The following is a 72,089-nucleotide window of genomic DNA, read 5'->3' as shown; positions in this document are numbered from 1 at the left end:
TGCCGCTCTACCCAGTACTCTCCGTATGTATCTTGATTTTCCATCCAGTACTTGCTTTTGGTGTCTTTGTTTCAGTGCCATCGGTTGCTGCTACTGTTCCGATGCATTGAACTTCCTTTTTGATCCCTTTTCCTTACGAGGCTCTTTCTGGACTGCTGTTCTTAGTCTCCGATCCGACAGAGCGATGTTCTTAGGCAGCCATTTGCTCTGCAGTGCAGTTCCATGGGAGAAGTGCACTGCACCGTTGTCTGCCATCATCTTGAGGAAATCATCAGCCCGGCTAGGAAGCCAGGCAACCTATGTTGGGACGGGGGCGGGGCCTCAAGAAGGCAGGAAGCAGTGTGTGTGTGTGTGTGTGTGTGCGCGTCTGTGTGTGTGTGCGTGTGTGTGTGCGTGTGTAAGCGCGTGTGGGTGTGTAAGCGCGCATGTGTGTGTGAGCGCGTGTGTGAGCGCGAGCGTCCAGGAGAGTCAGCCCGCCAGTAGAAGCGCGACCTCGCGGTCAAATCGCTGAGGTAATGCGCATAACCACCTCCTGTCCGCCATTCCCGGCAAACCCACAACAACAGGTCTTTCGCTGGAGCAGCGCTATCCGCTGCTAACACCAGCGAGACCTAAAAAAAGGTGGCTGCTAAAGCAGGCCGCCCAACAGCAAAAAATTCGAGAAAAAACTTACCCCAACAGCTCCTGGTTGGAAATGAGTAGACTGCAAAGGCAGAAAAAAAGAACAGGATGTTCTATGAACCATTTTCCCCTTTATCGTCACCTGATGGTGGCGCCATGTTGGGGGAATTGTGAAAAGCTCTGCTAGGTAGAAGGTTTCTGTGGAGCAGACTAGCTGCTCACTGTTAAGGACTGGGACGGGGAGACAGGATGAGGAGGTAATGGTTTTCATTTCAAATTCATTCTCATCATCCCCTATCACAGGGGCAGATTGAACTGGCAACTGCATCTCCACTACCACAGGCTTCAGTAAGGACACATGACAAGACCGGATGTACCTTTAAGGTAGAAGGGAACTCTAACTACTCTGCCAGAAGTTTGACAATCTTGATAACCTTGCAGGGGCCAATGAAGCGTGGTAGGAATTTAAGCTTCCCCTTCATAGCGATGTTATGAGTGGACAACCAAACCATGTCCCTAATTACATATTCAAGACAAGAGAAATGATAGAGATCCCCATTTCCCTTTTACACTGCCTTGGGTTTCTCTAGATTAATATAAGCTGTCTTCTGTATATCATGTATGTGGTTAACAAATTCCATGACCAGCAGGAGTAGGGGTAGAAACAGAAGGAGGTGAAAGCAAGACGTGAGTATGGAATTCATAATTGCAATAGAAAGGTGAGCAATCAATAGAGGAATGTATGCCATTGTTAAAGGCGAATAAGCAGCCCCAAAAGTGTCCCAAGCTAATGAGGAATGAAGTAACTGACACCTTAAATATTGCTCAAGTCATTGGTTAACTCTCTCAGTCTGACCGTCAGTTTGCAGATGATGGCCAAATGAAAAACGTGTGTCTATTTGCAATAGAGTGCCCAGCCCCTTCCAAAATGTAGAAATAAACTTGGGTCCCCGATCTGACACCTTTGCCGAAAGGAGCCCATGTACCTTTAGTATGTGTTATACAAATACCAAGGCCTGCTCTTTAGGTGTAGGGAGTGTTTCAATTTGGAATAAGTGGCATATTTTAGTCAGCATGTTCACTACCATTAGTGTGACTGTAAACCCTTGTGTGGTTTTTGGCAGTTCCACTATGAAATCCATGGAAATGGAATGTCATGGACCGGGGGAGTGGGCATGGGAGTTAATAAGCCAGCAGGAGCCTGTTGGGAACTTTTGCTTTGTACACATACATGGCACTTCTGAATGTATTGATTAGTGTCTGTTGCCATATTGGGCCACCAAAACGGTTGCTTGAGTAACTCTAGTGTATTTTTGTATCCTGGATGTCCTTGCTTGTCTGTTTGTATTGCTCTATTTTTTTGTAAGTGTTTTTGTATTATTCCTGGACATGCGATGTACTTTTAACACAGGTATGCAGCCTAATTATTTTGCTTTCACCCAGTCTGCTCTCTCTATGGACGCGTTAGTTACTTACTCCCCTAACTGAACTGCACTACACCACTCTACTATACGCTAATTCACTCTATGCCACTCTACTCTATGTGACTCCCCTCTATGCCACTCTACTCTATGACATTCCACTCCGTGCCACTCCACTCTACGCCACTCCATTCTACGCCACGTCACTCTAACGTGTACCACTCCACTCCACTTTACGCTACTGTATGCCACTCCACTCCACACAACTCTATGCCACTCCAGTCTTCTCTTTGCCTCTCTACTCTATGCCATGTTTCTAACTGTTAGCCATGCTGAAGAGTAGCCACGCTGCAGTACAGCATGGTTAAAAGACATTGGCAAAGCCAATAACTCTCACATAGGCGAGAACTGTTGGCTTTGCCAATGCTGGTTTCTATTTCTTTGCATTTGTTCAGTCAGTGACCTTTAATTGCCTCTCTTTGATTGCATTGTGTCTTAAACTGGGTTGCACCACCTTTTTGTGCAGGTCTCCCATAGATAGCATACGCTACCTATTCGAGACATTGAGTTTACAATCCACCCATTGCTTACCATTGGTTGGCTCCATTGTCACTCTCATTTGGCTGCTTCTGTTTGGTCAGGACGTGTCGGTTTGGCTTCTTTTTTACTGGGTTAACCCTCCCATGGAGCATGGTCCAAGTACTTGTGTCCTACTGCTTCTTTTGTAGGAGCTACTTTTTTCATCGTCTTCATACAGTCCTTGTGAGTGCACATTTTCTTTTGCACCCGGTTGCGTACTTAGTTTTATCTTTCTTTGCGACATTGCCCCGATATTTACACTTCCAATTTTCTTTCTTTCTTTTTTAATCTATGTTTTATTGAATTATGTGTGTGTGTGTACTGTTCTTTTTTTACAGTTAATTATATTTATGCTTTTCATTGTGTTTTTCGCTTCCATGTTACATTTCCAACATGTCTTCTAAATCAGGGTTGCCAATAACAGGCCTTCAAACTTTTGGATTTCGCTTTTTTAAAGGCTAAGGGCCTCATGTATGATAACTGTTGCATCGCTGCGACAATACAGCAATACAACAGCTTTCACTGCCCCCTCCTTGCGGCATGATGGATGCTCCTTATACAATGTACTGCGCTCCATGTCGCAAGGAATGACAGGTACGTCAGGAATCCTGATGTATCTATTGGCGCAAAAGTTATGCATTGCTAGAGTTGTGTCACAAGCATGACGCAACTCCAGCAATGCATGAGACAGGCCTATACATATAGCACTGCGTCACCCTTACGCCTGCTATGACACAGTGGCGTCCTAGAAGTGGTGCAGTAAAATCTGATAGATCTCACTGTGCCACTCCTACGAGGCTTTGTTACATGGAAACGCCCACCCTGCATACAGTATACCTGAAGCAGGTATAATGTGGTGCAGGGCTTTAGAAGGTGACGTATCTGCTGTCGCAAGGGGCACATGAATAAACCCCTAAGTATTTATTGTCTCAATCACACATCCGCCTAAATTTGTACACGCAGTGACAACAATTGCCCTGATATTTTTGTTCATTAGCGTTAATTTTACTATTAGTCCCCTATATATACACATTGTAGATCCTAACATTTAAATGTTATGCGAGAGGTCAAATTGATGTTTTAATCACAGTCAGATTAAGTGATTTGACAGAATCACAGGATCTTAAAGTGGCGCCAGGACTCGAACATAGTTCACCAGCTCCAAAGTCAGCAGATCTGTTTGTAACGATACACATAAAAAAAGCTTTTCTTCTCCAAAACCATATACTGCGAGGACCTACTTTGCCTGCAGCTGCGCTCGTACTTGTGTGTCTACGAACGTTTGGTGTCGCTTGGGAAAAGCTAAGCATTTATTGTCTCAGTCCCACCTGCACTTAAATTTAGGCACGCAATGACAACAATTCCCTTCATGTTCGTGTTCTTTATGTTTCATTTTTTTATCATTAGTCCACTTTGTGAATGATGAATCACTTAGCTATAATATACCCTTTCATTCATTCAGGGCTATCTCCCTCAAGCTTTTATTCTTTGCATTAGCCTGCGTTTCCAATAGTCAGAGGTTTCACTGCATCAACATCGAAGTAGGTTCTCCTCATTTGTCTGTAGAACCATATCGTCCAATGACCCTCTTTGGTAAATTCTGGTTGCATTTTGAAGTTGGTATAATTGGGATAACATTCTTTCACATTTGTTCCTTTTTAAGCACGGTGTTTTTTCTTCAAATTCTTATTTGTTACCATTTCATTTCTGTTCACAGCCTTCCATATATTTTTTTTTTCCTGTTCTATTCTATTTTAGTTTTCATTTCTAGAGAGCTAATTGTATCACTTATGTTGTAGATCCAGTTTCTCAGATAGCCTACAATCATGTATAGCCTCAGTGTACGTTTATTATTAGTATGTGTGTATATATATATATTTTATTGTCTTTTTCTTTGTTGTACAGGAATTTATGTGGCATTTCCTGAAGAAGGCGTCCAGTACGCTGAAACACGCGTAGACAATTAACATCTGTCTACCAAAAACAACTATTTTTGAGCTACTCTTTGTGTTGTTTTATACAATGTTATTTAGTTCATTTGATCCTTATATATTGGTTTGTTTACTGTTTCAATATTAATGTTCTTGTGAAATTTTCATGTGGTGTCATTTATGTTTAAGTATGGATATTTATATGCAAATTTTTAACCAATATGAACAAAATGACCAATAATTTTAACTTCTTGTCAGTCCACTGAGTCTATTTGATCAATAATGTATTATGTTTAGGACTTGATATTCACTAAGTCCATTGTTGCCTAGGAATGTTATTTTTTCATGGATACAACCTTACATTTAAATGGTATGCGAGAGGTCAAATTGATGTTTTAGGCAGATTAAATCACTTGCCCTGAATCATGGGGTGTTGAGCCAATGCCAGCACTCAAACCTGGTCGTTCCCTTACTCAAAGTCGGTAGCTCAGCCCATAACAATACACATACCAATGCTGAGGACAGCACTGAAATGTGCATGCTAAATTACTGATAAGAAATTATGTTGCATTTTTTCTTCCTACATTTCACTGTGAACCCTTGAAAGAAGACTCACATACACGTTTTTGATACTTAAACTGCTACGGTTCCATTCACACCTCAGTGTTTAAAACTTCTGCTTTATACCCTTAAAACAGAAAGCTATTTCAACAAGCATTTGCAGTGCAATAGGTCTCGCATTACTGCTAGTTTGAGGTATTGGTGTTGTAAATAATAATGCAACATCAATAGCTCATACTATTAGTAATGCGAGACCTCATGCATTGCAAATTGTATATCTCAGTGCGGTACCGCAAGCTGCTCCTAGAGGTCCGTAATGAGCAGGGCACCATCACTGCATGTCTTGGTGCAGTAAAGCAAGCTGCTACTAGAGGTCCCTCTTTGTAAAGGTGGAGTTATTGGCATTATAAATGGCAATGTTTTTACCTAGTCATGTTGCCAAAAGGAGACCTCTTTTGGTCACATATGGTACTGCACCCTGCAAAAGATATGGTAAATCCACCCTTCCCATAATGCATTGCATGTAAGACAGTACTACGATTACATTCAAATAGCTATGTCCATATATACAATTAGTAGCTTTGAAATGTGACAAAGGAATTATTACATTAATTTCGGATTAGGTTGTACTCTGTGAGGAGCTGATGAAGGGAAATGTATAGATGGCCTCATATAAATGTGAGATGAGTGAAGTAACCACTGCCAGCCTAGCTTAGGACCAAGTGTGCGTCCTGCCTAAAGTCTTTTAAGAAATAGTGCCTGGGGCTGAAATTAAAACCTAGGGAGTAACAAAACATGTAACAGGGGGTGTCCTCATGGGAGGTTACAAGAAGAGACAAGGTGGTTCTAAGGAGGGACTACTAAGCCTATTGACCAATGAAACGCCACCATTTACAAAGGACAGAGACAGGAGCCAATTAAAAAGATGGGCAAAAAGTGGGCGGAGCCTTATGCCCATATCCTGAATACAGCCTGTCTTGAAGAGATAGCACAAGCGCTGCCTAGGCGAGACCTGAAAACTACATTTAACTACAGCAATCCCTTTACTTTCTTTACCACCTGGGTGTCCAACATTGGGCCACAAGAGCGATCCTCAAAGGCATAATAATCACCTAAAACATGTGCCTACTGTGCTTATTCCACTTCAATTACAAACAAAAATATTTTGATTCTTTCAGTTGTTCTTTTGACTACTTTTTCTACTCTCAACCAGCAACTACTAGCCTTTGCAGCCAAAGGCAAACCATTAATTGCTCTTTTACACACACATACTTTTCAGTTCTTGCAATGACAGCAACTGGCTTCATGTTCCTGTCCTTTACATTGTATTTTTTTATTAGTAGCCTTTATGTACACAGCATTTCTCTTCATTTTCATACACCAAGCTTCATTTTTCAGAAAAAAATATGAATTTGCATAGTATATGTATTCAGTGTATTTTTTTTATTGTTTTGGGCCCTTTATTCTCCTTTTTATATATACTCTTGATATTTCCATTCTGGAATTGTCTTTTTTGACAAACCCATTAAGGCCATAACATCCCTGAGGGCCATACTTTCTTCCATGGGTAACTCTGAATAAACCACTGTTTTTCTGTTTCTGTATGTATTACCCTGGTTCCCAGGTTTTGTACTTGTGCCTCAGAAAGAACAATTATCTTTGAAACCCACTATTGCTATTGGTTTAACACAGTGGTTCTTAACCTTTTGACTTCTGAAGACCTCCATGCAGTCATTACTGGAAACCAGGGACCCACACTGAATCAATAGTGGACCACTTCTGAGTTATTATTGGAATCAGGAGACCGCAGAATAAGCAATTTAGATGATTTGAACCGCAAACAAATTACAGTAGCAAGCATTCCTCCAACAAATACACTCATGATTAAACATGTTATTTCATTCACAAACAAATGTAAAACATATTTTTTTATTGTAGTGGGAAGGTTTGATCTTTTCTGAATTTAATTGAGGTCACCCATCATCCACACTGTATTCAGTTTGATGCACTTGAACTGAGGATATCAACTGTGGGCCTCATTACGATGTCGGGCACTCCGTTGCGGTTTGGAACCGCCCGACCTTAGTTAGGCAGTTCTGAACGCAGGATTGGGATGCAACTGCTCATAGGGTAGTTGCAAACATCCATTTTTCAATGGCAGCTTGTGCGAAAGGCAGAAAAGGCCCGCAGCACAAGCTTCCATTGAAAAATGTATGTTTGTAAACATGCAGTGCCTGAACTGGGGTGGTGTGGAGTGCAAAAAAAGATGGATTTAGGCCCAGATCTCTGTACTGGGGTGAATGTATGACATTGTTCTGCATTCTGTCCATCAACTGTTGGTTTTTCATTTGTCACCCCGAGTGGAAAGGGTATGCTCAGACGTGAGTCCCGTGCTCTCCACACCACTGGAGTCAAGCTATCCTGGCTGAAGACGGCTGATAGTCAGAAACCGGTCCTAGGATGCTTGATTCCGGTCCAAGGAAGACATGGCTTGGCAGTTGGGGCTGGACTGTTCCCATGAGGCACAGGGTCAAGGCTGATTTGCATATGGCCATGTCTGAACTGGGGTGGTGTGGACTGCAAAAAAATGATGGATTTAGGCCCAGATCTCTGTACTGGGGTGAATGTATGACATTGTTCTGCATTCTGTCCATCAACTGTTGGTTTTGCATTTGCCAAACGGTGCAGGGATGTTTAGCAGGCACCAGAGGTGCCCCCCAGACCCTATAGCGAAGGGCCAGGGGACCTGGGGGCTCTGCTAGGGGCCCTCGTCTCTTTCCGACAGCCTTTCCATGTCAGAAAGGCCGACATGGAAAGGCTGTCAGAAATCGACATCGTAATCCCGACATGGGAGCTGAGGCTGGCTTCACGCTCATTCAGGGGATTACAATTCCGCTCCTCTTCTGATGGGCTCTGTTAGCCCATCAGAAGAGGGGTGGAATTCCCCACGTGTTTCCCTCCGACCCCGTCATCATAATATAGCTGCCAGATGGAAACCCTGGATTTTGTGCGGGAAGCCTCTGACAGACTGTCGGATGGCTCTCTGACCGACATCCAAATGGGACCCTTAATTGTTAACATCCAATTTCAAATTTCTTCATATTTACAGAATGTTTTCAAATTTACATTGTGCTTCTTAATTTATATGCCCTGTATTAATTTGTTGATATTTTATTTTCTAAGCAGTTGCTGACCCCCTGAGTAGGAGTTGTGGATCCCTACGGGTCCCAGACTACAGGTTAAGAATCACTGGGTTAACACATTCCCCATGCAGGGTTCACAGAAGTTAAGACATCCTACACTTTCAATGTTATCACCACGTTATGTTATGTTATGTTATGTTATTAGGGGATTTGTATAGCGCTCAGCTACTCAGACAGAGTGTCCCGCCGCTAGCAGACCCAAATAGCACAAAAGGAAGACACAGATGAGATTACTGTCTGAAAAGCCATGTCTTGAGCTCTTTTCTGAAAGATAATAGATTGTCGATTCTCCTTAAAGCCACTAGCAAGTCGTTACAGGCCTTGGGCGCTAGATATTTAAACGAACGACCGCCGGTACGGGCTTTTTTAATGGCCGGTGTTCTGGCCAAGGCCAGTGAAGCTGAGCGAAGTGCTCTGGCTGGATGGTGAAAGCCAAGCCTGTTCCTCAGGTATCGCGCGCCCTTGCCATGCAGCCTTGAATGCATATGTGAGGGTCTTAAAAACAATACGCTGTCGAATGGGCAGCCAGTGGAGTGATTGCAGGATCCCAGAGCATGGGATCTACGGCCAAGACCAAATATTGCAGAGAGTTCTGCACCACCTGCAAACGGGACGAAAGATAGTCAGGGAGGCCGAGATAAAGCACATTCGCGTAATCCAGTCTGAATCCTATCAGCGCCTGGACAATTATCCTTCTATGAGAAATAGATAAGAGTGGAAGGAATTTCTTCAGCATCTTGAGCAAGCCAAAACACTGTCCAAACAGGCTCATGATCTGAGGTTTGAAAGCGAGACCATTATCCATTTTCATTCCGAGATTTTTCGCCACCGAAGTGTCTGTGGCTGGAGGAAACATGTCGGCCGGCCACCACGATTTCCAGCCAGGGACAGGGGAACAACCAAAGAAAAGAACCTCCGATTTATCGGAGTTACACTTCAACTGATTACGCTGGAACCAGGCGAAGACGGTTTTCAGGCAAATCCTGATCCGCTCCCCATCAAAATCGATGTTCTTCTCGCAGGTGAAGAGGAGCTGGGTGTCATCAGCGTAGGAGACGATCTGGGCACCACACGACTCAGCCAGCACCGCCAAAGGGGCCATATAGATATTAAAGAGAGTGGGGCTCAGAATGGATCCCTGAGGAACACCCACCTCCAAAGGCGGCACCACGGCTGAGTACGGGGGTCCCAGACCGTCTGTTGGTGGTCCTAAAGAAAGGATTTGAACCAGCTGAACACCATCCCCTCAACCCCGATCTCCGAGAGTCTAGCAAGGAGACTGCTGTGGGGGACGGTGTCAAAAGCTGCCGACAAGTCCAACATCACCAGCAGCACTTTCCCTCCCCTGTCAAGAACCTCCTTAATGGCCTCCAAAACCTCCAACAGAGCAGTTTCAGTGCTCAAATTGGCCCTGAAACCTGACTGCGTCTGATGAAGGACATCATGCGCTTCAACAAAGTCCGAAAGGACTGTCTGAACGTGTTTTTCCATTACCTTTGCCAAGACCGGAAGCAGGGAAATGGGCTGGTAGTTAGAATGGCATTTAGGGTCGAGAGTCGGTTTTTTCAGAAGGGGTAGCACCTGAGCCTGTTTCCATGCCACGCACACTTTTTAATAACATATTTAGCATTGAAGCTGATTATGTAAAACTATGTTGAAGAGTTTAATTAATTTATTGAAGCATACTAAGTTGATGTGACTTTTTGGAAGATATTTTAAGGCATTACTTGGCGTCCAGTTACACCCTACGCTTATAAAAAGTATCAGCAGAATGTTAAAATTAAAAGGTAAAGAACAAACTTTCAGTTTTAACAAACAATCATAATATTCAGAATAAGGCATCTCAAAGACAATAGTTGTTAAAAGAACATTAGGAAATAATTGATACTGAGACCATATATTAAGAAGAAGCAAACCAATTATGAAAGAAATGACAAGAAGAGTAATTTATTAAATATAGAATTTGCAAGGGGAGGCACTCCTCACCGGTGCAGTCCCGCTCAGCATATATTACGAGTTGCTGGACCGCCAGCCTTTTCATGGCGAAGCCCCATCATGAAGGAACTGGTGGTGCAGGAACAAAGGGGGCGCTACAGGGCCCCCATCTCCACCCCCCAAATGGGGATACATTCAGGGGGGCACAACATTTGTCCCCCTGTCTGTATCCCCACAAAGAATCCAGCATGGCATGGATGTCCACACCCATGCCGTACTGGAGCTTTTTAGGTCTCGGCTAGCGTAGGCTGCGCACATGCGCTGTCTCGCTGGCGAGATTTTATGTTTCTTAGTAGCAAGGTTAAACCCTGCCCCTCTTCTCAATTGGCTGGCTTCCTAAACGGCGGCCAGCCATTGTAGAAGAGGTTTCACTGATGTCATTTTTTCCAGCTAAGTCCCATCTTTTTCAGATTGAGGTGCGTGTTTTTTAACATTCTTTCTCATTCTTCTCCATTGGCTGGAATGTTGTTTTTGTTTACATTCTAGCCAATGGAGAAGAGGTAAGAAAGAAAAACACGCCCTCCAGTCTGAAAAGGACAGGGCTTCTATAGAAAGAAATACGTCCTCGCAGTGCAGGCATCCACTGCTCAGCGCCGTTCGGAGGGAATCAGAGGTAGGTGATGTAGAAAACGGGGGAAAGGAGTAGTTGTTTTGTGGGAAACAGCCGTTACAATGCAACTATTACAATGCACACCGTTACAACGCACACCATTACAACGCGGGATCCTTTACAACGCATGCCTTTACAACGCATGATATTACATAGCAGATGCTATTACAACGCATGGCTTTTACATCGTAAGTATAGGTAAGTATATCATTTTATTTAACCTTTTTTTATTTCAAAAATATTAAAAATAATTAAAATAAATTAATTAAAGTTATTTTTTATATATAGTTTGGGTTTTGGGGTACAGGGGTATTTTTAGGTTTCAGGGTTGGGTTTGGGTTTTGGGGTACAGGGGTATTTTTTGGTTTCAGGGCTGGGTTTGGGTTATGGGGTACAGGGGTATTTTTAGGTTTCAGGGTTGGGTTTGGGTTTTGGGGTACAGGGGTAGTTTTAGGTTTCTGGGTTGGGTTTGGGTTTTGGGGTACAGGGGTATTTTTAGGTTTCAGGGCTGGGTTTGGGTTATGGGGTGCCGGGGTATTTTTAGGTTTCAGGGTTGGGTTTGGGTTTTGGGGTACAGGGGTAGTTTTAGGTTTCAGGGTTGGGTTTGGGTTTTGGGGTACAGGGGTATTTTTAGGTTTCAGGGTTGGGTTTGGGTTATGGGGTACAGGGGTATTTTTAGGTTTCAGGGTTGGGTTTGGGTTTTGGGGTACAGAGGTATTTTTAGATTTCAGGGTTGGGTTTGGGTTTTGGGGTACAGGGGTATTTTTAGGTTTCAGGGTTGGGTTTGGGTTTTGTGGTACAGGGGTATTTTTAGGTTTCAGGGTTGGGTTTGGTTTTGGGGTACAGGGGTATTTTTAGGTTTCAGGGCTGAGTTTGGGTTTTGGGGTACAGGGGTATTTTTAGGTTTCAAGGTTGGGTTTGGGTTTTGGGGTACAGGGGTATTTTTAGGTTTCAGGGTTGGGTTTGGGTTTTGGGGTACAGGGGTATTTTTAGGTTTCAGGGTTGGGTTTGGGTTTTGGGGTACAGGGGTATTTTTAGGTTTCAGGGTTGGGTTTGGGTTTTGGGGTACAGGGGTATTTTTAGGTTTCAGGGTTGGGTTTGGGTTTTGGGATACAGGGGTATTTTTAGGGTTCAGGGTTTGGGTTTGGGTTTTGGGGTACAGGGGTATTTTTAGGTTTCAGGGCTGGGTTTGGTTTTTGGGGTACAGGGGTATTTTTAGGGTTTTTTAAATACCTAATCTATTTTTTTAAATATATATATATGTACAAATAAATACCTAATCAATTTTTTAATATATATATATATATATATATGTAAAAACTAATTATTTAAAAATATTTTAATTTATTAAATTAATTTAATTTTAATTAATTACATTTTTTTATAAATAATATACTTACCTATACTTACGTTGTAATGGCATGCGTTGTAATAGCATCTGCTATGTAATGTCATGCGTTGTAAAGGCATTCGTTGTAAATGCATCTGAGTTGTAAAAAATGCGTTGTAACGGTGTGCGTTGTAAAAGTTTGCGTTGTAACGTCATACATCCGTTGTTTTGTAGCCCGCAATGCCAGAGTCTAATCTGCAAAGCTGACACTGATCAATTACTAAAGCGCTTCGCAGCCAGGAGACGCCCCCATCTGTACTGCCAAATCCAATCATCAGGACATCCGGGGTCTTGTCCTCTCTCGGCGGGAAAGGGCCGTGGAGCTTTGCACAGCAAGCCCCTCGCAGACAGCCCACACCAGACCCCAAGGGTCCGTTGACTTACTTCCCCGTCGTCAGTCCCTGCACCGGCGGCAGTCTTGCAATGTACAGACCTCAGTGCCCCAAGCAGTGCCTCCGTAATCCGCGAGCGCAGGCCCCTGGCACTCCAGCCTCCTGTCAGCAGGCCCAGGGATCCAGACATGAGCAAGTCTCACAGGCCGCAGCACTCCGCCCAGGCCGCAGCCACCGGACCCTCAGAGCGGGCAGGCTCACCTTATTGTAGCGGTGGCTCCGTCAGCGGGTCTCCCCAGCCCGCACCAAGGAGTCGGGGTGAAGAGTGTTCACACAGCCCCCAGCAGAAGGGCCCCTCAATAAAATGGCAGCATGAACCTCCGATTAGGACGATAGGTGGCCATCTTCTTGCAGCAGCAGTGCTCGGCTCACACCGGCGATGCTTGTTGTTTACTGCTACGCTTGGAATGGCTGCAGCTAGCAGCTGCCACGTCAGCTTCGCCATGTTTGTGTTTTCTCTACTGCTGTTTCAAGTCTCTGAGATCCAGCAGAGTACACATGAGCTCACACTGTAATTGAAAATAATTAATTTCTTAAATACTTCATCTAGCAGCAAATAAATTGGAAAATTAGAGCCACATTATGCGCGAGTCCTCGCCTTTCCATACATTTTCTATCCAACTGAAAAATTATGTGCTGGAAATGCGTGTGTTTATATTCCACAGTGTGCGTATGAAACTCAGGCCACTGTATTTGACACACCCAGACAGAGATTGTCTAGGCTGCTTAATGTTTGAACTGGTTGACACACTCTAGCTTAATAGCCGGCTGCAGAGGCTACCATCGTCAAAGTCCCTCTACCAGAGATATAGATGTGCATGCGTGAGCCTGGAATGAGGGAGAGGGCCTTGGGAGACCACCACAGCCCGAGGCAAAATAGCAACAATAATAGAACAATCCACTCACTTTAGGCGTAAGTCGACCTGACATCTGCTCAAGTTTACACTGCGCACTTACTCCAAAGATGCACTCTAGCTGCATCAGTAATTTTTTACTGTAGCCGATGTCCATCTTGCATGTTACTGCCCCCAAACAACCCTGGCCCCTTCTACTGCTACCCCCACGCCTTTCATCTTCCAGGGCAAGCAATTCCTAACTGTTGTATGTTTATTAGCAAAGTGAAAGGCACCCCAAAGGCTTGTTCCCATCCTGTATATTGTAGTCATGATTTGGGTGCCGTCGTTTTCATTATATTTCCCTTTGTTGCGATATAGGCTTTGGTGTATGCCATTCCATTAGCACTCCTGTCATCTGCTGCACATTTAGAAGCAGGCTTAGCCCGCTGTGCTCTCTGGCGCGGCGATGCTCCTCTATGCGTCATTGTGACAACAACCCCACAGACACCACGCCACTGTGCCCAGATGCACTTTTTCATCCACCACCGGAGAGCTCAATAAGCCTCCCCTTTAATATCCCAAAAGAATAGGCTCCTGTGACCCAATGGTAACGCTGACACTGGAGTGTTGTAGAAGAAACCGGGCCCAAAAGAAACACGAAACAAGTCTAGATGTTAGCACTTCATAAATCATTTTCAGGGCAACCAGGGGAACGGCCCAGGGCAGCCAACTCATTTATGTGGAATATTGGCCAGAAAAGGGGAGCAGGCAACCTCTGTGCATGTGTATGTGGGGCTCTGTGTGTGTTTGTGTGTGTGTGGCTCTGTGTGTGTGTGTGTGTGTGGCTCTGTGTGTGTGTGGCTCTGTCAACTACAACTGTCTCTACAACTCAAAATAATTATACTACTAACGTTCTACAATATTAATACCTATTACTCTATAGTACTCACTACTACTCTACTACACACTATATAAAACTATCTACTACTTACTATTACTCACTCTACAACTCACTCTCTACTACTAACTCTCTAATACTCAGTTTATAATACACTACTCAAACTATTCTAATAACTTTATCTACAAAATACTCCTCACTCATGACTACTCACTATAACACTCACTCTCTACTACTCTACTACTCTCTACTACACTCTAATACTAAAAAGTACTAACTAACTACTGCTCTCTAATATATATTCTATTTTAAAAGTAATTTGCTACTCACTCTACTAAATAGATATACTACTCCATATACTATCTATAACACACTACACTGCATGTATTTCTATCTAGTACTTTTCATTACTCACAACTACTCTGTCTCTACTACTCACTAAGACCTTTGCAGAATTATTTAGGTCATGAGGGAATATTGTTCTGTTATCTACTACTCACTAAATCCTACACGCTCTCTACACACTATCTACTACTCACTCTATACTACTCTCCACTAATCTACACTACTCACTAACTAATATTGCCTACAACTCACTCCTGCTCTACTCTATACAAGTACACTCTCTATTAATCAACTAGTCACTCTCTACTAACTATTAATAACTGCTAATACTCTCTACTACTCTCTAATGCTTACCTATTGCCATTGTAAATGACAATACCATATATTTATTGGTTTAAAAAAAAACAATAAATGAAAACAATAACATTTGCATTGCCAATAGCTCTAACTCTACCAAAGACGAGACCATTGCATTGTAAATGCTTATTTGCTATTCCCATTGCGGTGTCTGTTTTACAGGCACTTCCTATGGGATTAGCAAAGCCACACCGACCATATTATGAGTTGCACATGTGCAACTCGGAATGCGGTCAGCGGTGCTTGTGCAGCTTTGGCGCAGCGGAGGCGGCATTGTTCTGTCGCCACTGGGCCAATGTTGTAATCAGGCCTTAATTCTCTCATGCCCGATAGCAGAAATGAAGCACTATATGGCGCTGATCTCACAATGAAAACTTTCTCCAACACGGTTGGAACAGCAGATGCTCCACTACCTCTAGCAGAAATAACATCTGCAAGTAAGGGTCTGGCAAATAATATGGCTACAGTAAGTGATGTTCTTCTTGATGAGTGCTATTGTAGAATATTGAGGTGTAGGTTACCAGATATGCTCCAGGCAGCCAAGGAGAGTAGTTTCTTACCTCCTATTATCTAGCTATATAACAGTCCCTTAAATGAAGCTTCCTATCGCTGTTTTTTTTTTACTGAATGTGGATTGTAAAACTTTGGTAAAGTAATCTTGAACTCAGTGACTAAGATCCTGCACAGCTCAGTGTATCTGGACTGGTCAGGATTCGTTCAGAGCATGTCCATGTTATCAAACCTAAGACACTTGTTCCATTTGATGGACTGCCACACAAGAGACTCCTAAGTACACGAGGAGGCATCCATTGATATGGAGAAGATGTCTGGATTGCCAACATTGGATTTTCTACTTGCATTTCTAAATATTTTGGGATTCAGGAGTGACATCATGGTCTTGACTGGACAATGATAAGAACTCATGGTGCATGTGTGGACTGGCCAGCTAATATCTGAATCATGACATGTGACCAGGCGAACGAGGAAAGAGTGCGCACTCTATCACTTGCTGTTTTCCTTGGTAACGGAGCCTTAGGCTGCGATAATCTGAGGGAAGGGACAACTACAGGTATTTCAGTCACTGACTTCTTACACACTATATCATTGTATGCTGAAGATGTCCTACTCTACCTCTGAAACAATGCCACTAACCTTGAAACCATCATGGTACTATGCAAATGTTTAGTGATTTATTTGGTCGGGGGTAAACATCGGTGCATCTTAGATGTGGAGAAAAAACTTTTAGATATATGGGCATTCAGTTATAGCAACAGGGAAGTGCTCAATATGAACGTGATTGCTGAGTATACTATGTTGTCTATATGGAAAGTAAAATCTGTAATGGAATAATGTAAGTTCTGCACATTTTGCAGTGATCCAAACGAAGGCTCAGGTGTGATTTAAACCATGCTTCGGCTGGAGCCTCTGCATGCCTACAGATCACAGAACACATATATTTTATACCAAGGATAAGAAGCACACCTTCTTAAACTTTAATGTCTATTTTCTTTCATTGAAAGAGAGTCGGTAGATATAGAGGGAAAAAACAGAGCCCACTACATCATTCTGTGTTGTTTTTTATCATTTAAGAATATATCGAATTGTAACATTTTGGTGTATGAAAGTGTATTATTGTTTGCTCGCTGGTGTGTTTATGCCTCTGGGTGAAAATCAGTAGTGCCAACTATCTGCACGCGCCATTTAGCAATGAACGTTGATGTCGATTTTCCCAGTTATTTCCCACGCAGTCTACGCACATGCCCCATGTTTATGTTTTTTCGTCGTTTGCTGTCAGTAATTTGCATTATGCTTGTGCTCATACGTGGTTTTCGGCGCACTGGTTCATTGAACAAACCCAAAAGTCGGTATTTAGGTCAGCCCAATTGCCGTATTCTGAGCCAAAGACATCACTGTTCACTTGCTAAAGTAACCACCATGACCAGCAGCAGCATGGCGACTGAAGCTTTCCAGTTTAAAGGCCTCTGTGAGGGCCCCGGCGGGAAAGGACGAGCTTTGTCACTCTCCCGCGGTCTCAAACATCCAGTACTCGAGAAGAACTGCCGCGGGTCCTTCGTGGCTGGAAATAATCGTGTTAGAGAATTCATTGCATAAATAGTTCTCTGAGGAAATGCGTGGACCACGCTGGAGTTAGACTTCTGGCCCTGGCCACTTGAGTATCATAGCGCTACATTGCTCACTGCAATTGCATTGCATTTAGAAATTGTTGTGCTTGTTTATTATCGTAGCTCTGCCTTGCCCATCATTGTATGTATGTATGTATGTATGTATGTATGTTCTTATATAGCGCTCGACTTACCCTAGGGCATCTCGGCGCTTGCATTGGGAACCCGTCCTGGCTTTTCCCTGTGAGATAACCCATACTGGGTATCCCCAAGGTGAAAGCCAGGCATCCCGCCGCGGGGGGGGGGGCATTGTGGAGATTAAGCAAGCTATTGCCCAGAGTTGCAGAGTGTGAACCCGTGATTCGAGCAGGTACCGAAGCGAGAATTATCGAGTCCGTGGACAATTGGGCTCAGGACCCTGCCGCGTCGGGAATTGAACCCTGGCCCCGGGTCTGACCTCTGCTTCAGGGTATGCCTCCTCTAACCAGTGAGCCACACTTCTCCACATTGTACTGCTCGCATTGCATTTGGAAATTGTTGTGCTTGTTTATTATCGTAGCGCTGCCTTGCCCATCATTGTACTGCTCGCATTGCATTTAATAGTTTCTCTGTGCCTGACTATCATCGTAGCGCTCTATTGCCCATTACTATCACTGCTTTACTCGCACTGATCGGTAAATTAACTAGTGACTGATTGTGCCGGTGCCACTACTGCCCATAGCTATACTCCTCACTGTGCCCCAATCTCGTCCTGTTTCGCTTTTGTTTTTTGCTGCCATTTTGTTGTTGTTGTGCCTCCTGGCCCGTCTCTCCACCCCGCTCCCTCCTCCCAGCTGCTCCTCCCTCCCACTGGTAGTTCTGGACCGTCCCGTCTGGTGAAGCGCTGTGACCATCCTGACTCGTTCAGAAGCGGCCGCTCCCCCATGCTCCCTGGCCACTTGAGTGTCATAGCGCTACATTGCTCACTGCTGCAATTGCATTGCACGCATTGCATTTCGAAATTGCTGTGTTTGTTTATTATCGTAGCGCTGCTTTGCCCATCATTATACTGCTCGCATTGCATTTGGAAATTGTTGTACTTGTTTATTATCGTAGTGCTGCCTTGCCCATCATTGTACTGCTCGCATTGCATTTAATAGTTTCTCTGTGCCTGACTATCATCGTAGCGCTCTATTGCCTATTACTATCACTGCTTTACTCGCACTGATCGGTAAATTAACTAGTGACTGATTGTGCCGGTGCCACTACTGCCCATAGCTTTACTCCTCACTGTGCCCCAATCTCGTCCTGTTTCGCTTTTGTTTTTTGCTGCCATTTTGTTGTTGTTGTGCCTCCTGGCCCGTCTCTCCACCCCGCTCCCGACTCCCAGCTGCTCCTCCCTCCCACTGGTAGTTCAGGACCGTCCCGTCTGGTGAAGCGCTGTGACCATCCTGACTCGTTCAGAAGCAGTCGCTCCCCCATGCTCCCTGGCCACTTGAGTATCATTGCGCTACATTGCTCACTGCTGCAATTGCATTGCTCGCATTGCATTTAGAAATTGCTGTGCTTGTTTATTATCGTAGCGCTGCCTTGCCCATCATTGTACTGCTCGCATTGCATTTGGAAATTGTTGTGCTTGTTTATTATCGTAGCGCTGCTTTGCCCATCATTATACTGCTCGCATTGCATTTGGAAATTGTTGTGCTTGTTTATTATCGTAGCGCTGCCTTGCCCATCATTGTACTGCTCGCATTGCATTTAATAGTTTCTCAGTGCCTGACTATCATCGTAGCGCTCTATTGCCCATTACTATCACTGCTTTACTCGCACTGATCGGTAAATTAACTAGTGACTGATTGTGCCGGTGCCACTACTGCCCATAGCTATACTCCTCACTGTGCCCCAATCTCGTCCTGTTTCGCTTTTGTTTTTTGCTGCCATATTTTTGTTGTTGTGCCTCCTGGCCTGTCTCTCCACCCCGCTCCCGCCTCCCAGTTGCTCCTCCCTGTCACTGGTAGTTCAGAACCGTCCCGTCTGTTGAGGCACTGTGACCATCCTGACTCGTTCAGAAGCGGTCGCTCCCCCATGCTCCCTGGCCACTTGAGTATCATAGCGCTACATTGCTCACTGCTGCAATTGCATTGCTCGCATTGCATTTAGAAATTGCTGTGCTTGTTTATTATCGTAGCGCTGCCTTGCCCATCATTGTACTGCTCCCATTGCATTTGGAAATTGTTGTGCTTGTTTATTATCGTAGCGCTGCTTTGCCCATCATTATACTGCTCGCATTGCATTTGGAAATTGTTGTGCTTGTTTATTATCGTAGTGCTGCCTTGCCCATCATTGTACTGCTCGCATTGCATTTAATAGTTTCTCTGTGCCTGACTATCATCGTAGCGCTCTATTGCCCATTACTATCACTGCTTTACTTGCACTGATCGGTAAATTAACTAGTGACTGATTGTGCCGGTGCCACTACTGCCCATAGCTATACTCCTCACTGTGCCCCAATCTCGTCCTGTTTCGCTTTTGTTTTTTGCTGCCATTTTGTTGTTATTGTGCCTCCTGGCCCTTCTCTCCACCCCGCTCCCGCCTCCCAGCTGCTCCTCCCTCCCACTGGTAGTTCAGGACCGTCCCGTCTGTTGAAGCGCTGTGACCATCCTGACTCGTTCAGAAGCGGTCGCTCCCCCATGCTCCCTGGCCACTTGAGTATCATAGCGCTACATTGCTCACTGCTGCAATTGCATTGCTCGCATTGCATTTAGAAATTGCTGTGCTTGTTTATTATCGTAGCGCTGCCTTGCCCATCATTGTACTGCTCGCATTGCATTTGGAAATTGTTGTGCTTGTTTATTATCGTAGCGCTGCTTTGCCCATCATTATACTGCTCGCATTGCATTTGGAAATTGTTGTGCTTGCTTATTATCGTAGTGCTGCCTTGCCCATCATTGTACTGCTCGCATTGCATTTAATAGTTTATCTGTGCCTGACTATCATCGTAGCGCTCAATAGCCCATTACTATCACTGCTTTACTCGCACTGATCGGTAAATTAACTAGTGACTGATTGTGCCGGTGCCACTACTGCCCATAGCTATTATACTCCTCACTGTGCCCCAATCTCGTCCTGTTTTGCTTTTGTTTTTTGCTGCCATTTTGTTGTTGTTGTGCCTCCTGGCCCGTCTCTCCACCCCGCTCCCGCCTCCCAGCTGCTCCTCCCTCGCTCCGCCCCCCTCCACTATCCACTTATGTCAGAGCAACATACGCGCAGCGGACGCACCTCTATGCGCGCCGAAGGCGCGCCAAAGGTAAGCCCGTCTACGCCAGTCCGCGCCTGGACCACACCCAGCGCCAGACCCCCTGGTTCCCGCAAAATACACTCCACCCACTTAACATACGACGCTGCAACCATCTCTGCACTTAACCCTGGCCGACTCCCAAACTGCTACCAAGCCGCCCCAGGACACACCCATGGACCCTTCACCTGCCACTCCTGCAAGTTCGACTGCATCAGGACCCACACCAAATCCACAAACTCCGACACTAACCACCTGCAGTGCATCCTGCTCAACACCCGCTCGCTCCACAGACACGCCATTGAACTTTGGAACCTACTCGACACCACATCACCGGACGTCGCCTTTCTTACAGAAACCTGGATGAACGCCTCATCAGCACCCGACATCGCCATAGCCATCCCGGATGGCTACAAGATCATCCGAAAGGACCGCATCAACCAAACAGGAGGTGGCATCCCCATCGCCCATAAGAACACCATCCGCATCACGACCAGTTCCGACGATAACCTCGCAGCCGCCGAACACCTTCACTTCCGGATCCACACCGACCCCAAGACCACACTCAGAGGCACCCTCATTTACAGGCCACCAGGACCCCGCACACAATTCAGCGAAGACATCACTGACTTCATCAGCCCACACGCCCTCCCCTCCGAGGACTACATTCTACTGGGAGACCTCAACTTCCACCTGGAAAAGAACAACGACAGCAACACCACCACCCTTCTGGACAACCTCGCCAATCTCGGACTCAAACAACTTGTTGACACCCCCACCCACTATGCCGGGCACACGCTCGACCCAATCTTCACCTCCAGCAAGCACATCTCCTTCAATCACACCACAGCTCTCCATTGGACGGACCACATCTGCCTTCACTTCAACTACAAAAAGACTACGACCCACAACCACCCACAACCAATTCCCCGCAGAAACTGGAACAAAATTACCACCGACCGGCTCTTCACAGCACTCCATCAAAACCCTCCTGCCAAATCATCAGACTCAAACCAAGCAGCCACCAACCTCACACAATGGATCACCCACAGCGCTGACGAATTAGCACCCCTGAAAAACCATCAAATCAAGCAAGGTAACAAAAAAGCCCCTGGTTCAATGATGACCTTAAGAAATCCAAGAAGATCTGTCGCACCCTCGAGAAAGCCTGGCGAAAAGACCCAACCACTGACAACCTGGCCACCTTCAAGAACGCCACCCGCAAACACCACCAGCTGATCCGATCCACCAAGAAATCAGCATTCAAGGATCGACTCGACAACAATGGCCACAACAGCAAGGAACTATTCAACATCGTCAGAGTTTACCAACCCCACCGCCGGCACCAACGACATCACTCCCTCCCAAGACCTCTGCCACTCTCTAGCCTCGTTCTTCCACAACAAAATCGCTTACATACATAACAGCTTTGGAGACCAGTCCACCCCACCCACCTCCGAACTTAAACCCCCCTCCAACAACCTTTGCGCCTGGAACCCAAACACCACTGAAGACACCATCCGTCTGATGAACTCCATCCACTCAGGATCGCCAACTGACCCATGTCCCCACCACATTTTCAACAAAGCAGACTCCATTATCGCACCCCATCTCAGAGACGTCATCAACTGCTCCCTCAGCTCCGCTACCTTCCAGGAAAGCTGGAAACATGCCGAACTCAGCGCCCTCCTGAAGAAACCCACAGCAGACCCCACTGAACTCAAGAACTACCGCCCCATTTTGCTCCTCCCATTCCCTGCCAAAGTCATTGAGAAAGCTGTCAACAGTCAGCTCACCGCCTTCCTCGATTCCAACAAATCACTCGACCCTTCACAGTCCGGCTTCCGAGCCAAACACAGCACCGAGACCGCCCTCATCGCAGCAACAGACGACATTCGAACTCTACTGGACAACGGAGAAACAGCTGCCCTCATCCTACTTGACCTCTCCGCAGCCTTCGACACAGTCTGTCATAGCACCCTTATACAACGCCTCAGCAACATCGGAATACAAGGAATAGCACTAGACTGGATCATCTCGTTCCTCGCCGGAAGAACCCAGAAAGTCCGCCTCCCCCCTTTCAGATCAGAGGCCACCGAAGTCATCTGTGGCGTACCGCAAGGATCATCACTCAGTCCCACCCTCTTCAACGTATACATGAGTCCCCTCGCATCCATCGCGCTCCAACACAACCTCAACATCATCTCCTACGCAGACGACACCCAGCTGATCCTCTCCCTCACCAAAGACCCAAACACCGCCAAAACCAACCTACACGAAGGGATGAAAGAAGTAGCCGAGTGGATGAAGAACAGCCGTTTAAAACTGAACTCGGACAAAACGGAAGTCCTCATCTTAGGATCATCCCCCTCCGCCTGGGACGACTCATGGTCTCATGGTGGCCACCGGCCCTGGGAATCGCACCCAGACCAACGGACCACGCACGTTACCTGGGCTTCATCCTGGACTCCTCCCTCTCGATGACCAGGCAAGTCAACACCGTCTCATCATCATGCTTCAACATCCTACGTATGCTCAAAAAAATCTTCCGTTGGATCCCCACCGAAACAAGAAAGACGGTCACCCATACACTGGTCACAAGCCGACTGGACTATGGAAACACCCTTTACGCCGGAGCCACAGCCAAACTACAGAAAAAACTCCAACGCATCCAAAACGCCTCAGCCAGACTCATCCTAGACATCCCCCTCCAAGCTTACATTTCCGGTCACCTGAAAGACCTCCACTGGCTCCCCGTCAACAAGAGAATAACGTTCCGTCTCCTCACCCACGCACACAAAGCCCTCTACGACCTAGGACATGAAAACCTCAACACGCGCCTGTCCTTTTACACCCCCACCCGCCAACTACGATCGTCCAATCAAGCCCTCGCCGCAATTCCACGCATCCAAAGATCCACCATGGGGGGAAGATCCTTCTCCTACTTAGCGGCCAAGACCTGGAATTCTCTCCCCACCCACCTCCGCCTTACACAGAACCACCTCTCCTCCAGAAAACAACTAAAAACTTGGATATTCGATAAGTAATGTACCCCCTCCCTCAAGCGCCTTGAGACCCTCTGGGTGAGTAGTGCGCTATACAAATTTTAAACTTGAAACTTGAAACTTAAATAACGCTTTGATACAATGTGAGAATTATAAACATACATGGGGCATTCAGGCAACCAAATGGAGTGACGTTTTCCTTTGGTGCTGATTGGTTAATTGCATTCATTTCTGTGACTGGTGCGACTACTCTGTACTCTGTGCATAATCAGCATGCGTTGTGGGATTCTGCGGGAAAATGTAACCTGCAATGTTTCACTTATTGCGGCAGGGTACTTTTGAGCAACAAAATGTAATGCATTCTGCCTTGAATGTTTTTCTTCAAATGGCTATTGCTTTATAAATTGTTTTTCTTGAAAAAAAAACCACAAACAGTAGATTTGGCTTTATTCAAGTCTAAACACTTTATGATGCTGTAATAGGGGACACGATAACGCACAAACGAAAAGAGGAACACCCGCATACAGCTATACTCTGATGTAAACAGACACTGGACACGTACTAACAGACCCACTGGAACAGGAGTATGTGCGTGCATGCACGCACACACACATGCACAATGCCAATTTCTGCAGTGCAGATCTTTACACTGTATAGTGGCACTGCATATTGTGTACTTAAACACTGGCCACCCAGATACAGATTCCCCAGGCTCTACATCATGGGACTCTAAGGAGTCGCTCCTAGCCCTTAACCCAGGACGCACACCTCTATGCCGCGTAGCTGCCCCAGGACTCACCGATGGACCCTTCGCCTGCCACTACTGCAAATTTACCAGCATCAAGACCCATACCACTTCCACTAACTCCAAACACAGCTCCGACTCTAACCACCTGAAGTGCATCCTGCTGAACACCCGCTCGGTCCACAGACATGCCACCGAACTCTGGGATCTACTCGACACTACATCACCGGACGTCGCCTTCCTCACTGAAACATGGATGAACGCATCATCAACACCCGACATCGCCCTAGCCATCCCGGACAATTACAAGATCATCCGAAAAGACCGTACCATTCAAACTGGAGGAGGCATCGCCATCGTCCATAAGAACACCATCAAAATCACGACCAGCTTCGACGACAACCTTACAACCGCCGAACACCTCCACTTCCAGATCCACACCGACCCTAGGACCACACTCAGAGGCACCCTCATCTACAGGCCTCCAGGAACCCGTAAACCATTCAGCGAAGACATCACTGACTTCATCAGCCCACATGCCCTCGCCTCCGAGAACTACATTCTACTGGGAGACCTCAACTTCCACCTGGAAAAGAAAAACGACAGCAACACCACCACCCTTCTTAACAACCTGGCCAATCTCGGCCTCAAACAACTTGTTGACACCCCCACCCATGTAGCCGGACATACGCTCGACCCAATTTTCACCTCCAGCAAACACATCTCCTTCGATCGCACCACAGCTCTCCATTGGACGGACCACAGTTGTGTTCATTTCAGCTACAAAACCACCTCGACCCACAACCCCCCACAACCTATTCCCCGAAGAAAATGGAACAAAATCACCACCGACCAACTCCTCACATCGCTCAACCAAAACCCACCCACCCTCTCATCGGACCCAAACCAAGCTGCCATCAAATTCAAACAATGGATCACTCACAGCGCTGACGAATTAGCACCCTTGAAAAACCATCACACCAAACAAGACAGAAAAAAGGCCGCCTGGTTCAACAATGACCTTAAGAAATCCAAGAAGCTATGCCGTACTCTCGAGAAAACATGGAGAAAAAACCCAACCACCGACAACATGACCACCTTCAAGGTAGCCACCCGCAAACATCACCAGCTGATTCGATCCACCAAGAAATCAGCATTCAAGAATCGACTCGACAACAACGCCCATAACAGCAAGGAACTATTCAACATCGTCAAAGAATTCACCAACCCCACCCCAGCCTCAAACGACATCACTCCCTCCCAAGACCTCTGCGATTCGTTATCCTCCTTCTTCTACAACAAAATCGCCGACATACATAACAGCTTCGAAAACAGTTCCAACGAACAATCCTCTCCACCCCCCTCAGATCCTAAACCGACCTCTAACAACCTCAGCGCCTGGAACCCAATCACCACTGAAGACACCATCCGCCTAATGAATTCCATCCACTCCGGCGCGCCAACCGACCCATGTCCCCACCACATCCGCAACAAAGCAGACTCCATCATCGCACCCCATCTCCGTGATGTCATCAACTGCTCCTTCAACTCTGCTACCTTCCCAGAAAGCTGGAAACATGCCGAAGTCAGCACCCTCCTGAAGAAACCCACAGCAGACCCCTCTGAACTTAAAAACTACCGCCCCATATCCCTCCTCCCATTCCCGGCCAAACTCATCGAGAAAGCCGTCAATAGCCAACTCGCCGCCTTCCTCGAATCCAACAACTCCCTTGATCCCTCTCAGTCCGGCTTTCGAGCCAAACACAGCACCAAAACCGCCCTCATCGCAGCAACAGACGACATCCGAACACTACTGGACAACAGAGAAACAGTGGCCCTCATTCTTCTCGACCTCTCCGCGGCCTTCGACACTGTCTGTCACAGCACCCTCATACAACGCCTCAGCAACATCAGCATAAAAGGAAAAGCCTTGGACTGGATCATCTCGTTCCTAGCTGGGAGAACTCAGAGAGTCCAACTTCCCCCATTCAAATCAGAGGCCACCGAAGTCATCTGCGGTGTACCACAAGGATCATCACTCAGTCCCACCCTCTTCAACGTTTACATGAGTCCACTCGCTTCCATCGCGCGTCAACACAACCTTAACATCATCTCCTACGCTGACGACACCCAGCTGATCCTTTCCCTCACCAAAGACCCCAACACCGCCAAAACCAATCTTCACGAAGGCATGAAAGAAGTAGCCGTATGGATGAAAAACAGCCGCCTAAAACTTAACTCAGACAAAACGGAAGTGCTCATCCTAGGATCATCCCCCTCTGCCTGGGACGACTCATGGTGGCCTTCGGATCTGGGCTCAGCACCCATACCCACAGACCACGCACGTAACCTTGGCTTCATCCTAGACTCCTCACTCTCGATGACCAAACAAGTCAACGCCGTCTCATCCTCCTGCTTCAACGTACTTCGTATGCTCAAAAAACTCTTCCACTGGATCCCCGCAGAGACAAGAAACACTATCACCCACGCACTGGTTACGAGTCGACTAGACTACGGAAACACCCTATACGCCGGAATTACAGCCAAATTGCAGAAAAAACTCCAACGCATCCAAAACGCATCAGCGAGACTCATTTTGGACATCCCTCACCAAGATCACATTTCCAGCCACCTGAAAGACCTCCACTGGCTTCCCGTCAACAAGAGAATAACATTCCGTCCCCTCTCCCACGCACACAAGGCCCTCTACAAACTAGGGCCCGAATGCCTCAACACTCGACTATCCTTCTACACACCCACCCGCCAACTAAGATCCTCCAATCAAGGCCTCGCCGCAGTTCCACGTATCCAAAGATCCACCATGGGAGGTAGATCCTTCTCCTACTTGGCGGCCAAGACCTGGAACTCACTCCCCACTCACCTCCGCCTTACACAGAACCACATCTCCTTCAGAAAATAACTTAAAACCTGGTTATTCGATAAATAACGAACCCCCTCCCCAAGCGCCTTGAGACCCTCCGGGTGAGTAGTGCGCTATATAAATTCCTGAACTTGAACTTGAGTTACTGGAAGCTCATCAACACCATTTAAGTAGCTCTGTATAGTGAAGCTCTCTCCAGTACATCATTCGGAGGGTGTATGCACATTAAAGAAGGCAGCACTGCTTTCTCATCTCAAGACCATTAGCCTGGCAGACAGCCAAACCAATGGCCGGGCCTCATGCTAACACACAAACACACCGTGTTGGTCAATTAGGCCTGCAACAAGACCATCTGTATCCACTCCCAATCTAGCAAAGTCACAAGGCAATTGGACATGTTATAGGCCCCACTCTATTTGTCACGCTATGTGTGTGAACATTGGACCAAGAAAAAAGAGTGCTAGAGAAGCCAGAGTAGGAGTAAAAGCAGAGTCACATAAGCGTGGGCCAGCAGGAGCCGGAGCGAAAGTGTGTGAGTTGGGTGCATGATCAGCCCAGGAGCTTAGGGGAGCAGTGGCTAAATCCAGAGCTGGATCCACTATCGAGCCACACTGTGCATGCATCTTTCTTTGTGTGTGCACTTATGTGCAGATTTATTGGTGCACCTGTATGCCTGTATTTGTGGCATTGTGTGTCTCCCTGATGAATATGGTTGCTCCCTAGAAGCGATGCTTGGCGTCAAGGTCCACCAAACGTTCATGCAGCTCCCCATCATACATGGTTCATCTCTGGCTCAACTGTGTCTGTTCTTGGCATGGCAGTGGTCCTGGCATAATAGTTTCATCCTTTACATAATTTGGTTTAGTTATGCATCTGGCAGGCATCATTGACATATTGTGAGCATACTGCCCTCATTTTGGACACTATTTGCATAATAATGGCCATGAAAGACGTAATGTGAACATCCTGGCTGTTATGACATCCAGCCTTAGCACAATATTGTCTCTGGTGTAATGGAGAGCATTATTGGAATACTAGAGGCATCATTGGCATTAGGGTAAGCACCCATGGCATGCGATTGTAAACCTGTAAAATTGAAGCAGATTGTGTCCATGTGAAGCATTTGTACTTGATGAAAATTACAAACTAATTTTTGGGGACCGTGGCTACTTAAAATGAAAACAAGTATTTTGAAAGTAAGAATTTGGGACCTGATTACGAGTTTGGCGGTCTTACCGCCATACTGCTGCGGTGGCTGTCCCAAGAAGACAGCCTCAGCGGCAGTCTACTGCCCTCCGTATTACGATGTCACCACTGGGCCAGAGATGTGTTTCTGACAGTGGGGAGAATTTTTTAATAGGTGTCGCTGCAGGTGGCCGCGCAATTGTTAAATGTACACATATGCAAGATATGTGAAAAAATACCTACTACCAGTACTTTCCCATTGCTGGAGTCCAAACCATATGTGCCCAGGGTAAATACTGCAAAACTGACTTACCTGAATTTCAGCGCCAACAGGGTTGTTTTCTTCGGGGTCAAGATGCTGCTGTCAAGGGGGGCCCTGAAGGAAGGGACCCACGTGGGAAACTGAAGGGAAGAAAAGGAAATAGGTGAGTATTCTTTACTTTTCTTACAATGGCAGCACATGCAGCTTTATCTTTAAACATCTTAAGATAGCTTAAGATGTTTAAAGCTAAAGCGCGGGTGCCGTCATTGTAACAAAAGTAAATAAATAGAATAAAAACATGCAGCCGCCATTTTCTTTTCTATTTGTTTCCTTTTGTAGCAATGGCAGCACTCGCGCGTTTAGCTTTAAACATCTTAAGGTAAAGCTCGGGTGCAATGATTGCTTCAAAAGTAAAGAAATATAAAAAACATATTTTGTCTATTTCTGTATTTTTGGAGCAATTGCGGCCCATGCTTTTCCTACCTTTTATATCTTAAAGCACACATTCAGATTGAAGCCTCTGCAACTTTGTGCGCAGGCATTCTCCTTGTGAAAATATACCGTGCTAACACTCACAGTGAAGTTAGCCTATGGGAGAAGTAGTCATAACTTCTGCCAATGACTAACTTCACTGTGAGTGCTTACACTGTGAATTTTCACAAGGAGCATGCCTGTGCACAAAATAGGATACTTCCGGTGCTTGGACACCTATGTGAATGTGTGGCATTGGGTATGTTGCAAGGTGAAATAATACTTTGTCTTTTTTGTCTTATTTTGTGTTTTTTGGAGACCCTGCAGCTGCATCGAAAAAGCGGTGTTTTTTTGTTTATGTACTGTTGCTCACATCTCACAGACACACACACCCACCAGCTGATTTAGAAACATACTGCTGCGTTCTATGTAGGACATTGTTTTTGAAGGAAGGTTTTAGCCAGGCAGCCAGCCAGCTGAGATGGAGTCTAGGTTGATGACTACTGGCCAGGCCCTAATTTGATTTATGGAGGACAGCTCTGAGGCAGGTTCAGATACTGACAATCAACAAAATTGAGACTGCTGGTGTGTCCAGTCCGAGGCCACTACACCAGAAGGAGAGAAGAAAATGACTCCGTGGGTGTATAGAGAATTTTGTCTCTTCCGAACTGCTATGTGAGGAGTGTGTGTTATGTGGTATGAATGGTATGTCAGAGGAGAGTTTGAAGTAGAAGTTACAGATGGGGATGTATGTTTTTTGTGAAATAAATGTTTTTAAATGATGAAAATAAATGTACATAACAGATGGAATTTATGACAAATGATAATGTTAATGTGTACATATAAATGACTACATGTAAGTGATGCGATTTAAATCATGAAAAGTGGTTTTAAATAAATTGTTGAAAAGAATATAAAATATAAAAAATAAACAATAAGAAATATGTTAAAGAAAGTATAGATTGTGTCTTGGATTTTTTTCTAGTGGGATTTAATCCTTTGTGATAATAACTTTAGACTGGTAGGACTCTTTTGTTGATTGTCTTTTGTTGTTTTACCCACTCACCCGTCCTGAGCCTGTACTGGAAATGTAACATTTATGAGGGGTTCCTTTTGTACTGAGACAGCATCTGAGGTAGAGGAAAATAGAGCAGAATCTAGAAAGCGATATTTCAGTAGGAGGAATTCCATCTAATGATTCGTCTTCCAACAATCCTGAGTATTATGGTCATAGTAGTCATGAGGTACCTTTGCGGGCACATTCTGTATTAGTAGAGCAACCGTAGCAGGGTAGAACAACCTAAAGAGCAGACACATGCAGTGGCAAGAACAGATGGAATAATCTTTTGGCTGCCCCCCCCCCACAATGTAGTACAGCCTCAAATTCCTCAGTTTGTTGGAGATGCTGGATGTAAGGTCAATACAGCCGATTTGTTGGCAACTGTCTATGTCCATCTCTTTATGTCTTCCTTGAGAAATTTGTGCAGCAAACCAATTTGCATGCAGAACAATTTCTGAGGGAGTATGGAGGTATTCTTGGGTCTCAATCGAGGGCACACCGTGGACTCCCTCTTCATTTGAGGAGTTGGGCCTTACGCAGAAAATGAGGTTAGTGCTCAAACCAAACTTGCAGACCTACTAGTCTACTTGTACGCTCATATTGATTTAGCCCTGCACCAAACAGAGAAATGCATTGGCAGGTACCAACATGATGGCAGTTCCTGGTAATGCATTGTAAAGGATCCAATTCTTGGAGGTCTTTTATAAATCTGGTGAGCGGTCCTTCCTCCATGGGGATGGAGTAATCCTGGCAGAATGGCTGGCCTTTCGTCAAATTATAAATGAGGCCCTAAGTCTATTAATATAATTATCAAGAAAGTCAAGTTAAAGATTTTACATTTTCTATGAGCAATTTACTTTGAGAACATCAGCATCATAAACACTGTATTTGACTTAGGAGGTCATAAAAGTACACAGCGCAATATGAGATTTCATATACAATATGAATAATACATCAATTAAAACAGAACCCCCTTGCCCAACTGCCAATCGATCTTAAGGTTTTGTAAAGTGAATAGAATAGTAAAATGTGCAATGTGCTTTGTCTGGCGGTATTATCACAGGGACATGGGGGTAGGTTCTCCAGCCGTTCACCTTAGACTGCAACTAAGAAGTGGATGGCACCTAGACAGAGCCTAGTTAGCTGGAATATGTATTGGGAATTAAATATAAAAAGTAAGTAAAATTGCAACTCTTGGCTAAGAAGAACATCATCATAGTTGCTCAGGGGAATTCGCTGAGGTAGTTGTCGCTGATGGTTAGACTGTGCCCTTTTAAGATACGCTGTCTTTATTTGGGCTCTGGCTGAGGGAGACATATGAGCTGGGTCATCATAAAACCCTTGAGATCCATGTCGCTGAAAGTATGCTTTACATATCCCAGCCAAGGAATACTTTCAGTGTTACCCAGAGTGAGGCAGTCCAGAAGAATATGTTTTGAAAAATCTAGTTCCGCTGTAATTTAGCCCACAGTAGTTGGGGGCTGATGAAGCGAGCTTCAGAAAATATTTTATTCTGACTCGTGGATTTAATCTCCCATAACATGAACTAATTTATTAATGAGCTGTTGCATGATTTGTTCAATTAACTCAACCTAGATTAAGTTTGCACCACACACGAACACGCGGGAATTAACAACATGTGCTCTTGTTGCATTTGCAAGTCTGTTTTGTAACATGTGATTAATATTGTTTTGTTTGTCATGTCTGTCCTATTGTCTTTGTCACTATTCCAATTCCAATTCCAAAAATTCTTTATTTCGGCCATATAGGCCATAAAAGATGCAATAAAAATACACTACATACATTTAAAATACAGTATTAAATACATATAAAAGAGTCTCTACTGGACCAGCGAGGAATAGAGGGTGCAAGACAGTACCATGGTTCAGAGGGCTATTTTCTTTCTGATTATCCATGCTGCCATTAGGAATTTAGATATGGCAAACACAATGTGGCCCAGAGTGCTAGTTTTCATGAACCTGTATGCCTGTAGATACTTCCTGAACCCCAGGTTTCTGCAGAGCGGTGCTATCCAGTATTTCCTGGGTCTGTGGTAGGCAGGGCATACAAACATTATATGAAGGTCATCTTCCTCATGGGTTTTGCAGCATGGGAACAGTTTGTCACCCCCTTTAGTCCATTTGCAAGTGAAGGTTTTAGTAGGGAGTGTGCCGAACCTCCATTGCACAAACAATTTCCTCGCCAGTACAGGAAAGATAAAATCCATAAAGGGTTCAAAAACATACAAATTTTTGGATTCCATAAAACGCGCAGTCAGGGTGCCACTATTGTGAGCATTTACCATAAGTGACAGGCTCTTGTCCTTGTACATTTGGGTCAGGGCTTTGCGGGAAATCCTTTGGCAACCTCGAGCAGGATCGTCCCATAGCTCTGACAAGTTCATACTGAGCAATTCGTTCTTGACGAAAGCGAGCCAGGGGATTTTGCTGTTGCGGTTCAGGCTCATTACATGAATAAGGTCCTGTCTGTAATGGTGCAGTTCGTCAGTGGACCATAGCCGGTGCCAGAACTTCACGGGCTTTGACACAAGCTCTTCAGCAATGGAGGGAAGACCCATATCTAGTCTTAGGGGCAAAAGTGGCGTGCCTTGCGGGAGAGCAAGTAGGCGTCTTAGAAAACTGTTTTCTACTCCTGCCAAATCTTTCCCTGCTTTATAGCCCCATACCTCACTGCTGTACATGGCTGCTGCCTTTGCTTGAGTCCTATATGTTTCCAGGGCCGGGCTTAAAGGCTTAAAAGTGGAAGTATTTGCAACCTTCAGAATTGCACCCGATAGCTGGGACAGTTTTACCCTCGATCTGGCTATCTGGCAGTCCCATGAGAGGTTTTCCTGGAGTGTTACCCCCAAATATATGAAGGTAGAAACCCTCTCAAGGCTAACGGTTCCCAAGGTGGGGTTAGGTCTGGCTTTGTTGGGAGGATTGAAAATCATGAACTTGGTCTTTTCTGTGTTCACCTCCAACCCGTGTTGGCGACAGAAAAGACCAAATCCGTTCACGATCCTCTGGATCCCCATGGGGGATTTGGAAAGCAGGAGGGTATCATCAGCAAACATTATTGCCGGGACCCTCCTGCCTGCCAGTAGTGGGGCATCATTGTCCTTGACGTTATCTAGGTGCAATATAACGCTGTTAATGAAAAGACAGAACAGGGTTGGTGCCAGGACACAGCCCTGCCTGGCTCCTTGGTGGACTGGAAACCTGGACGAAAGCTTGCCATCCCTCCCACACCTCACTTGTGCATAGTTGTTCTCATGCAGCCTGGTTATAATGCTAAGTAGTTGAGGGGGAACTCCTAACTTTTCTAAGACCTCCCACAATTTCCTTCGCGGGACTAGGTCAAAGGCTGACCTCAGATCCACGAAGACCATGTACAGCCTTCCCCCCCTCTAACGTCATCGTCTTCCAATAGAGGAGGAGGAGGTGGAAAATCTGGTCCATGGTCGACGTGTTCTTTCTGAAGCCAGCCTGGAGGGGGCTCATGATGTCGTTATCCTCCACCCAATCCAGCAGATGGTTGAGAATGAGGTGCGCAAAGAGCTTTTGAGGTACATCTATTAGGCTAATCGGCCTGTAATTGGCCGGGAGCAGAGGAGACCCCTTCTTGTGAATCGGTACAATCTCTGCCCCCAGCCAAGAGCCGGAAATCGCCATACCTCCTAAGATGGCGTTAAAAAGAATGAGGAGGTACGGACCCCAGATATCCGGGTGATGCCTGAAAAGATCCCCCGGTAACTTATCCAGCCCCGGCGCCTTCCCCAGCGTTAGGCGCTCCAGAGCAGACACCACCTCCCCTAAAGAAAATTCCAGGGGCGTGTCCGGGGTACTTGTGGGCACTGGCAGGACTCCGTCTGGCCAAGGAGTAGTGTCTTGGTAGAGTGCCCCGAAGTGAGCCTCCCAAAGCGAGGGGGCGATGTTAGGTTCGATTGCTGTTTTAAGTTCCCCCATCCCGTTATTTACCAGGGCCCAGAATTTCCTAGAATCTCTAGTTTTTAGTGCTTCATAGAGATCATGCCAGTGATTCCAGTCCCACTCGGCCCTTGCATTGGCCATTACTGCTTTGTACTCCCTCCTAAGGTCTCGAACCTTGCCCTTATTTGACCCCTCCTTGATTGTGGCAATAAGCTCAGATTTGATTGCCCTGCAAGAGGAAGTGTACCAAGTAGGGGCACGAGTCTTTTTCCTTCGGGTTGGTACCACCGGATGGAAGACCTCTGCAAGATCCCTCACTAGTTCCTGGTGAATGTTAGCTAGTTTCTCGTTATAGTCCAGGGATCTTGGTTCGTTTATGAGCGCATCCACCTCCTTGAACCTGGGGAGTGCCAGGCCGTATAGCTTATTAATGGCATCTTCTGAGTTTAAAAGCTTTCCCCATTTAACCCGACGCCTGTTTGTGGTGAGGAGCATATCCCCCTGATCCTCTCCGCCGGTGTTGGCGGGCAAGCCCGCTGGGGGCAGAGAATGCTGGATCTCTAAACGGAGGGCATTGTGGTCGCTGTCTGATCTTGGTAACACCCTAAAGTCAAGGACTTTTGGCCACAATGTGATGTCTAACATTATATAATCCAGCCTCGACTCATGGCCCTTTCTGTTGAAAGTACACACTGAGGGGGTATCGGAAGGAGTACGACCATTGCATGCCCTCAGTGCAAAGTTCAGGGTAAGGGACGTGAGTTGCACTGCTAGTGGGGGCCAGGCTTTAGGGTGGGGCGAAGCCGAGGGTGGGACCCCCCAGTAGTCATCCTAAGCAGTGAGGGCACCCTCCTTTAGACCTTCTAGGGGTTCGAAATGGCAGTTAAAGTCCCCTCCCAACACTACCTTATGGTCACCTGACAGTTGGCCTAGGAAGGAGGACAGTTCGTTTAGGGTGGGGGATTAGTTTGGCGCGGCAACTGGTCGTGAGTAAACGTTAACAATGGCCCAAGATGATTTGCCAGGCCATGTAAGCAGCACGCACTGGATGTCCTGCGAAAACGTGTGCATCTTTTCCGCCTGGCACCCAATGTGACTCGCTATCCAGATCGCCAGGCCTCCTGATGGCCTCCCCCTCCCACTCCATTTTGCAGGGATTTCAAAAATTTTGAACCCTCTTCTAGTTTGTGGTTCCCTCACCCATGTCTCCTGGAAAAGGAGGATATCACTAACACCTAACAGGAGATCCCACTCCGGTGTGCCTTCCTTATTTGCGATCCCTGCCACATTCCAGGAGAGAATTCTCAACCCTGGATCTTGTGATAGTGATCCTGGGCCTCCAGGGGAAGATGGCGCAGTGGCTATGGGGTGGTTAGAGTCTTGCGGGCCATTGTTAGTAACCGGAATAATGAGTGATGCATCCACCTCCGCTGGTTGCGAACTATAACCAATCCCAGTACTAAGTAATGGCCCTTCTTGGCCCGGGATGTCTTCCAGGGTACCCCTTCGTTCTTTGGCGGTGTCCTGTGGCCCGCAATCAGTTACAGGAACAGCACTCAATCCCCCCCTGCTTAGGACCCCACTGACTAGCTTTCCAGGGCTCAGTGGAGTATCCCCCATTTGTGGTCAGTCCACTTGATCAAGACAGGAAAATCTATTGTGGTGAATGAAATTGCCAGGAACGGGAGGTATATAGTGCTTTGGCCTGTAATGTGAGCCATCTACAGCAAAGCCTACTCTAGTCCACCCCTGCTCCCTCCCCACCTCCATGTTACAAACATTTGGGTAGAAGTGTGAGAGAGGTACTAGTTCAATGGTGGACTTATCAGGCCTTACAAGCCAGTTGCAAATATAGGTGGCGACGTGTGGGCTTTTGAAACTGACAATGATACAATCCCCCGCCCTGTTCTTTGGGGTAAAACCAATCCATGGGATCCTCCTGACCATCAAAACCTCACCTTTCAAGTTCGGAGGGAGCGGCCTGTTAATGTTAAGCCAACTTATTACCTTGTTACGTAGAGAGTCCTGCGGCTCCCTTGTGTCACCGGTGAGCTCAGGCACTCCCACCATGATTGCCGTATAAGGTACTGCTTCTGGGGGCAAGTTGACCACCCTACGCCTAGCATGGGGGCTAGTGGTGTGGCCGGTAGGACCGTTGGTAGAGTTCTCATCTCTCATCGGTTGAGACGATGGAGGTTGCTTAGATCTCCTAGGAGCAGGAACAGGGGGCCTTGGTGTTTGTGATGGCAGTGGGTGCGTTTGTGGGGCAGAAGCACCGTTTCTGCTGCGCAAGTCCACATTTGAAACCTGGGTGGTCGATGCAGAAGTCGACGGTCTATTCCCAGTCGTCTCCCGAGGGGCTCTTGGAGCATTTGGAGCCAACCCAGGACTGTTCCTTTTATGAATATTTTCTATGGCCAACAGTCTAGCCTCTATGGCATCCAGTTTAGCAGAGAGAGGGTTCAGCAAGTTCTTAAGGATGTCTGTGAGTGAGCTGATAAGCATGTCTGTGTTATTGGAGGGTGCCCCACCAAATATAAATGGGCCTGACTGCACTGGTAAGGCCGTAGCTAATGAAGGGCCTGAATGATCCGACCTAGACCCTGGGGAAGTGACCTCAGGGGAGGCCGAGATGTCTGTGCTAGTATCCAGATTTTGCTCAGTTGTGTCAACTTTGGCCCTCTTTGCCCTTTTTAGTTTCCTCGTCCTTTTCCTTTTCGGTGGTTGTTCCACTCCACTATTTACAGGATCTGTGAGAAGAACAACCTGGCCCACTTCCTGCGACTCAGTTCCCATGCAATTCACATTAGAAGAGGGATCAGCGATCCCAGATGGCCGCGGAGAGTCTCTATCCCTCTGAGAGTTTGATGGGGTTCTTAATTGCTGCAGGACCGACTCAATGGTCTGGTCGATGCTGTCCATGAGTGACAGATGGGTGGCATCCAGAAGTAAAGGGGTACTATCATCAATAGAAGAGACCGTGGAATCCAATGTCACGTTTTCAGAGCCCATCTCCAGGTGAGTATCCAGCACTGGCTGGCATTTATTGGCTTGAGCACTGGCCTTCGGGAAAATTTTTTCCAATGTACTTGAACACTGTTGTGCAGCTTTACTCCTTGAGACCCTAGTCGCCATAATACAGTTGGGCAAGGAGGGGCCGTAGTATAGGTAACGTCAGAGGGGTGGCCCGGTCCGGTCTCTACCGACCTCTAACTGCCTAAAACGGCCCGCTCTTTGCCGGGTCTTCGCCCCGGTCGCTCCCGCGCAGCGGAAGTTCTGCCCTTTAGTATAGGGCAGGGGGCGTGGCCGGCAGGGAGAGCGGCCACAGGTGTTATACGCAGGGACTCCTGGTCAATGGAGTCCCTGCTGGCCTTCTCGCAGCCCTGCCGGTGCTCTGGGGGTTGGTTGGTCTCCTGCTTCTCTCCCTCAGATACCCCTGGCGCAGCGGGACCCGCGCAGCGGGTCCGGCAAGCTGCAAAGTCCTTTCACAGTCCTCTCCGCTCAGGACAGATTGGCGATGACGGGCAGCTAATCCTTGATCCTCCAGCCAAGCAAACAGCAACCAGGAAGGTTTCCCGCGATTGGCAGGCTCAGAGCAGCTTTTACCTTGACGGGGGCCGTGGCCGCCAGGGAGAGCGGCCACAGGTGTTACACGCAGGGACTCCTGGTCAATGGAGTCCCTGCTGGCCTTCTCGCAGCCCTGCCGGTGCTCTGGGGGTTGGTTGGTCTCCTGCTTCTCTCCCTCAGATACCCCTGGCGCAGCGGGACCCGCGCAGTGGGTCCGGCAAGCTGCAAAGTCCTTTCACAGTCCTCTCCGCTCAGGACAGATTGGCGACGACGGGCAGCTAATCCTTGATCCTCCAGCCAAGCAAACAGCAACCAGGAAGGTTTCTCTATTAATATGCGGCTGATCATTCATGGCATGTGCTTTATTATATGTGCTTACATGTTTGTCCCATGTTGTGTTTGTCTGTCTGTGTATCATTTAATCATCTTTTTACTCTTTCAGAAACATAAAGCTGGATTACATGAAGAATGGTAGATATTTTATGTGCTGCTTTATTTGTTTGCTTTTGCTAAATGTCTTTTATTAGTGGGTTAATTAATAATTAGCAAGGGTTGGGTGGTACAGAAGGGTTTGCTTTACCTGAATTAATCACGCTTTTTGTGTTTGTTTGAATAATAGCCCGAGAGTGGTTTGAGGCCTAGCCTCTGTTTCTGAAGAAAAGTTGATCGGCCTGTACTGAGCAGAGTTGGAGCTATGTGTACTCATCTTGGAAATCTTCCATGGAGAGTTTTGTTTTACCTTCTTCTTGAAAGGACTGTGGCTCTGACATTTGAAAAAAACTGTGACTCTGACAATGGAACTTGTTCACAACTGCTCTGGATGTTCTTTTCTCAAGGCCGAGGAAATGGAAGGGATGATTTCTGCCGAGCTTGGGTGGAGTTAGAGATGTAACTTTTTTAATTGTTTCAAAAGACGCTCGGAAGCTGATGTCACTCTATGTCAATGAACAATGGCATGGTGACGCTCATTCCCTGGACGTGGTAGTTGTGGTGGTCTGACAGCCATCAACCAATCACAGTGCTGAACCTTTAGAAAAATATTACATTTAGTTAAATTTGAGAGCAAAAATGATATAAAATTGGCTCTCTTGAAGGGTTTGGGGCTGGCTGTTTCCTGAGGGCGAAGTGCTGTCCGATTTCCTTTGGATTGTAAGCATTCAACTGTTTATTATTTGTTTCCCTTTCAGGTCAGAAAGCTAACTTAGAGAATAAGATTTATGTTTTCTTTGATTCATTATTTTGAGCAATGCTGAATTGACAGTTATCTTTGTGCCAATGTTTAATGCATTTAACTGAATTAATCAAACTAAATGTTTGATTTTAATAAAGAGAGTTAATAAAGATTATTCAATTATGAATTTTAAAATAAACTTTTAAAATGACAAGCTGGTCTTGTTTATTGTAGATAGTTTATAGATTAAAAACATACATATTAGATCCATTCGCCTCATGATTCAGCTGCTCTATTGTTTCTTAATGGGCCTGGTATTGATTGGTAAGTGATGATAGTGGATTGTGACATCATTTATAAAGTATTTTAGTTGGAGCGCTGGATCAGGGGCCAAGCCCAAATATTCCACTATATAATTCAGTCCCATCCCAATATGACAGAAGGATGTTGGCGATCCCTGAGGGATCTTCAAAAGCCTCCTGAAAAAACTATTCTCTACGACTCGGAGTTTAGAACAGTTACAATAGACCCACACCACAAACCCGTAGGTTGCAATTGAGAGGCACTTGGCTTTGTAGATGGTTATCATTTCCCTTACAGGTCGATGGCCTAGTTTAGCTGCGAAAAGTGCTTCAATCACACTATTTATTTTTTGCACCCTTAGGATCAACAGAAGGTCCCACTTTAGCTGTCTGTTAAAAACGATCCCCAAATAACAAAAGCTTGGTACTTTGTCCATGGGGTTTCCGTGAATATAAAAAGTTTTGGACTTGGTTTTTTGGATCCTCATTTGAAGCAGTTAATGGAGGCAGCAGGCCCCGCAAAACACATTGTGGATACAAAGAGAGATTTATACTTGGAACCCCGAGCGCCAGACGCTGGAGATATATAGGCACGATGTGCCTTGGACTAATCTAACCTAAAGATTAAGCAGAATAAGTCGGATACAGGTCATCCGTTGTGAACAAGCTGTTGTGCTGTCATAGAAGTCAGGGTGGAGCTTCATAGAAGGCCACACACAGATTCTCTTCAGTCCTGGAGAAGACCACTCTCAGACGAATACACTTTCGCAATAGTCCCTGGGGTCGAAACGTCGACGCTAATTATCATATCCAAATGATCACCCAGAATAATTGTGGATAACTAGATTAATTTCGAAACTGGGATGATACATAGTCAAAATACGTCACACTTTGTCTAAATGTGTTTTTTGATTCATATTGATGTGTAATTTGTATATTGTGTTGTGATATATATATTTATTGTTTTGTGTTCACTTCACGTCATTTAATTTGTATGTAATTGTATAGTGTTTATCTGTGTATGCATATACTTATTCCTTTTGAATACCCCATTTATATACATTTTCTACAAATCTCAAAGTAATACAGGATTCCTTTTATTTATTTGGGCTTTGGATGTTATTGAGAGACCAAAAATGTTTCATTTAATGGCAGTCCTATCAAGAGAGAGGGACACTAATTGAACATACATTAAATGCTCTTTTGAAGCTATTAAGTGGCAGAACTACTTTTCCCTTAAAGAGCAAGTCCCCAGGTTCTGCACATAACTGGGCTACCCCATTGTCTTATATATTGACTTCCTAGAATGAGGGCATTGCCTGAATAGAGGAGCAGTGGGATGAATACATTGCTGACCCTTGGATAGTTTAATTTCTTTTTCAATAAGTAGACTTCCAAACCATTTATATAAATGAGGAACAAGAAGGGGGCCAAGATGCATCCCTGGTGCCTTTAGTTGGGGCTAGTGAGTGTGTACATTAAGCGTCAGGCCCATATCATATTTAGACTGGAGTGTTCCAGTGTAATCTCCGGAGGAGAGTGACCAGGTGTTCTTCCACCCCCATGCCGCTCAACATGTCCCACAGTTTTCTGCAGTTGACAGTGTTGAAAGAACTTGACAAGTCCTTGAAGGCGAGATGTAATGAGCCCTTCATGGACTTGCTGTACTTACCAACAATTAAGAAGAGGTTAGGGCACTGCTCAGCTGTTCCCATTTCCTGTCTGAAGCCATAGTGGGGCCTCGATAGTATGTTGTTGGCAGTAGTCCACCCTTTCAGTCAGCCCAAAACCTTGGCCATTGAATCAATTAGGAAAATCGCCCTTTACCAAACCGGGTCATTTCTGTCACCATTTTTGAAAATCAGGACCACAGTGGCCTCTTTCCTGAATGGGCCAACAATAGTGTTTCTAAAAATGTTAGTAAGCATTGGAGCCCAGAGGACAGGATTGCATTAAAAAAAGTTCACTGTAACTCCATTTGGTCTGGGGACTTTCTTACATGTGCCTTGCTTAATCACTGCCTCCACCTGAGATAGATTGACAAAACAAAATGGCCTGTTCCCTGTCTTTCACCATGTCAGTGACCATCTCTTGGTAGGCTATCGCCTTGTAAAAGGGATTAAAAATAGAGATGAAGTTTGTGACCCATGCAGTCTCTGGAATCGGATAGTCAGTTAGTGATAGGTATCCTTCTGAGAACAATGGGTGAATAATGATGTCCCAGAACCTATTCATATCTTTCAGGCTGCCTGCTGCCAGCATGTCGGACCAGGCTTCATTTCTGTTAGGTTATGTGATTGGAGCTTTTAAAGCGCACATATACCCAAAGGTGTCCTGGCACTGAGCACTGTCCACTGACTACAAAGGAAAAATGACTTAAACAGAGCATAGACATGTCTTCAGCCCCTTCCTAAAAGGTGGGGGCTCATTGACATGCCTAAGAAGCACCGGCAGGCTGTTCCAGGCTTTCGCGGCACAACAGGAAAAGCTGCTGCTGCCCCAGTTAGCTTTTTTCACTCGGGGGACAACTACAAGCTTTCCTTCCGAGGAGCACAGCGCTTTACCAGGGACATACCATTCAAAGCACCTGTTTAGAAATTCAGGGCCACTACCCATCAAAGACTTGAAAACAATACACAAAGCTTTGAATTGTATTCGTTTTGTTACTGGGAGCCAGTGCAATGGCTGAAGTCCATCTCTGGCAGGGAGAAACCTCGGTATGCCCGTTAGCAGCCTAGCCGTCACATTTTGCATGAGCTAGAGTCTGTATAGATGTTTTTTTTCATATTCAGGTACAGACTGTTGCAATAATCCAGCCGTGACAAAATGAGGGCTGAGGCTGCTGTCCTAAAGCAATCTTCTGGAAGGAAAACATGTTATTTTCCTCAGAATTCTAAGGAGGAAAAAGCAAGTCGAGACTCAGCTGACCTGATCTCCATAGTAAAGTTTGTGATCCTTGATCACTTCCAGGTTCTTAGCTTTAACCGTGGGGGTTGGGGGCTTGCCCATTTCTTCGGGCCACAGGTCAGGTGTCCAGAGATTGGGATTGTTCCCAAATATAATTACCTCGGTTTTGCCTGCATTAAGTTTCAGGCAGTTAGAGGCCATCCAGCCAGAGATGACTTTCAGGCAGTCATGAAATCTCGAGGCCATTTCCGCTTCTTTCCCTCATTGTATGTTCAACACAATTTGTGTGTCATCCGTGTAAGATGTTAGTTGAAGACCGAAAGATCTTATCAGTGCTGCCAGTGGCCTAACATATATATTAAAAAGCGTGGGACTGAGGAAAGACCCCTGAGGCACCCCGCACGGGAGGGCGAAAGGCTTAGATCTATCCCGCCCCAAATCTACTGTTTGTATTCTGTCAGTCAAAAAAGATTTCAGGAGGCTCCAGACCTAACCCTGCACCCCCGCTAGCGATAATCGGTCCATCAAAACATCGTGATGGACCGTATCGAAGGCTGCTGACAGGTCCAGAAGAATCAGGACTGCCACGCCTCCCCGATCGACCGCTACTCTAACCTCCTCAGTTGCTTTGATAGGAGCTAGCTCCGTACTGTGTCCTGTCCGAAAGCCGAACTGAATGGGATCAAGCGCGTTGGTATTCTGAAAAAATGTCTGAGCTCATCCTTTCTTGTTCTGATTGCGGATGTATAGATTTTCCGTGCAGCAATAATCACTTCCCTATTTTTTGGGCCAGTAAGCCTTCTTTTAGAATTTGTACCAATGATTCCAGTCCAAGGAATACATCATAATTATGGGTTTTATCAGTTCAATGACACCAGTCTGAGGAATAATTCATCATTATGGGTTTTTATCAGTGCACCTAATTGTTCCACTAGTAGGGGAAGACTTTCTCCTCGAGGCCCCTTGTTAGGTGGGGGGTTTACTGAACACGCCCATTTTCAGGGACTGATGATGAAGTTTCCTTTTTGATGGTATCTGCTTATTACGCCTACTTTTTTGGACGGAGGTGAGTCTGATTATGAAGGGTGATGGATGATGACAATTGATGAGTCTGCGACAGAGTCCACATCCTCACAAAGCCCAACAAAGGTGCCACAGAGCAGTGAATCTCTGCCTTTCTCAAGGGCATTGAGGCTTACACCATTCCTGAGGTGCGTGCTCTCACTGGGTGCTGCACCCACTTTTGTGCCAGAGCCTAAAGCATCACAATTCAGAGTTGGCGCGCTGTTACAGACTGACTGAGTCAGTGGCCATGGGGCAGTGGGTCCTAACCAGTGAGCAAGGACAACGAGTGTTGCCTTACTGCATCAATTTCTTTCCTCCACATGCCCTTTTTCAGAGTTTAAACCCCCCCATTACTGAAGATAAGTAATTAGTGATGGGGAGGTATTATAAGTAATTAGTGATGGGGGGGTATTTGATGTTATTGGTGGGGTTAATTTCGAGCCCCCAGCTCCGTGCGTTTTCCATTTGTCCATAGTCACTGCTGATGGTAATGTTACTGGAATGCGAAGAAACAAGAATCAATAACGGGCAACCTCTGGTAGGGTGGCTCTTTGCGAGTGGTTCTTACCCCCAATGTTCCTCCACTAGGCTTGATGCAAGGGCGTGGCCGAGCCCAGCCTCTCTTGGCCCAGTCTCATCTGGGAGCCCTGGGACACTTTTCAAGCATCAGCAGAGAGGCCTCTCTTGTGAGCAGGGTGGGTGTCTGAGGGACCAAGTCCGTCTCCAGCCGGGCCTTCCAGGTGCAGAGGGTTGAGGATCAGGCGAAGTAGGTGTGGTCCATGCAACTGCCCGTGTAAATGTTCCCATTCTCCTTTTCTACTGTCCTTTAGGTTCGTTTGTGGCAAAAGTAACTCACCGGCACTCTCGACAGAAGGAGGGAGACACAGGTAAGTTTATGATGTCTTTCTTTTATCAGTTATTTTCGGTTAGTGTTTTGTGTTCCTGTTCTTTTTTATGCTTTTTTAATTCACCTGAGTGCATTAAAAAATGTAACAATTTGAGTTCTGCCCCCTCTGTAGTGCTCTCAGAGCAGGCCCCATCCCTGGGCGTAAATAAACACCAAAGGGGAAAAAAAAGAAACTTCACAGAGCAATGGTCAAGAAAGAATACCTTTTAGCGGCGGACATCCAGGCTCGTGGTGTTATGAGAAAAGAAAGCGGTCGGGAGAGTACTCCTGAGTCAAGGAGTCCCCTTCTCTCCCAACACACCGTGCTGACTGCAAATTAGCCGAATGGGACCGCTCTGACAGCGCAGTCCCCCGCCCTCCCCGCCCCTCCTGCCGCTCCCTCTTCCTTCCCCTTGCAGAACCAGAAGCGGTTATGCACCTGGCCAGGCCAGCGTCCTGCAAAGCGTCCTGCTAGCGCCCTCGTAGGAGGCCAGCCGCACTCCTGCTCCGCACACCGTCCTTCTCCCGGTATGTGGTGCCTAGGGACTACGCTATGGCAGGCGATTCACCCTGTCAGACCCCCTTCAAACCTTCAAAAGGTCAGACAAAGACAAGGGTAAGAAGGCTTGCTAATTGTCAGCACATTGGGAATTGCACCAGGCTGAATCCCATCCAGGTCCTCTCATCAAAGCCCCATCCAGACTTCTTCTGAAAAGCACTATCTTGACCCATCCTTACAACGTCCTATCCTGAACGGTCTGCAGATTCACACCCAGACTCACTCTACAGAGCTCTCAACTACATATCATCTGTAAGCCCAGCATAGACCCTCGCTGCAAAGCCCTATCTTTACTTTCTCTGCATGGCACCACAAAGATTCCCCTCTACAAAAGAAGTACCCAGGCCACATTCTACAAAGCACAATTCAAACATCCTTTACCATGCCTTATCCAGACACGACTCTTTAACACATCATTTAGGCCCCTGCGTATTATAGCCCGTTCAGAACTTCTTTTCAAAGCAACAAACACCCTGCTAAAAACCAAATGTAAAACCGCTCTTCAAATGCCCACCCAAAACACCTCTGCAAAGTACAATCGTGGTATCTTCCTTAATGCCAGAACCAGCATCTGTCTTCAGCGACTCCCATCAAGCAGGGGCGGCTCCTCCGTAATGTCGGGGGAGCGTCGCACCCACTCGTCAGAGTCAGTAACAGAAAAATGAAATAATAATGAAACAATATCATTTTATTTTTCTGTGACTGGCTCTGACATTCGGGCAGGGACGGATCGGGCCATGACAGGCAGGTTTGGGCACTTAGAAGTGGCATTGTATGCCACTTCTGTTTCTCCAACCCAGCTGTGTTCACAGCCCTATTGGAGGAAAGGCGCAGCCTACACAGCAGTGTCTGAGTGGCAGAGCAGGCAACTTAGACCAATCCTGGAGCTTCTCTCCCAACAGGTGAGCAGTGCCAGGATTGGCTGAGAAGCCTCTGCCTTCCCAGAGACTGCTGGACGCACTCCGAGGCGGCCGTTGGAGGCTGTGGTGAAAGGTAAGTTTAACTAAATAATTATTTTCTCTTCCCCCCTAACCCCCCACCTTCCTGTTGTGGAGCAACCACTGCCACCCAGACTCTTATACAAAGCCACTGCAGAAAGCTATATTTTCAAAACTGTACAAATCTCTCACCACACACAATTTCTGAAGTCATGTCCAAACATACTATACAAAAACGACTCCATACTCTTTCTACAAAGGCCCATCCTGACAACTCTCCAAAGCCGAATGAAGATCCCCACTGCAAGCCCCATCATATCACTGCTACAAAGAAGTATATAGGCTCATCTACAAGTTCTTATCAATAAAACCTCTCTACCCCACCCTGCAAAGGCTAATTTAGGAATCCTCTCTAAAGCCTGATAAAACATCTGTAGAAATCCATCCAGGAAACCATCAAAACAGGCTGTGTACCCCTTTAAAAAACCACATTACCTTTCAAAACCTAATTCATCCCCCTCTAAAAGATCAGCTCCCATCTCCCTTCTTGAAATCTCAATCCACAATACCTTCTAGAAAAAGCCGTCCAGTCCTATTTAGAAAGTTCAATCTAACTCCTTTTGTTTAAAGATTCCCATCCAGATGTAAAATCCCATTTTTTATGCCCGTTTGAAATTCCCTCCAAGTCCCCCGTTAAAAACTTTTAATCAGTCATCTCCTGTCAGTCCATAGGTAGCGCCAAATCTCTTTTGTACCTAATTTACCCCTACTTTCAGTCATATGTCTGCCGAAGCTCTATCAATAAACAATAGATACAAATAAAGAATCCAGGTTACACAAAGCAACTACAAACACTGCTAAAGAAACAGACATTAACAATGCAGCAAGCTGATGAGCTGGTGATAGCTGGTAACTAAAAACGGTAGCAAACTTTTAATTTAACGAAGGATTGAGTGTTTGTACGGGCTACCACAGAGACAAATCCCATACTTCTGAAACCGCTATAAAACGTAATGATCTCAGTTTTAACGGGATTACTGTTTGACCAGTTGCTATTTGGCATTTTATAGAGTGCCTTCAACCATTAGTATTGCATAGCACACCCATAAGTGCGTGAATTAAATGGCACAGATTATAGACATTGCTAACATGAGTTTTAGGGTGTCAGTCTTTGAAGACTGAGTTTAACCATACTTGTTTACTTCAGGTTTCACCTTCTATAACTTATACTGATTTAAAAACAATACATTACCCCATCAGCTAGAAACAAATAGGCACCAACCATGACGCAGGATGGTATGCAATTTATTAAACCAATTCAAGATACAACTATAATGTTTTGGTGCCTGTTAGAAATGGGGGTCTCTAGTTGGCAGAGGTTTCCACCTTTATCCAAGTGGGGACCCTTCTTCCTAGTCAAGGTAAGGGGGATACACTTCTAAAATAACCCCCGCTCCCCCCCTTGGTAGCTTGGCACGAGCAGACAGGCTTATCTTAGAGGTAGTGTGTAAAGCATTTGTGCACACATACAGTAATACAGTAAAAACACTACAAATGGACACCACACCAGTTTAGAAAAAAAAGTAATCTTTATCTAAACCAAACAAGACCAAAATGACAAAAATCCACAAAACCGTAATAACATTATGACTTTTAAAGGGAAAAATAGTTTTGTTCAAAGCAAATTGCAGATTCAACGCTTTTCACACAAAATACCTTGGATGCGTCAAAGTCAATAACAAAAGCAGCGGCAGGGAAGGTGATATGTCAGTTCCTTACGTTCAGGGAAGGTGATGCGTTGATTCCTTACTGCCATGCAGGGGAGGTGATGCGTCGTTTCCTTACTGAAGGGGAGGTGATGCATCGTTTTTTTACTGCGCAGGGAGGTGATGTATTAGTTTCTTACTGCGGCCCCAGCGTTGATGTCGGCTTGGTGCCCCGGTACAATGCGTGATGATCGTGGATGCATTAGTTCTGGATGCACGGGACAATGGTGACGCATCAATTTCTTCAGCCCCATCCCACGATGCGTTGGTTCTTGCAGTCGCACAGCAGGGCATGCGTCAGAATCGGTGCAGTGATCTTGGACTTCAGAGATGGGGGCACTTGATTTGGCGTGTGCTGCGATTTCTCGAGCCACAGAGAGGCTACGTCGGTTTCGTCAGCGATGTGATGACGATCCGTGGACATTCTTCACAACACTGCGGCGATGCTTTGGAAATGGGTGCGGATGCTCACTTTCCAGTTCCCAACAGCAGGAACAACTTCCAGAGGCCCAGAACAGCAGCAGGCACCTCTTGGCAGGTCAGAACTCACAGCAAGGGCATTTAGGGGAGCTGGGGGTGAGGTCTTTCTGTACCTGAAACTTCAGAACAGGAGGGAAGCTCAACTTCAAGCCCTTAGATATATTCCTCAAGCAGGGGACACAGCACACAGCAAAGTCCTTGTCCTTTCCTTGGCAGGAACATCCACCTTAGGCCAACCCCAGACAGCAAACAGCAAAGAGGCATTCCTCCCCTCAGTTTCTCCAGCTCTTCACCTTGGCAAAGGTCCCTTTTGATTCTCAGAAGTGATCTAAACGTCTGGGGTCTGGGCCCTTCTTTTTATATTACAAAATCCCTTGTTCTCTGTGGCAGAGAAGATTTTTGCCCAGTCAGAACCAGTTATGTCCTCTCTGGTGCAGCTTCCTGACAAGAGGTGGAGACAGCATTGTGGAAGGCAGACCAGGCCCATTCAGGTGAAAGGAAATCTCGTCCCACTACTCTAAATGCAGCCCAGGTCTATTTAGCCCAGCTCTGAATCATCCAGACTCTCTGGAGCCACTGCTCATCCACAGCTGCTGTCACTACAAATCCATGCAATACTCAAATCTAGCAGAGGCACACTGGATGATTAGGCAAGAAAATACCTACTTTCTAAAAGTGGTATTTTCAAACCCAGAATGCAAAAATCAACCTCACTTAAAGATGCATTATAACATTCTGAATTCAGGCATATCAAACTTTATTTTCTTGTTCCCAGGGGTAGTTATGCCTATAAGATGTTATAAGCAAACTCCCCATTCTATCCTATGGGGGCAGAGAGCCTAACAATAGTGAAACACATATTTTGCACTATTTCACTATCAGTACATACCACACACATCAGTGCATGTCCTACCTTTCATATACACTGCACCCTGCCCACAGGGGTACCTTGGGCCTACCTTAGGGGTGACTCAAATGTAAGAAACTGGAAGGTTAGGGCCTGGCAAGTGGGTGCAGATGCCAAGTCAACATGGCAGTACCAAACTGCACACAGGCACTGCACTGGGAGGTCAGAGTTACATTTACAGGCTGCTTATGTGGGTGGCACAATCAATGCTACAGGCCCACTAGCAGCATTTGATTTATAGTCAGTGGGCACACACAGCGCACTGTACTAGGGACTGACTAGTAAATCAAATATGCCAATCATGGAATCACTAATCCATAACAACAATTTACAGGGAGCACTTGTCCTTTGGCACTAACCAGCAGTGGCAAAGTGACCAAAGCATCTAGACCAGTAAAAATGAAGTCCAACACACAGTAAAATAACAGGAGGCAAAGGAAAAAATACAGGGGAAACTCACGCCAATATTGCCAAGTCTAACAGGGAGTAAACAGTCTGTGCTTGGCATACTCTAGGTGTTTGTCTCAATAGTAGTAGCACTGGATTAAAATGGCAAATGCTTTGTGTTTTTGCTGCCAAATAGCCAAAAAGGTGCACAGATAGTTGAAAACTTTTTTTTAATTTTTTGTTGTTTTTATTAAGTTTTATACCAATATCCAGTACAAACAATAGGAACAGAAGTTCCAACAGAAAAGAAGAAAACCAGCCAGCATGTCAATACAGTCACATATCAATCTCCAGGTTACAGTACATTAGAATTACATATCCTAAAGAAAAGATCAACTATGCAGTGCGTGCAGTTCAGGCAGAAATATTGTTATACATAGCACATTCTGTAGTGTATAACATTACTTTCAAGAAAAGAGGCAGTTCACATGTAATAATCATAGTACAGCCATATCTAATGATGCAAAGTCATGCACGATAGAAAGTGTAGAGAAACAATGCATATCAATCTAATATAAGTAGACAAACTACAATTAGGAATTCGCGTCAAGTTGAGGTTCAGACTAGGCATCGGCACTGGCGCGCGCCCAGCACAAGAATGACTCCCATATATCACGTGGTCTTTAAGACGGGGGCATCAGCTCCAAGTATATACCAAGTTGTGTGTGGCCATATGGCACATCAGATAGCCAATCTTTAAATCTAGGAACCCTTTTCCCCTTTTCCTTCCCCATCGAATAGCCACCTACCGTCTTGTATGTAGTAAAAGAAGAGCATGTAGTTTGTGTTGCTTTGGCGGAGTGTCCCTGACATAACCGAGGAGGCCCAACTCCGGGGAGGGGGCATCTGTTCTGTCGACAATTTGGTTAACCGCAGAGAAAATTTCCTGCCAGAACACATGAATTCTGGGGCACTCCCAGGCAATATGTAACAAGCATTTGCAATGCAATAGGTCTCACATTAGGAAAGTTTGAGCTATTGGTATTGTAAATGACACATTTTTTATTTATGTGTTGGTTTTGAAAATAGCGAAATTAATAGCTTTGTCATTTACAATGCCAATAGTTATAACGTTCGTGAATGTGACACCTATAGCATTTGTAATGCAATATATGTTGCATTTTCGTGACTTAGATGTATTGATATTACAAATAACCATGGCTTTTAATTTTTTCTAATAATTATTGCTTATATAAAAGTTATTGTAATTTATAATGGCAATAGCTTAAAACTTTTGTAAATAACTTTTGTGAAGATTATGTTCAGTGTTTTTTATTTTGACGAAAATCCAAGAACAGAAGTAAAATATTAACATCTTTTTGTGACATTGGTAAAAAACACTTGAAATATTGAGAGAACATATTTGAACCAGTTGTTGTTGAATAGTTGCACAGATTGATGCTGTGGTGGTGCTGAGTGATGTTTTGGTGGCGACGAGTGATGCTGTGATGCCCCTGTGATGCTGTGGTAGCGCATAGTGATGTTGTGGTGCCCCTGAGGGATTATGTGGTGGTGCTGAGTGATGCTGTGGTGATGCAATAGATAGAGTGAGTGCGGCAGATAGATAGAGTGAGGGCAATAGATAGATAGATAGATAGATAGATAGATAGATAGATAGATAGATTGATAGATAGAGTGAGGAGCGATAGATAGATAGAGTGAGGGCAATAGATAGAGTGAGGGCAATAGATAGAGTGAGGGCGATAGATAGAGTGAGGGCCATAGAGTGAGGGCGATAGATAGATAGAGTGAGGACGATAGAGTGAGGGCGATAGATAGAGTGAGGGTGATAGATAGATAGAGTGAGGGCGATAGATAGATAGATAGATAGCTAGATAGATAGATAGATAGATAGATAGATAGATAGATAGATAGATAGATAGATAGAGTGAGGGCGATAGATAGACAGATAGATAGATAGGTAGGTAGATAGATAGATAGATAGATAGATAAATAGATAGATAGATAGATAGATAGATAGATAGATAGATAGATAGATAGATAGATAGATAGATAGAGCGAGGGCGATAGGTAGATAGATAGATAGATACAAAGATAGTGTAATTATGTGGCGTGTAATTATGTGGCGTGTAATTATGTGGCACTGAGTGGTATTTAGAGTGTATGTTGCGTTGAGCACAGTGTAAAGATGTAGCATATAATTATGTGGCACTGAGTGGTATTTTGAGTGTATGTTGCATTGAGTGCAGTGTAATTATGACGCGTGTAATTATGTGGCACTAAGTGGTATTTGGAGTGAATGTTCCGTTAAGTGCAGTGTAATTATGTAGCATATAATTATGTGGCACTGAGTGGTATTATGAGGAGTGTATGTTGTATTCAGTAGAGTGTAATTGTGTGGCATGTAATTATGTGGCACTGAGTGGTATTGTTTGGAGTGTATGTTTTATTGTAATTAGGTAGCAAATAATTATGTGGCACTGAGTGGTATTGTGTGGAGTGTGTGTTGCTATCGGTAGAGTGTAATTACGTGGTGTGTAATTATGTGGCATTGAGTGACATTTGGAGTGTATGATGCGTTGAGTGCAGTGTAATTATGTGGCATATAATTATGTGGCACTGAGTGGTATTGTGTGGAGTGTATGTTGCATTGAGTGCAGTGTAATTATGTAGCATATAATTATGTGGCACTGAGTGGTATTGTGTTGAGTGTGTGTTGCATTCAGTAGTATGTAATTATGTGGCATGTAATTATGTGGCACTGAATAGTGTTTGGAGTGTATGTTGCATTGAGTGCAGTGTAATTATGTGACGTGTACTTATGTGGCACTGAGTTGTGCTTGGATTGTATGTTGCATTGAGTGCAGTGTAATTATGTGGCATGTAACTATGTGGCACTGAGTGGTATTTGGAGTGTATGTTGCATTGAGTAGAGTGTAACTACGTTGCTTGTAATTATGTGGCACTGGGTGGTATTATGAGGAGTGTATGCTGTATTCAGTAGAGTGTAATTGTGTGGCGTGTAATTATTTGGCACTGACTGGTATTGTTTGGAGTGTATGTTGCACTGAGAGCAGTGTAATTATGTAGCATATAATTATGTGGCACTGAGTGGTATTGTGTGGAGTGTGTGTTGCATTCAGTAGAGTGTAATTATGTGGTGTGTAATTAAGTGGCACTGAGTGGTATTTGGAGTGTATGTTACATTGAGTGCAGTGCAGTTATGTTGCATTTAACTATGTGGCACTGAGTGGTATTTGGAGTGTATGTTGCATTGAGTGCAGTGTAATTATGTGGCATGTAATTATGTGGCACTGAGTGGTATTCAGAGTGTGTGTTGCATTGAGTGCAGTGTAATTATGTGGCGTGTAATTATGTGGCACTGGGTGGTATTTGGAGTGTATGTTACATTGAGTGCAGTGTAATTATGTGGCGTGTAATGTGGCACTGAGTGGTATTTGGAGTGTATGTTGCATTGAGTGCAGTGTAATTATGTGACGTGTAATTATGTGGCACTGAGTGGTATTTGGAGTGTATGTTACATTGAGGGCAGTGTAATTATGTGGCATGTAATGTGGCACTGAGTGGTATTTGGAGTGTATGTTGCATTGAGTGCAGTGTAAATATGTGACGTGTAATTATGTGGCACTGAGTGGTATTTGGAGTGTATGTTGCATTTAGTGCAGTGTAATTATATGGCGTGTAATTATGTAGCACTGAGTGGTATTTGGAGTGTATGTTGCATTGAGTGCAGTGTAAATATGTGGCGTGTAATTATGTGGCACTGAGTGGTATTTGGAGTGTGTGTTGCATTGAGTGCAGTGTAATTATGTGGCGTGTAATTATGTGGCACTGAGTAGTATTTGGAGTATATGTTGCATTGAGTGCAGTGTAATTATGTGGCGTGTAACTATGTGGCACTGAGTGGCATTTGGAGTGTATGTTGCATTGAGTGCAGTGTAATTATGTGGCGTGTAATTATGTGGCACTGAGTGGTATTTGGAGTGTATGTGGCATTGAGTGCAGTCTCAAAAACATGGAACTTGATAGCATTTTATTACCAGTCTTTACTCAATTCTACATGGTGTCTCGCTTTTACTATATTCTACATGGTGTCTCGCTTTTACATTATTATCCAGTCTTTCATTTCAGTCTCCACCATTTCTGCTCTATGCATTCAGTGCCTTTCTAGTGACAACATATATTGCAACGTTGCCCATGAGCTCTGCACCACACATGGTGGTGTCTGGTGCTCTAGATAGAGCAGTAGTTTTCAGGTGAAAAGTGCTTGCCCTTTTGTTATTATTCCTTTAAGGATCGGATGGAGGGGGATAAAAGCGTGTTTTTTAATTTGTATTCCTGGGTCTCTTCTCATAGGGCTCGTGGTTTAATCTATGCACCGTTGTGGTAGTCCGGCTTTTAAGTGTCTCTAGCTTATCTTCTATGCTTCTGGAAACGAGGCCTCCAGAGCGTAAGGATGTCTCAGCCCTCCTACATGTGTCTAGCCTGAACCTCTGATTTAACCATCACTGTGCTGGGGGTGTAATCGAAGAAAACATAGACAACAAGTCCCAGAATATGGCAAGTAGTTAGATGAAAACTCAGGACTAGAAACACCATGTCCTCCTGCTGTAGCAATCTGACAACACTGCCAAAGGTGAACACAAATACCCAGATGAGGCAGTTTCAGTTATATAAGTTGGCATAATTAAAGATAACGTTACCCCTCCATCTAAACGGGAGAGCTGGCGTTACCTCTACAGTTTAAAACACATGTGTTTCAAGCTGCACAAACAAGTTAGACAAGACCAAGATAACTCAAGTCCCAGGCTACTGCATTTAAATGTATTGCTAATTCTAAGGCTGGGGGCAGGGTGAGGGGGTTGTCAGGTTCCTTTAACTGTATCATAAATCATGGGGCACCCTCATTCTTGTGAAGCAAAATTTTTTTCAAAACCACACGGCTGAAGATGGAAACCTAAGTACTGAAAGTGGCCGTCAGTGTTTTGTTTCCAAAGTAATATATACACGCCTAAATGGAATGACACGAGATGGACGAGCAGATGTGAACTGAAAAGAACGTCTTTCCTCCGAGCGGTCCTCGAAAAGGTCCCCACAGTTCCTGTCAGGCAGGCTTGTTGTAGACGTGCGAAGGGTTACTTCCAAGGTGCATGTCTCCTTGTGGGGCATGTCCAGAGCCCACACATGTCTTGAGAGCTGCCCTGGCAGCTCCTGTCTTCAACTGATGATCAGCAATTTCAGCCTCCCGCTACTCGCCTGTAAACCCGAACAGGTGTCAGTGCGGATAATGCGGGGCCCTTCCGTTGTGTCTGTAAAGGTTTGTTTTGTCCAGTGTCCTGACACCCGCCTTCCATTCATTCAAGCACCCATAAGGATGCTTGCCGTGCAGGCCCTGCTGTAGCTTGCAGGGAAGGCCAGGCCATGATGCGCTCAACTTCCTGTCTCCACAGCAATCTTGTCTGCTCCTCGAAGGCTTCTCGGTGCTGTTTCGTTCAGGTCCTGCGCGGCCAGGGCGAGCACTTAATCGCCTTATTTCAAAATCAATGTTGGAAAATTAATAGCAGTTGTACCTCAAGGGTTAGAGGCCTTCTTTACTGGTTCGCATGCGTGAAAGGAAAGCATAATGATCCTGCAGGCAGACAGACAGACACAGAGAGGACCGCTCAGGTAGGCAGCATTCCAAAGACAAGCAGTAACAAGACGTCAGCACTTCACCGTGAAATGGACCCCCCCCAAAAAAACAGCGAGTGGTGCACACGCGCGCCACTGCGAACATATGTCTTTAATTATCGCGGCCGTGTCTGGCCACGATAATTAAAGACATATGGGCCTTGGTGCACATAACAGACACCAATAGGCCATAGGTGGAGCTACGCGACCGCCTATGGCCTATTGGGTGTTCTGTTAAAAAACAGCACACACGCAAAGCCCAATGAAAATGGACCTTGGAAATGCACACGCACGAGCTGTGTGGAATTTCAAGGTCCCTTTTTAAACCCCTTCCAAAAGGGCTCTTCGCTACGCGAGCCCTTAAAAGGATGCTGCAGCATGATAGTTGAAAACTTAATTGCAAAGTGCTTTCTCAGCACAATGCTCAGCCTCCCCACCCACACACACACACTCACTGAGTTTCCAAGGCTGTTCCTGCAACAAGAGCTCCTCTTTACTTCGAGACTGGGCCATTTTGAGTGCAAGCCCAAATTCCTAAAAAAAGGCCAAAAATGGACAATGATGGAAACTGTGAGTGAGTGCATTGTAGGTGGCTTGCATACCACTGGGTGCATGTGGACTGGTGCCCCCTGTCAAATGACTTCACGCCCCACAGGGGAGCGTGCCCCACAATTTGAAGACCACTGTACTGACAGACCAACCATAGACTACCTCAATGTGATTCCACTCAAGACTTTGTAAGAGTTCTTTACTCTAAACATTAAATTTAAACTGGACACTGGTACTGGTGTGGGGGGGGGGAGGGGAATACACCAGAATGTTCACCTTCACTTTCATCAGCAACTTTGGAAACTGGTGAAGTTTCAAAATGTTCTTTACCCCTCTGGATCCGTTCTGCACAAATGAGCTTGCCTCTGTGAACCAGTGGTTGTGGTCACTACTTCTTCATCCGCGGCTCTTACTTTTCTCATGTGAGCGGCGTGAATCTACTGCAGGACACAAGCACACTTCACGAGCAGTGTTAGTCACATGCACGACTTGGAAAGGGCCTTTCCAATGTCTTTGAGACAGCTCTTCTTCATGAAAACCTAATCTCCTGGACTTAAGGAATGGCACTGAGTTTCTGTTGATAGTGCTATTGCCAAATTCACTTGAAGAGAAATAGATTTTACCATTTCAACCAGACCATTACAGCAATCTAATAAAATGTCACAAGTTATCGAAACAAGTCTAGGTGATGGAATGTAGTCTAATCTCATAGCTCTGCTCATTAATGCTTCATGAGGGGAGAGACCTGTCTTTTTGTCTGGGGAACTGCTAATGTTCATCAGGAGAAGAGGAAGAGCATCTGACCATTTCAGAATTGAGAATTCACACACTATCCAACTCGTTTTTAATGATCCCATTCATCTTCTCTCCAATACTAGATGATTGACAATGTTAAATACAATTGAATCTTTGGTCAGTCTGGAGAGCTCTACAAATTAAGTTCAAAATGTCATTTTTAAAAGAAGACCCACATCTGCCTCAATAGAGGTTTGTAGGCCAAAATGAAGTATCAATTCTCTTAACAAACGTTTGCCAACTGTCATGCTAGCTGATCTCAGAATGGGATAGGCCTCAACACCTTTCGAGAATAAACAAACAATCACAAGAATATACTTATGGCCACTGTAAACTGGCATCTCTATGAAACCTGCTTAAAGTGTCATAAATGGGACCTCTGATTAGACAATACGGTTCATGAAAACTACAGCCTTCTTTCCCTGATTATTTCTCTGATAATGAGACACCTCTGGCATAAATCTTCTGCAGCGTTTCACAATTTTCTTTGGACCGAAACGTATTAAAGGTTCTGGTCATGGCATCCCTTCCTACATGTGACTGCCCGTGCAAGCACCTGGCCAGGCAATACTGTTCAGAGTTGGGGAGGATATACTTATACTCAGGAGTGAGCCGCTCATATTGGTAATTCTTTTAAAAACTCAATGTTTCCCACCTTCTTTTCTCATCCTCTGGCATGTCCTCCTGGATATTCCTCAGTTCACTCACATAAGTCTGTATTGTACTCAGCAGAACTTTCATTTAATTAATTCTCTTCTTTCTCCTGAATTGTAATTTGTTTATTTCATCTCACAGTTTCATCCTCAATTGTAAAGTGTCTTGCTACTTGTCCGTATATTAATTTCCAAGCCTCATAGTCGGTTCACTTGACTACTACAATTTCGTTTGGCAGTTGTAGTGCTTCTAATAAATCAAAAGTATAGGGACCATTCCCAGATGGGGGTTCCAGAGGATGTTAAAAAAAAACTTTGTGACCAGCCCACAACAGCCCAAATTCATGAAACAAGACTGGCTGTCTGTATAGATTGTCACATTCAAATCTTTTGAAAGGCAACAAGCCTCTTTCAGTACAATCAACTCTGCCACTTGTACTGAAATATCAGTTGGCAGGTATGATGGTTGAGATTTTCAGAAATAAAACACAGTGCAAAGACAGCCTCCAATGTTCCACAGTGGTCTCTCAAACACAAACCAACTACAAACGAAGTTCAGATAAACCATTTCAAGGGGAATGACCTTGATATCTAGTCTTGGTTTGATACATAATTCTGTGACATGCTGTCATGCTCAGATTTATCCTCATCATCACACCTGCCTTTGTCTTCATTGCTATCCGAAACTGGAAGCAGCACTGCAATATTCAGAAATCTACATCTCCTGCTAGAGATGTTCTCCGCAGCCAGTATGACTAACTCATTTCTAGTAAGACCACTGTTTGTCAGGTGCTCAGTCCAAGTATGGGTCACCAAAATCTTAATGAATGTAGAACAAATAGAATCAATATGTGCCACTTCAGAATTCCTTCACTTTGCTCAATTGCACAGTAAACTGCAACCACCTCTAGCCAGCCAGGATGAGTTGTAGCTACTGGATCCAACACAGCTGACAAATAGGCTATTAGTCTTAATGACCCCCCCCCCTAATGTTTTTGGGTTAAAACAGACAGTGTGCACCCACCTCCCACATTTGATTTGAATTTATAGATTTGATTTGAAATTTATTGAGCACGGAAATGCCCTAGGGCATCTTGGTACTACACATCTGCAAATTTACTGAACTGAGGCCAGAGAGGGGATACAAAACTACAAAGGAAGAGAAAACAACCAGGATTGCAGATATTTCCATGACAGAAGAGATACAACTCTTTATTATGATCAGGTATTTCAAGGGCAGGTGCACTGCATAATTTCTCCTTCAAATCTTGAAAGGCATCTAAACATTTGTTATCATATGGTACCGGGATTCTGATATCACTGTGAGGTTGCCTTAAAGTCTTTGTAATCAATGTAAAGTTTAGATTCTACTGACGACGGTAACCAATAATTTCCAGAAACATCCTCAACTCCCTCTGGGTGGTTGGAAGGCCCAACTTCAGAATTGCAGGAACACGTTATTTTGAAACATTCTTTGCCCCTTTCTCAATGTGATGAGCAAGACACATTATTTCTTTTTTACAGTACTGCATCTTTATAGGTAAAACCGGGTGACCATTGTCAGCTAAATGATTCAATAGTGCAATAGTATCAAATGTACAATCTTCTTTTGTCCTAGATGCCACCAATAGATCAGCTTTGTATTGCTCTAAAGTTGAGTTATAGGACAAATGCAAACTTTCCAAATATTTCTTTATGGTTCAACTAACAATTAAAGTGCTTTCAGTATACCCCTGTGGATTTCAACATCAAATGAGAACTTTATTTTGAAACTGAAAGGTGAAAAGAAATTGACTATCCTCATCCAGAGGAATTGAGAAGAACGCTTGGCATATGTTGAAGAGTTTACACCATTCTCCATCTGTTGGAAACTGGAACAAAATTACTGCTGGATTCGGTACCACTGGACAAGATTCAATCGCTATTCAATTTATTGCTTGAAGGTCCTACACTGTTCTCCATTTGCCACTCAGTTTTTTAATGTCCATCATGGAAGAATTGCATGGGCTTCCAACCCTTTACTGTAAAATTCTTTTTTCAGTTATTTTTTCACTTCTGGGCTTCATTTCTTCTGCTGCATCTTTCAAAGGTGTGTATTGCCTAATTCTAGTGAAAACTGCATTTGGTTTCACATTAATCCTGACAGGCATTGCACGTTTTATCAATCCTATATCTTTTCCTTTAAAATCCTATAGCTCTGCTTTGGCGGCATGTCTTAAATCTAAAGGTGGGCATCTTTTGGTAAAACTGGGAACAACTGAACGTTTGAATCTTTAAATTTAAACACTGTGTTTTCATCTTAGGTTTCAATTGCAACACCATCCAGTGAACAATAAATCACACAGGTCATTTTGCAAAGCATCTGCCCAATAAAGTAACAGGACTTGAATCATATAAATTGAACTGATGATTATTCTTCATTGATCCTATATTGACAGGTACATCTGCTGTAACCTGGTTTAGAGTCAGTTTATATCGAATGCCTACAACTTGTACTCCCCTTTCTGAGAGAGGTAGGTTTGAGGCCTTCACAGAATGATCTGTATAGAGGGTACCTCCAGTGTCTATGAAAAATTACACAGGGTGGCCATAAACCTTACCATCTGTATAAGGACCATTTTGGTCTACCTCCAAGACTTTACCAAGTAAGCAGTCCTCCTCCCCTCTCAGGCACTGCCATTGGGAATTAATCTCGGGGATACCGAGGAACATCAGTATTCAGAACTAACAGATTCTGCTGGTATCTTGAAGTGTTTGGCATTTTTTTCTCATGCTTTGCTGCATCACCAGAGCTATGGGCATAATCATACAGAACTGCTCTTGATTTTACACATTCTGCAAATAAAGTGCTTGGGCTGTGGCAACTGACTGTGTCTGCATCTGATCCACATTTCGTTGCATCTGGGGAACAAAATCATTCTGAGTTCAGTCTGGATTCTGTCAGCACATGAGATTTCAATTCCTGTTTTTGCTGCAAAAATGACAAGCAGTGCTCTTCTTCAGAAAATCAATATTTGCATTCACTCCAGAATTATTCATAACTCCTCTTTAAAGACCTTGTATCTGTACCGTTTCATTGACCGTTCTCACACCTTGCATCTGAGGTGCACCATTCATTCAAGAATTATGAGATGGCTTAAAACCCGAATCAAACCCCATCATTTGTTCTTGCCTTTTCTCTGAAACTACTTTTTCTGGGCAACTGTCAGCTTCTCCTTGTTTCTTTTCTGCTTCACATTGAATCAATCACTACTTTTATTTGGCATACTTCAGAATCTCATTGATACCTATGGTCTGCCAACACATTACACTGTACTGAATGAGCAAACTATGCTCAGAACTCAAATCCATAATAAAGGCAGATACGAAAGCCACTGCGCCTTCTTTCTTGGGATTTTCAACTTTACTGTGCTTCTTAAAAATTTGCATAATACTCTCATAATACTCATGCACTGACTATTGCAGCTTCTGCATAAATCTCAAGACCCCAGCCCAATTAATTTCTTTTCCTGATACCTTTTTTTTCAAATGCTCTACCACAGCTCCGTACTTGTCAGCAACCTCCTCAGATGGAGCATTATTTGTCAAAACTCTAACTAGTTCCTCAGTCGGCCGAGCAACACCAACCTTATATCGAGTCCATAATTCACAAGAAACAACAATCTCCAATGGCGTATCCAAATTTGTCCAATATATTTTAGAAATCGTTGTCAATCTATGAACCTCTATATACCATTTCTAAGGTTCCACTCTCACTTTTGGTAAATTCCTCATAAAGACATAAAGATCACCTTTTGTTCAATGCACCTGTACAGAAGTCCCCCCATTTACTCCTCTCAAGGGAAATTATGTAACTGCCATCTGATTCAGAAGCACCAATGGACCCCTTAGTTTTCTTTCCTGCTTCTAAAACTTTCTTTTTGATATTAATTTTCATCTTATATCTATCTCTGAACTTCTTCTAATCACTCCAGTCCTTTGCCTTTTAAACTAGATCCTTAATCTGAGTTCATTAAGCCACCAAAACCAATTATTTTATTTCCTCATCGGTCAAATCCATTATATAATTTCTCTGCACATTCCTCATTCTATTGATGTCAACTTTGCATTCATCAGCTAGTTTCTCAAGTTTATCATGTGCCTCGTTTGCACACATCACTGCTTCGGTGATCAAATATCTCTTTTCATCCACATTGTATGACGTCAGTCTGTTCATATCTATTTTTCCCTGCAAAACGTCTCCAAATTCAATTTTTAAAGCCCAAACTTAATCTCTCACTCTCTAGGAGGCTCAGCAGAAACAACACTAGAATTTCTGATAATGCGTGGCAAAATTGTCAATGTATTTTCAGGTGGGGTCCTCACTGATGCACTACTGCAAAGGATGACAATCCCTGTGATCATATATTTGTACCCTCTACTGCCGCACCTATATCAGGTAAGGGGGGTCTCTGCATCTGTTTCTGGATCCTATTGGTAAATACAGGAGGTCTGTAATTCAGAAGAACATAAAAAATGTATCTCATTCATCCAAATCCTGTTCTGGATTCTGCTTCTCTATGTCCCTTATAATTTTTCTTTTTTTCTGTTGTATCTTTGACAATTGAAAGACAACTCTCACTCTTCTACCATATCTCCTTCTAAAATACCCTCCTCCACCATCTCTCCTTATTGACCCACTTGCCTTCCAACCATTGTCTAAATGAACCCTTTACCTGCTTCATCATTTTCTTTCTCTCATTCTATGTAGCCATTCAATCCCATTCCTTCAGTGCCTCAAACTGTGCAGGTCTAGGTTTTGGCTTTCTCTTGTCCATTGTCTGACTCAAGAAATCTACCTTCCTAATATTAAAGATAATCTTTAAAGGAATCTTCAAGTCCTTGTCACCAGCGGTATATTCATGCCAGTCACAAACCCAGGTACACGTAGAGTCCACCATTCCTTAACATCTCATATGCAGGCGAACCGTCTGCAGGCATTTTCTGTCCCTCCAAAGCATGTACACTAGGGGCTTTAGGCCTTTTCACACAGCACCCATTAGTCTCACAAAGAGTTATCCAAAAACTTCACAAAACGATCTAATGAACAACAACAAATATTAGCACGACGATTCCAAAGGTCAACCAATCAGTGCAGCTTTGAGAACAAGTCAGAATAAAATGAATCTCACAAACAATGAAGAACAGAAGCAAAACCAGTACCTTCGTGGAACTTGGCAAATTCAATTTGCACTAAAGCAGACTCCCGCCCAGTGGTAATTCACCTTTGGCTGGTGTATTTAATCCGGTGCACTAAAAAGCGAATAACATTGACCAAATTAGACACACAAACCCTGGAAAAGAAACTCATTAGATGGAAATCCCTATCTATGTGTATCCATTGCCTTGCAAAACACACTACCTTTCTGCAGACAAGTTCAAGAACAATAATTTGAGGTTTGGGATTTCATCAAATCTGATTAACAAATTGACCATTAATACAAGAAAACTTCTTCTTCGAATAATACATCAAAATCACAGTGATCAATTGAATTTAAAAAAACATCTTATAACCAAAAACCTCACATGCAGAATAGCAATCCATCCCGCTACACAGAATGCAACACTGCAATAAAACATCTGAACACTTTCAATAACAACAATCGTATTACCCTATTCATAGTTACAATCCTTTTTGTTGAGGAACAGTAGCAGGGCAGTCGAGAGCTCGGCAAAATCCAGCAGGAAACTCCTCACTGGAAAATCCGTTAGGACTAAGGATGGGGCACAAATAGAGTCCCTAAAGCAGAAAAAAGGTGCTCTTAACTTGCAACCATCCTATGCTACCAAAATCTGTGGCAATTTGGGAACCCCTAAATTTGAACACCTTAAACTTTACCCTAACAACCTGGCCACAGTGTTAATTCATAATATCATAAGGCAATGTGTAACGAGGTAAGGCATCTCCTAACCCTAGGCGAAATTTTAATTACTATAGTGTAATTGGTATAATTTTGGTATTTCTGCATAACACAATTGATGCAAAATGACCGGGATTATGCCATTACACCACATTGCATAATTTCAAGAATACATTTTAATGCAAGATGGACTAGGTACTTTTCGAATGAGAATAGCATCTCAGGTAGTATTTTTATTGGAATTGACAATTTGGGTAATTTTTTAGCACAAAACTACAAATCCAAATTCAAACAGCTGTGTTTTGAGCATGAGCACAAATTATTTTAACATGGCTGGCCTAGAAACCTTTCAGGTACTTTTTTTACTGAGAGTACTATTGAGTGCAAAACTACGTATCTGAACATGAGTGGCAATGTTTTCAACACAAGTAACTGGAAATCATATGTTTTAGTTGAAGTTTTGCCCGAACAGACCAGTTGGGTAATTTATTGAGTGTGAGATGTATTTTGCTTCATTATGTATCAATTTGCTGTAATTTTGCGTGATTACACTACAACAAATTTTGCAAGTTTCACACACCCCTCATGTAAGCCTGCAATGCAACTTATTAAAATAACCCTTTTTGCCAGGTAAAAACCTCCCTTTTAAATTTTTGTATGTCACCCCTATGTAGGTCTTGCAGCTTAAAAAGGGAGAGAACAGGGTGCCAAGACAATTCTTGTGAATCCCCTGTCTAGCTGCTGAAGAACCCTAAATTTGTCCTACCAGACTTGTGTCTCTTGGTTTTGTGTGGGTATAGTGCCTCCTTCAAACTGGATTTTAGTGTTAGATGTGGGAGGACACTAGGATTGCAATGCTACTCTCCCTACTCGCACTCCTAGCCTCAGAGTGCAAGTACAGTGTGTCCAAATACTTGCTCACAAGGCATTTGGGCCTGTTTGTGGTATGCCAATTAGGATCTATTGAAAAAACGGGTAGGATTGGTCCTGGATACTTTTACTCCATCGGTTAGGAAGGTGTCAGGAGACCACCCACCCACTAGCTTGTGCTAGGCATAAATGTGGCACCGGCACCCCCAGGAACCTTCTTCTGAAAACGCTCTGAACTTATTGAAGATGTGAAGAGGATTGGATCTGCTATCTGTGTCCTTAGAGGACCCCTGAATGACTGGACCTGTTCATTCTTGTACCAGGACATAAATAGGGGGCTCTACATGTCAGTTGACTGCAGTGAGACAACAAGCTGCAAGATGCCTTTTCCTGAAGCATCCATCAGACTAGTGGCAACTGGAACTCCACTGTACCCTGCTGTTAGCGTCTTCCTTTTTTATTTATTTTATTTTATTTTAAATTTATTTTATGCGATTTTTTATAGCACAGACTTTACCCGAAGGTGTCAGAGCGCTTCACAATAGGAACAGAACTGATACATGAGGAGAAATTTACAAGTGAACAAATTACAAAAGCAAACGTTAAGTTACATGAGGCAAAAGTGACAATTGTGAGCAAGCAAATACAAGCGGTAGCAAACGGTACATTAGATTACAGGAGGAAAAAGTGACATGTCTGCAGGTTACACAAGCGTACAAAGTACAAGTAGAGGTATAGTCCTGCAATAAATGGCAGACACTAAACACAAGAACAAACTTTATGTAGGCAATGGAGGGTGCGCTGTGGAGGAAGCAGCTTTTTCTTCCACACTGTTAAATTGTGGAATACACTGCCAATATCCATAAAGAACGGTCCAACTCTTCTTTCCTTCAGAAAGGCGTTAAAAACCTGGCTTTTCTTGCACTAATCTCTTTTTTCCTCTCTGGTATTTCTCCTCCACTGTAGCGCCTAGACGCCCTTGGGCATTCAAGCGCAATATAAATTATAAATGGTGGCACTTGAGCAAGTATCTAAAGCAAACAAAATTTAAGAGGTAGCAAACTGTGTGTTACAAGAGAAAAGTGACGTGTGTATGTTACAAAAGAGTACTAAACACAAGTAGAAGGATAATACTGCAATAAATGACAGACACTCAAACCACAACAACACACTGGGAAGGCACTTCCATAGTCATGGAGAATAGAATTTTCAATAATGGAAGGTCTTCCTTCAGATAATAGAGAGAGCGTGAATTAAATTTCGAAGTATCTTTGAAGGAGGAGAATTTTTAGGTCAGTTTTGAAGGCCTGGGAGGAGGTGATGGTCCGGAGCTGAGGCGGAAGTGAGTTCCAGATTCTCACTGCGTTGCCTGAAAAGGATTGGGCCATCAATCTTTCCTTCTTGAAAGCGGGAGGTTCAAGCAGCAAATTTTCCGCATGACGTGCTGGTCTAGAGCCTCCAGAGAGTTTAAGTTTATTCGCCAGGTAGCAAGGAGAGGAGTAGTGCAAGGCTTTGTGGGTGAAACAGGCAGTCTGGTAGATAGATCTTGCATCGATGGGAAGCCAGCGGAGGGTGGATAACATGGGAGTGATGTGGTCGCTACTTTTCGCCCTGTAAATGAAACAAGCTGCTGAATGGAGAACAGATTTATGGGGGACCGGTGGAATCTGGGGAGGCCAGTAAGAAGAGAATTGCATTAGTCCAGTCTGGAGAGGAACAGCGATTGGACCAGGGATTTAAGGTCTTGCTCCGGGAAGAAGCGACAAATTCCCCAAAGAAGGTGCAGTTGGTATCGAGCAGACTTTGCAATGGAATTGATGTGGGAGATTAGATTGAGTTTTTTGTCGAGTATGACACCAAGGGATTTTGCGCTGTCGACAATAATGGACTTATTGTTAAGTATATTCATCTGATTCATCCATGATTGAACCGGGGGGAGAAAATGGGGAGGAGAGGAGGAGGAATTCAGTTTTGGAGGGATTCAGAATCAGTTGATGAGTTGACATCCAGTTTTGAATGGAGTCGAGAGTAGAGCTTAGGATGGAGAGATCGTGAGTGGAGGACACCTTGAGGTAGATTTGAGTGTTGTCTGCATAGAGATGATAGTGGATACCAGATTTACTGAGGAGATTTCCCAGTGGTTCTAAATAGAGATTGAACAGTGTGGTTGTCCTTGAGGAGCCTTGAGGAGCACCTTGACCTACCGCCAAAGGAGATGAAAGACTATTCGCTATTTTGATCTGGGATCTATTAGAGAAGAAGGAAGCAAACTATTTAAGCACGGTGCCCTCCATGCCCATTCTCTGCTGAAGAGTGTTGAGGAGAGTGTTGTGATTGACAGTGTCAAAGGCTCCAGAAAGATCAAGGAGAATTAGAAGACAAGACCCCTCTGAATTGAGTATCCGCATCTCGTCATCGATCACTTGCAGCAAGGCTGTTTCAGTGCTGAAGTTTTGGATGAAGCCAGATTGAAAATTGTCAAGAAGATCATTGTCCTTGATATAATGAGAGAGTTGTTTCACTGCACATCTTTCTGTGATCTTCGCAAGAAAGGGTAGGTTAGTGATGGGGCGGAAGTTGTTGAGGTCATTCGCATCAGCAGTGGGTTTTTTAAGCAGAGGGGTGACCTGCCCAGTTTTGAAGGAGACAAGGAGGGAGCCTTGACAAAGGGAGAGGTTGAGCCCTTAGAGTGTGTTGATTCTGTGCAGTGTTGGATAAGATCGTTTGCAGAGAGGAAGGTGGCCAGCAAATTTGCAGAAGAGTCTTGCGGTAAGCCCCAGTGGAGATTGAAGTCATCCACAAAGGTCTGGTTGTCGCTTTGCGAGTATTGGTCGCAGATGAAGTCAGTGAGTTCCTTCATAAACAAAGGGCCACTACAAGGCGGGCAGTAAATGGCATGGAATCTGAGGGGGGATCCCTGGTGTAATCAAAGCTCAAGAGATAGGCACTCAAAAGTGCGTAAGGAGCTGATAGGAAAAGCCTTAAGTTGAAGGAAGTTTCTAAATATGACTGCAACACCTCGCCCAACTTTGTCAATTCTGTCATTCCTAAATAAAGAATAGCCTGTGGGTAATAGGTGATCAAACATAGAGTGAATGGTATTGTTGAACCAGGTCTCTGTTAGGAAGAGCAAGTCAATATTGTGAAGGGTGATGGTATCAGAGGTTTGTGTTTTGTTGCAGATCTGTAGTTATGGAGCAGACAGCGCAGTTCCGTCAAGACTGTTTTGGTGACGGGGCACTTGGGCTATGAAGGGTGATAGGGATAGTGTACTTATACGGGGGAGTTTGGGAGGGTTTAGGTGGATGCTCGGTTCTGACAGAGGAGATGGTAGGAATAGTGTAGATAGTAGGGTTACTAGGAGATGCAAGTTGAAGAAGGGTGGGGTATAGGTTTCCTAGGTGGGGAAAGGTGGAGGTCGAGAGCAGGAGTTGGTGTATCAGAGGTGAAGGGAGAGTTATCTTTGATGGCGTTGCAAGAAGGAAAGGAATTAAGGACATATTTAGGGGGAGATATGGGCGGATCAAGGTGGTGGGGTAGAAGGTGAGGGCAGGACTGTGTGGAGTCATAGGAATGTAGGAGGTTTAGGAGGAAAAGAGGGGAGGTGGTTGGAGAGGTCCTGTCAGCTAGGTGGGAGGCTGTGAGAGGCATCTGGCAGAGTGAGTGGGGTTGAGAGAAAGGGAAGTTGAAGAAAGGAAATGATTCTGCTGGCCCCGAGGGAGGGAAATCGAAAAGGTTACCAAGTGGGGAGAGGAGGTAGCACAGCAGTGCTGGAGGAGTTGGGGGAAGGAGAGAGATGCAATGGGTTTGTGGAGAAACCGGTTAAATAGCGGGGGGGAGGGGGTAGAGAAGAGGGGAAGAGGGAGGAATAAGGGGAGCATAAGGAAAGTTAACTGGGGGAGAAGGCTGGATGAGAGGTGGACTAAAAAGGGGGTACCAGGTAGTAATAGGAGGGGGAGGAGATGAGATTGAAGTACCGGGACGGTGCAGATTGGACGAGGAGCGCATTGGCTAGAGGTAAGGCTGAAGTGATGAAGGGGGCATACTGTGGGGGAGAGGAATGGGAGAGGAGGGCACAGAGGAGGGGGAGGGCAGAGGGGGAGGGCAGAGGGGGAGGGCAGAGGGCCGACCTGTACTTTTCGGGGGTGCAGCCTATTGCAGTGTAGGGGGGTAAGAGGGGAGGAGAAAGGGAGTAAAGGGTGGAGCTAGATGAAGAGTCCGGGGATAGCCCGGTCGCAGAGGAGGGGCATAGGGAGGGGAAGAGGTGGTCAAAGAGAGAGAGACAGGTGTCTTTGCCTTGTATCATGACAGTACCGTTGTTATAGAGTGAGATAGTGAGGAAGCCATTGAAACACGAAGAGGGGGATATTTTTAGTTGTTTCCCAGGAGGGATAGAGGAGGAGGAGGTGACGTTAAGGGAATTATATAAGCTGGTGGACCAAGAGGGGGTGTCGTGAGTGAAGAAAATGACATCATTTTTGACCCTCCCAAAAGGACCATTGTAAAATTGATCAACAAAAAGGGAATCAGGGAAACAATCAATAGTGTTATGCTTCAATCGTTTTACTGAAGCTTTAGTCTGGATGGGAGGATAAATGATTTTGTAGCAATTCATTTTAGCCTTAACTCGAGTGGTGGCCATCGCTGGGAAAGTGAGGAGGAGGGTGGGGGGATATGAGAAGGGTGTTACTAGGAAAGCAGTGGTGAGGAGAAGTATAAGGATAAAAAGGGGGCACATATTCCAGACGTCGGTAGAGGATATCTGAACTAATGTGCCGTCCGGGAGGTGAGGTGATGAGGAACATGTTGTTACTTCAGAGCAGAAGTAGATGGGGGGCTTGTGAGTCTCTGTGATTCCGCTGGTATTTGTTGGGCCCTTCATCCAGGTATACATGATGCCACCTGGCACTAGATAATATTTACAAGGGAATTATTTACATATGACAGAGCCAACTGGACCACTGTCAGAACCATCACAGAGCAAATTTATTGAAATTAAAACATCATAAACGAACAGCCAGTAACCACTGGTGATCACTTCCATAGCATCAGCCTGAAACAAAAACCACATTCGGCACTAACCACATTGAACGCCCATAATCTCAACGGACTAATATTGGACCCTAATCTCTTGAGAATCACTAACATTAGGGGCATAAAGCACAGGGTATAACAGCATCTTACTAGCATAACTAAAATATGCAAGACAACTTCATCATCATAAAACCATCTTTAGAGGTACTCAGAACAGGGTGCGTACATCATACTACATGAAGAACATTTCCTAGCACCACATAATCGTAATAGGGCCTGGCGCCCAACAACCTCCCAGTCTCCCTAGCCAACTGGCCATATCAGAGGGGGGCTCAGAAGCCCTGTATCCAGAATTTCAGGGCTGCTGCCAATGCAGCAGTCAAACGATGCGCACTTGCGCAAACCTAAGCGTTGCAGCTGGCACTAAGTGCTGCGCAGCTGTGAGGGAATGGGGCGAAAGAGTGCATCTCACTCCTAACTCAATCAGAACTGTCCCCACGGATAGAGTAGCCTAAACAGTGCAGCTGGCACTACTTGCTGCACAGCTGTTAATGGCCTAAACGGTGCAGCCGACACTACTTGCTGCGCAGCTGTAAAAGGCCTAAACATCGCCAGGGCACTCACTGTGCCCTTTTAATAGATAGGAAGAAATGTTGCAGCTGCCCGTGTTGTTGCAGCGCAGCTGCAGTTGATCTATTGTCTGAAGGTAATGTTTTATCAGTGGCACATGGATGGAGTTAAGAGGAGAATTCCTGAACCAGATCTGTGGTATAATGTCAACTTGCCCACTCCAAGATGGCCCCCAAATGCAGAGGGTGGATCCAGCACATTTCACTCTTTATGCACAGCCGAGTATAGAGACCGGGCAGGAGGGGGCACCCCTCTTCAGTTTCTTTGACCAAAGGACAAGATGGATGCCCAAAAGAAAAAATAAAGATAAACAAAATGGGCGTCATCCCTCAATGTATACACCAGAGCTAGGGAACACCAGACCATCGAAGCAACCCATTAAAGTTCGAAGCATAGATCGGGCTCGCAGGTCAAACCGCAATCCTGCAGGCAAATCAGTAGGATCAGGCGACTCCAGCATGCAAGTCAGTACAGTAGTAGATCGCCCTGAAATGCGATGTCCTTACTGTGCCCCCCACACCCAACTCTCACCTCATTCAACGGGCAGAAGCTGTGCAGAGGCAGGAGGGAGATACCGACAGGCCACCCTCAATCTGCCGCAGTCCCCAGCTCTAGCCCCTCCGCTGCGTCAGCCCCTCTTACCGGCCTTACAACACGTGGGGCCGAGCACAACACTGATACTCTGTGTGTTTCTAAGCACCTTTTCTGAGGTCCTAGGGTCCTTAGATTTTTACCCCTGTGGTTGGTTGGCACTTAAAAGACCAAGGGACAGATATATAATCTGGCAGATGGTCCCATGGGGAGGGACGCATTTTTCAACTGACTATAATTCCTCCCATCTTAATTTGGTGGGCGGAGTAGTCTCTTGCATGATTAAACCAAAGGCCCGCTCGCATTGAAATTTGGCGGCCAAACCATTATGTTGGTGGTAAGCATACTCTGTCCCTGTTGAGATGGCATATGCTTACTGCCAGAAAACAAAACAAGAGAGAGAGAAATTGAAATAAGCTAATTTCTCTTCCCTTTGTAAACAAAACAATCAAATGAAAAAAAGCTTGCTACCATTCATATATAGCATCAAGGATGCTTTTCAATCCTGTCTCACCAGAAAAAACCTGATAGGTTTCTTAAAAGAACCCTCACCTCCTAACCAAGTTAGTTGCATGCTTCATCATTGAGTTTCCACCCAAGACGCCTAGTGCATCTTGGGTGTGCTGCAACACCTAAATTACAGTGGTGCCGTTTTTTGTGTATTTGTGAGCTGTGAGTGAGTTAAAATTACCTCCTGGTGATCCGTCCCTTAATATTATGGTCTCCCATGACCTAGGATGAGAGAGCTCATTATAGTCTAAAAACCGGAAAAAAAAATATCACATCACATCTACGGTCACCAATTTGACCTCCTACCCAAGGTATCCACGATGAAAACATCCTTAATAGACGGATCACCTTGAGGCAGTTTTAACTCACTCACATTGATTGATAAAAAAACTCACTCACAACTCCTCCTTTTCTCTTGAGATAGAAATAAAGGCATTCTTGACGCTATATATGAGTGGTAGCACGCTTGTTTTCATTTGATTGTTTTATGCTTACCACCAACATATAAATCAGGCCCTAAGTCAGATGGTAAAATCTTTGACCAGGTAGAACCTAGTAGGTGTCTCTGATCCGTGCTCCATTGCATTCAGCCTCATATCTTGCCTGCACCCTTTGACTATCATTGGCGCTTTGTGCATTTTGAAGTTTTTTTTTCACCGTAAATTTAAAAAATCTATACCTCAGGTTAACCTTATTGGATTTATGTCATTTTGTTTATTAAATTGTACTCTATTTTTCAAATTTGGATTGGGTTTTTTATTGCTTGATGCTTTAACTTTATTACTGTGTTGGTACTTGGTATATGCCATAGCTACTAGGGGGTTGAGCTCATGTTAATTTAGTGAGTTTGAGGGTTAACCATGACCAGAGTTGTGATTATTCGTTGAAGTGGGCAGTCACCCTCCACAAATAATAATCTAGGGGCATATTATCAAGGGGGTTTATCTCCGCTTTTTTGGCTTTAAAAGCCAAGAAAGCGGAGATAAAATTATTTCCCTATTACCTAGCTGTCGCTAACACCAGTTAGCGACAGCTAGTAGGAGATAGCGACCCTCTTGGGCCCCACTTTGCATGTCAGTGAGATTTATCACTAATGACATCCAAAGTGGGCGTGCCAAGATGTTAGCGACTGAAAACAGTCGCTAACATCGCTATCTCCTATTACCAACTTTTGGAGATATTTGCGCTAAGCGCAAATATCTCCAAAAGCTAACACCTGCCCTGAGCAGTTCTTAGCCATGTTATCCAATGGGAGGTGGATAACATGGCTAAGAGCATTAGCTCGGTAATGCATGAATATCGCTGACTTTTCAGCGATATTCATGCATTGCGGCGATTTTTATCGCATTTGCTATAAACCTTTGTAATACCAAGGTTGATTTGAAGGAAATTTTCCGCCGCAGCTCAGCAGTAAAATTTTGTCTCTAACCAAGCAATAGCGATAATTATCACTATTGCTTGGTAATATGCCCCCTAGTTTCTTAAATGCTGTAGTGACAGGGTAATTTTAGTCTATTTTCAGACTGGTGGTGACTATAATCCACTACCATCTTAGTCATAGTTGCATTTGCGTTCATTTGTAGGGCCTAACTATGTGCTTTGACAGGGTTTAGTGCCTTTTTCAGTTTTCTTGGGCTTACAGGCCCGAAAGCTAGAGAGAAGCCATTCTGTAATTCTGCCTCGACTGTCCGAGGCGCTTGCAGGGTAAAGGTAGTGTTTAGAATTTAGCCTGTTATTCGCTAGTGAGGAACCGGTCAAGACTGGCCCTTATCGAAGGAATGTGTTTGTCTCCCCGGCTCTAGACACAATACGCAGGTGGCCACTGTGGAAGGC

The sequence above is a fragment of the Lissotriton vulgaris genome, chromosome 3_1 (assembly GCF_964263255.1).
Source record: "Lissotriton vulgaris chromosome 3_1, aLisVul1.2, whole genome shotgun sequence".
NCBI lineage: Eukaryota > Metazoa > Chordata > Amphibia > Caudata > Salamandridae > Lissotriton > Lissotriton vulgaris.
This window is presented reverse-complemented; position numbering follows the sequence as displayed.